The following is a 72,089-nucleotide window of genomic DNA, read 5'->3' as shown; positions in this document are numbered from 1 at the left end:
AGCTCCTAGGGCCTTTCTGTGTTAACATTGCAATATGAACCCCTTGTGTGATACTGTTAGATGTCTGATTTTTGGCTACGATTGCACCTGTTGTGATTAATATAGTCGAGTCGACATGTGTCGTCAATTAGTTTTAAACTAGCTGAACAATAACAAATTGACCTGCTGCAGTTAAACATTTGCCTGAATCAATTAAGAACTGAGTCTAGTGCTTATAATTATTAATTTGGGTCAGAAATGTAAAATCAATGTTTTGTTTAGTTACAGTTTTGAAATTTGAGGGCATGTGCACTTGTGCACAACATGTGCATTGGTGAACAGCCTGAGCCTTGCCTAAAGGCTTTTTGAATTAAATAGTTTGACAGCATGTGCTGTCAGACTACATCCTGCTGCCCACACCCTACTTTAGTTTCAGAAATAATAAATATTACTAAAGGTAAGCCTGCCAAGGGAATATCATGGAGTTTTGTTTATACTTAATTAGCTAAGTGGAAACTGAAAAGGGGCAGCACATGGGAGGGTATTCTGATGATCAAAACAGGATGTTAAAGGGATGACTTTAGGCTTATAAAAAGAAGACATCTAATGATAGATAGGGAGAACATATAGAGAGAGAGAGAGGGGATTAGGAATAGATATACAGAGGGGGACGCACAGAGAGAGAAAGAGAGAGATGGAATTGTGAAGAAAAGTATAGGGGGGCACCTGATATTAGAGAGCATATAGGAGACAGAGGGAGGAGAGGAATACATCTGATACTAGGGAACACACATAGGGAACTCAGACTGGACTGGGGTTTGGGATTTTCAGAACATAAGAGAGAGGATAGATTTGAGAAGAGAGAGCTGAATACATACTTATTAACACACACAGACAGATACAAGGGAGAAAGGATAGGAAAATCAGGAACTGTTTTCTTCACATTGTAATCTGGATTTCATTTGTTCTTCTTCTTATTCTGTTCCTTTCAAGTTTAAACTGAGCTCACTGGTTGTAGTTTGCATTGGGTTACTTCCTGAAGTTTGGCCTATCTGGGGTTTTCTATTTCCACTGCCCTGTTTGTCGCCTGCTGTTATTGCTGCTGCACTTGTTGCCATTGTTACTCTGCTGATTTCCCTCTTCTTCAATTGTCAAATATTTCCAGGTACACAACTTCTGAAATCATATGTTGTTGAAAGTTTGAAGTTGAAGCAGAAATAAAGAAATGAACATCTGTTTATGTTATAATACTGGTGTTCAAAATAGGTTGAATGTTAGTTTGGCCTGTATTTGTTTAACTGCAAACTGCAAACATTCTGTATAAATTAACATATATTCTAAGTTGAGATGAACAATTAGATAGCATTGGCTTGATAGATCAGATGTGTTTTAAAGCATGCAACCGTTAGCTTTGTTTCAGTTATGATATCATAACATAGAATCATAGCAAGCATATGTATGTATTTTTGCCTAGATCTCTGAACCATCGAATCTGCTACATTCGTTTCTATTTGACTTCAAGATAAGTGTACCCCAAACTAATTCTCATGCAGCGTTACGTTAACAGGGTAATAATGTATGCTGACCCTTTTATTGGACTACTTGTTTCTACATAGTTTCGATATGGGCTTCAATATAGATTCATCGTTTCGGAATAACGCGACTACTTTTTTGAGTTCAATTAACAGTGGTTTTCGTAATAAACAACGGATTTCATTTATCAAGCCCAAATGAGCTAGTTTTGCAATCCGAACTGGAATGTCGTTTTTAATGCAAATTTAGTGTACGTTATTAGTTTGCTTGCAATCCCCTTAGCAAATTAACAAAACTTATTCACTCCTTAAAGACGAGGCATGAGATAATTCTCACCTCATAAACAACCAATTAGGCAATCAAGCAAAAATTTGGATTCGTCATATATAGCAGAGATTTAGTATGTCAGTTGCTTAAACAAGTAAGTTTAGTATTTTTCTCTTTTATTTTTTAGAGACAAATGTATTAGAAACGTAGCCACTTTAGGATATCCTTTTCAAAAATAGAGGCGAGCCTCGCCAAATAAAAATGCAAAATTGCGGGGCCCTCAATAAATAACCACAATAATTATTTAGAATTCAGGATGAGCCATTTAGCGAATTTCATAGCCTTCTACAAAATGATGACGCGTTAGACTCTTTAGGCACGGCTTAATTAAATTACATTCTTAAACTCGAGTGCACATTGATGTGACCCGAATCCAAATCTCAACGGAGTCGAAATGCGTTAACAACTACGGGTGCATTGATTGTGACGTGGTTCGAGATGCATTTTCACGACGTTGCAATTCTATAAAAATAAATGATAATAATAAAAGCGGTTTAAACTTAATAAAAGCACATAAGTCATAACATGTATTTAAATCAGATATTTAGCCATTATAACAATTTAAGCGACCGTGCTAGAACCACGGGATTCGAGGGTGCCTAACACCTTCCCTCGGGTCAACAGAATTCCTTACTTAGAATTTCTGGTTCGCAGACTTCATTTGGAAAAGTCGAAAATTTCCTCGATTTGGGATTCAAGATAAACCGGTGACTTGGGACACCAAAAACCAAACCTTTCCCAAGTGGCGACTCTGAATTAAATAAATAATCTCATTTCGAATATTGTCACTTAAATTGGAAAAACTCCCCCGCGCATTTAACCCTTCGGGGTCGGGCGCGCAAAAAGGAGGTGTGACAGCTCTGGCGACTCTGCTGGGGAGAATTACCCAGAACCACTGGTTCAGGGTTCAAGAATTCGAGCTTAGAATAATTGTTATATTTGGCTTTATTATCTGATCTTTATTACATATTTTTGCATAACGTGCTAAATGTTGTCTTTTACCGCTTTGATATTATCTGAACTGTATATAAACTGTGCCGAAACCCTTCTCTCTTCACCTCCGGGGAGAAGCTCGCTGGTCGAGACTCCCTATTCTGTTAGTGTCAATACCCGAAATAAGAAAGAGGACGGATAAGTTACGAAGCCGGACGGCCTTTTGGGTCCCCGGTACGTAGCCCCCTCCTCGACTCGAGTTGTCCGCTCGGGTACACAGTCTAGAACAAATACCCAGGGTATAAACCTAGTATAACGAAACTTCATGCCGGATCCCTAGTAGGAACGTTTATTTGCATCATGTTGCATTTGACTTAGGGGGCTCAACACAGGGGTTGGGTCCGTCTAGGACAGGCAACCTGAAATGAAAAGACCACCCTGCTGCATCCTATTTGTTTTGCGCATTTATTTGCTTCGGTTCCGCATGCTGACCGGTTTCTAAAAAAAGGAAAAATAACAGCGTAGGGAGATAATTACTTAATTTGGGAAAATAAAACCAATGTCCAAGTAGTGTCACAACCTCGCCGGATTTTTTTTTTTAAAAAAAAGAATAAAACCAACATTTGTCTTTTAGTTTGATTTATTAAAAAAAAACATATAAAATTTTTTCTTTTCTTTTAAAAATCAAAAAGGGCATTTATTTAAAAGTAAAAAAAAAAATTTGGAAATTCATAATGTGTTGTTTCTTTCGTAGCACCTCTTTATAAATTCAGACTAATAGTCCAAATACTTCCTTTTTTTTAAAAAAAAAAAAAAATCTTTAGTCTTTATCTCTTTTCGAAAGAAAATAATAAAAAAAGTATTCTTGCTTTCTGGGTTTAATTGATTTTCTCTATTCATGTTACTGAACTACGCGGGTCTGATTCTCACCGGATGTGAGATACGTAGGCAAACCTCATCGGTTCCGGCCCCAATTAAAAAAAATCCCAAAAATATATTTTTCTTTAGTTCTTTCTTTATAAATGTTTCTTTAGAAAATACAAAAAAGGGAAATAAAAATAATATAGAAGTTTTCTTTAAACTCAAATAAAATAGTCTCTTTCTTTTTAAAGTCTTTCATGTGAAATAATGAAATAAGAATTAAAAATCAGCAATAAAAATCCAAAAAAAAATACTCTTTTCTTTTAGTCTCTCTTTTGTAAAATGTTCAAAAAAAATAGTTGAAAAGTTGAATTCCAAAATATTAGGACTTTTCCTTAGAAGTGCTTTTGTAAATAAATGAAACTCAGAAATTCCAAATCATTTTCTTAAAAGTCCCTCTTTCAAAATTTAAGAGGCAACATCATGACAAAAAATATATTCTTTCTTCCGTAGAAAAAGGTGAAACAAATGAAAAATCAACCAAAACACATTTTTTAGAAGCAAATAATGTTTTTAGAAGTCTTTCTTTAAAAAATAAAACAAAAATCAAATAAAAAAAATATCTTCTTTTAAAGCATTTCTTTTGAAAATTCCAAAAAAAAGAGAGAGTTAGTTTACTTACTCCATTCACGATCGCCCGAACTACGCCGGTTTGATTCTCACCGGATGTGAGATACGTAGGCAACCCTCGTCGGGTTCAACCCCCATTTTTGCTAAAATAGCCAAAATCAATGAAAAAAAATGCGTTTCAAACTTTAGAAGAGTCGTAAATAAATCGGGTGACGCTGTTTTGTCATAAATAGCCGAATGTTCCCGAAAGGGACGCCGGAAGGCTGACTTTGCATAAACAGCCACCTTTGGGTCTTGTTTAGCATTTTTGTCCAGTTGACCCACACAGCCTTAAAATCTTCGTCCCCGAAGTGTTTAAAGGCCGTGTTCAAAACTTGATCCCCTCTGTAAAATATTTTTGAGTCAAGTCATTTTTGTTAAAATCACCTTAATAAATGTGCAGGATGAGCACGATGCAAAATGAACATTTTTCAATAATGACCAAAATCCCTGTCAAGTTACGGCTATGATGGAATGATCTAGGTGTTGAAGGACAAAACGAGGTTAAGAAATATCTGAAAGGTCTTGTGGGTTTGTTGGAAATCCAGCCTCGGGGAGATATCATAAGAGCTTTGGTTACCTATTGGGACCCGGCGCACAATGTTTTCCATTTCTCTGATTTTGAACTCACCCCGACTTTGGAAGAAATGGCCGGATACATCGGGAATACTGAACTTCCCTTGAAGGAAAAATACTTGGTCGCCCCAAGAGTTGTCACGGTGCATAGGTTCCTAGATTCATTGAAGATACCTAGAACAGTCCACAACCCGGATCTGGCAGCCGGATTTTGTACTCCATGCTTCATATATGATAGGTACGGTCATGAGGGGGATTCAATAATCCAATCAACAAACTGTGCAGCAAAGGAGTTCGTCAGAAGTGGGACAAGCACAGACGGGTAGCGTTCATGATGATGTTCCTGGGCCTTCTGGTATTTCCGAGGAAAGATGGAAACATTGATTTGAAGATATCCGGGGTCGTCAGCACTTTACTCACGCAAAGTGACAGTACTCTCGCGCCTATGGTGGTATCTGACATCTTTCGAGCTCTTACGGCTTGTAAAGCTGGGGGAAGTTTCTTCGAAGGTTGTAACTTGCTCCTACAAATATAGATGACCGAGCACCTCTGCCATCGTTCCGAGATTTTGAGCCATGGTTCCCCGGAAAAGACCTGCATAGAAGAATCTTACACGAGAACCAAAGAGATCAGTTTGCCCAAATGAGTCCTGGCATGGACCTCGTTCTTTCAAGCTCTTACTGCCAGCCAAATACAATGGACGTTGGGATGGTTGCCTGTTGATGAGATCCTATATATGTCTACAGCTAAAACTCATTTCTTACTAATGGGGTTTAAGAGCATTCAACCTTACGCACCCTGCCGAGTTTTGAGACAGTTCGGAAGATGCAGACAATACCTCATGAGGAAGATCTTAGCACTCAAGCAGTTGAGATAAGTCCTAACGGACAATTCCCAGAAGCAAAGATTCGTCAAATCTGGAGTGAGTGTCAATATTTGAAATCAGATACTTGCGTGCGAGATCGAGCCAAAGGGGAGACAGCGCCAGGTTACCTTGCATGGTACAGAAGGGAATTTGAGCATGAAAGGCCGGTTAAGAGACCCCACATCCGGAATTTTACCGAATCATCGCAAAGGCAGTGGGATTGGTTAGCAAAGGAAAGAGGCTATTACGCCGAAATCAGCAGGTTAAAGCAACAAGTAGAAGGCTTGAAATATGAGCACAACGTACAAGCTGCTACCAATCTGGGAGAGCGGAACAGGTTAATTCAGGAAAACGAAATGCTCAGAACCCAGATAAAACAGATAAGGATGGATGCAGATAAACAGCCAAGGCGTCGATCAGACGAACAGCTGATAAAAAGGTTAAAAAATGACATCAGGGAATGGCAAGATGGTTTGGAGAAATCTGAGAACGTCATAGCGGAGCTCAGGGCACAGTGGGATACAAGAACAGATAAGCATCGTCGATACCTGAATCAATTGGAAGGCGACCACGAGAAAACTGTTGCTAAAATAAAGAGAGAGATGGCTACACTTGAGATCAAAGCAGTTAATCAGGCCAAGGATTTCCAAATTGAGAGCAGATACTGGTACGACTCAATAGCCCAGATGAAGTCGAAAGTACGGCGACTGAAGCATCAGCATATAGAGGATGCTCAAGTCTTCAAGATATGCAGCGATCAGATAAAATGCCTACTCGTAGAGAAAAAGCAAACCAGAGATAGGATCAAGGCCATTGCCCATGCCATCACCAGACGATGTCTACGATGTGAGAACATGTCCAGCGTTACCGTCCTCTCGGCAGTGATGGGTTATGTCAAGCAGACTATGCATGAGCTGGAGCAACTTGAGAGGGATATCACGCCTAGGACCGCGGCGAGGCCGAACGATGCCCCGCGGACACCAATTTTCAAAACCATAATGCACTCATAAGTCAAGCCTGTATCTTAGCATCTTCTGCCTGTTTTTCCATCAGGGTGATTTTTAGTCTATTTTGAGTCTAGGTTTATTTTCAAAGTTTGCTCTTTCTTTTGCAAAATGTAGTTTGTAATAGAACATTTCAACAATAAAGAGGTTGCTTCTTTTACGCTCATTTGCATTTTTCGAACTATGTAATGATCTGATTCACGTAGGCATCGTGATACGTAGGCAGTCCTCATCGGATCCGGTCGCATTTCTTTTACTGCAAAATAAAAAAAACATAAAAGAAAAACAAAAAAAAAGAAAAAGAAAAAGAGAAAGAAAAGAAGGGGAAAAACTAATAAGAGGAAAAATGCCGGAATGACGCATGCTCTCGTAGCAAACATATAGTAATCCACTTAACTGTATAGGTGCATCATGCCCAACGTGAGATTAACTATCTGTTATTTGCTACAAATTAACCGTGCGTTTGTCATTGAGTATTTCCAGGGTTTTTGAAAAGACGGTTGGTTTGGTGAAAGTCTGGCCTCGCACTCATATTTCACGAGGTCAAGGAGAAGTGTTCAACTACCTGTTGTTAGGACCAGAAGCAGTACTCACACTTACTTCACCAGGTCAAAAGGAAGTGTGGAAATGTCTTCAGAAATTCCATTGCAAACAATCCCTGTTTCCGAGGAGAGCTCGATCTCAGCCGTCCTCACACCTGAATCCGCAACTGCGGAGGAAAATAGAATCCTACGGCTCCGCATGTTGGAAATGCTGGACGACTGGAATAATGGGAAAGAGCCGCCAAGTGTCGTCCCCGGATTCCCTGAATTATTCTCCAGGTCAAGTGGGACTTCTAATGTCCCCATAAATTATCCTGCTACCCCATTCGGGTACCCAGCCACCTCAGCCTTCTCTGCTGGATCGCCTTCTGAGCCTCATCCCCGAATGTCATCCACTGATGCAAGCATGAACATCTTTACTGCATCGCCTTGCCCGATTACGGCACAGCCCGCCACGTACAAGCCAAGCTTTGACTCATCCTCTTTTACATTCCAAGCACCATCGTTCTCAATGGAACCAACTAGGTTCGCTACCAGTACTAACCCTCTACCGCCTCAGTGCGAGCCCGCACCTGGGCAGGATCAGAACCCCAGAACTGCAGAACAAAATGAGATTGCCAAGAGAATGAGAAGCCTTGAACAAAGTTTGAAGAATATGCAAGGATTGAGCGGACAAAAGAGCGTCTCTTACGCCGACCTGTGCATGTTCCCTCACGTGCACCTGCCAACGGGTTTCAAGACCCCAAAGTTCGAGAAATACGATGGGCACGGTGACCCCATTGCACATCTTAAGAAATACTGCAACCAATTACGGGGAGCCGGCGGAAAAGAAGAACTGCTGATGGCGTATTTTGGGGAAAGTCTAGTAGGGATAGCTTCGGAATGGTATATGGATCAGGAAATGTCCCGATGGCATATATGGGATGATCTCGCCAGAGATTTTGTAAAACAATTCCAGTATAACATCGACATTGCGCCAGACCGAAACTCTCTGTCGAATTTGAAGAAGAAACCTTCGGAAAGCTTCAGAGAATATGCTATTAAGTGGCGTGAACAGGCGTCGAGAGTGAAGCCTCCCATGGATGAAGTGGAAATGGTCACTACCTTTCTCCAGGCTCAAGAGTCTGACTATTTCCAAAACATGATGTCAGCCATGGGTAAGCCATTCGCGGAAGCGATCAAGATTGGAGAGATGGTGGAAAATGGCCTGAAAACAGGTAGGATTCTGAGTCAAGCAGCCATAAGGGCGACCTCCCAGGCCGTCCAAAGAGGGTCCGGAGGAACGACAAGGGGGAAGAAGAAGGAAGAAACGACTATGGCAGCCTCGGAAGCAAGGGAGTATCGTCATCCCAGGCCCCATTTTCTGGAAAGAGCCCCACAACACTACTACCCCCACTCAAATTTGGCATATGCTCATCAACCTTATATGGTCATGAATGCCCAACCTTATACCCATCCTCCACAACAAGCCAACCGAGGCCCAGCTCCACCTCCCAGAAATCAGCCTCTTTACCGCAACCACTATAACCCACAACCCCCGCAGAATAACTTCCGCCCTCAGGAGCCACCCAGAAGGCGGACTTTCACGCCCATCGGTGAGCCATACTCAACTTTGTTCCCAAAGCTGGTCCAGTTGGGTTTCTTGCAACCAATCCCTCAAACAAGGCAAAACCCGACGTCACCTTCTTACAAAGCTGGAGTCAGATGCGCCTATCATTCAGGAGCCGAGGAACATGACACAAATGACTGCTGGTCATTGAAAAGAGTGGTCGAAAACTTGATAGAGCAAGGGAAAATAGTGCTAAGGGACGAGGAAATCCCGAATGTAACTAACAATCCATTACCTGCTCACAATAATGGGCCACTGATCGGGATGATTTGTGAAGACAAAGAGTTCGACCCTGCTCTGAAAGCCATAATTGCCATTGTCGACACGGGAAAGAGGCCCGAAACGGACCAAAAACCAGAAAAGGGGGAAGAGGCCAAAGCTATAAAGAAAGTGCCTGAAAAGAAGGTGGAGAAGAAAGCGGTACCGGTAAAGGATGGAGTTCTTTACATACCACGAGGTCAAGCTGAGAAGAAGCAGAACTTCGGAATCAAAAAGACAAAACCTATGTACGTGCCAAAAGGGGCCTATGTGGTCCGGGGGACGATTCAACCACCTCGGCCGAATGAGCCAGTGGTTATCGGACGTGTGCCATAAAAGCCAATGACCAACCCATCCACAGTGCCGTGGAATTATCAAAAGACTTTGGTAATGTACAAAGGTAAAGAGGTCATGGGAGAACTTCCAGAAAATACTTTCATTGGAAGGTATTCAAATACCCAAGAACTGAACAACGCGACACAAAGGCGCTTCCCGCCAAAGAAGCCCGTGAGTGTTGAAGAAGCGGAAGTGTTCTTCCAACAAATGAAAATGCCGGATTACGAAGTGATAGATCAGCTGCGCAAGTACCCTGAGCAAGTATCCATACTGTCATTATTGATGAGGTCGACCGAGCATCAAAAGATCCTACTGAAAACCCTGAATGAAGCATATGTACCAGTTGAAACCTCGGTGGAACAACTAGAGCAGATGACAGAAAGATTCTTCGCCGTCAACCAAATCTCTTTCAGCAAGAATGATTTACCCCCGGAAGGATCAGCACACAACAAGGCTTTGCATTTAACAATTAAATGCGAGGACTACTATGTCAAGCGGGTAATGTTGGATGGGGGATCAGGTGTTGACATTTGCCCATTTTCCACGCTACAAAGGATGGAAATTGGGACCGGAAGAATCCGACCCAACAATGTCTGCGTAAGAGCTTTCGACGACATCAAGAGAGATACCATGGGAGAAATAGACCTGTTGTTGGTCATAGGACCAGTCGAATTTCAAGTAACCTTCCAGGTGATCGACATGGATACATCCTACAATTTTCTCCTTGGCAGACCTTGGATCCATGCGGCAGGAGCCGTGCCTTCCACTCTTCACCAGATGGTGAAGTTCGAGTACGAAGACCGGGAGATCGTGGTCCATGGGGAAGATGAGCATGCTATTTATCGGGACCCATCCACCCCATATCTGGAACCGAGAGAAGAGAGCGAACATACGGTCTATCAAGCTTTTGAGATTGTACTAGCAGAGAAGCACGAAGAGGGAATACCCTGCCCCCAGCCTTTCCTGTCTAACGCCTCGGTTATGGTGGCCAAAGAGATGATCCGGCATGGATTTAGGCCAGGGAAGGGGCTTGGACGAACCCTTCAGGGAATAACAAAACCCATTACTTTGCCAGTCACCAAGAAACCTTTTGGACTGGGTTTCAAACCTACTCCAGCAGACGAAGAATGGGCAAAGAAAAGGAAAAATGAGGGTTGGAAGTTACCTCGACCACTGCCAGATTTATATGCAACTTTCATCAGGCCAAGGTACGCTGAAGAAGAAGACGACGAGGTCTTCACAGCTGAGGAAATCGAGGAGATATGTGGGGCGATGAGAAATATGCTCTACGAGGTCCACATGGTTCAACCAGGTGAAGGCACGAGCATTGCTAAGATGATGTACATGGGGCCGAACGCCAAACTTCAAAACTGGGAAGCTACGCCATTCCCGACTAGACGGAAGTCCGGGTAGACCTGCCCTGCCACCTTTCCTGTGTCACAAGTTATCTCTAGGACATAACTTGAACGTTTTCTTCTTTTCAATTGTTGTTTTGAATTCCCAAGTTGTAAACATTGTTTGTCTTCCAACCTTCCAAAGAAAATAAAAAAAAATCAACATTTGCTTTCCCATTCTTTCTTTTGTTCTGATTTTTGTTATTTTTCCTTTTATCTTTCTTTTCAGTCATAATAATGCGGCTTTAAATATGACATGCTTGCGGACTTCACGCCCAGATCACAATGAGTTATTTAACTGCGAATTAATGAACCCAGAACCAGAATATGATGCGGAAGAGGCTTTTAGGGAGATAAACCGAGAGTTGGAATATTTCGAGAATAAACCTAAGCCAAATCTGAATGACACTGAACCGGTAAATTTAGGAACCCCGGAAGAAATCCGGGAGACCAAGATAAGCATTCACACGGACAAGAAAACGCGAGAGGCGATAATTCAACTTCTTTTTGAATTTAAAGACGTGTTTGCTTGGTCATATGATGACATGCCGGGGCTAGGTGTTGATCTAGTGGTTCATAAATTGCCGATTCATCCTGATTGTCCCCCAGTTCAACAAAAGCAACGAAAGTTCAAAACTGAGGTCAGTGACAAGATTAAAGAGGAGATCACCAAACAACTGAAAACGGGAGTGATTCGGGTAGTCCAATATACAACATGGTTGGCGAATGTGGTTCCAGTACCAAAAAAGGACGGGAAAACTCGGGTATGTGTAGATTACCGAGATTTGAACAGAGCAAGTCCTAAGGATAATTTCCCGCTGCCCAACATCCACATCCTCGTTGATAATTGTGCCAAACACGAGATACAGTCTTTTGTAGATTGTTACGCTGGATATCATCAGGTACTGATGGATGAAGGGGACGCCGAGAAAACTGCCTTCACCACGCCTTGGGGCACCTACTGCTACTGGGTCATGCCATTTGGTTTGAAGAATGCGGGGGCTACTTACATGAGTTCCATGACTGCAATTTTCCATGACATGATGCATCAGGAAATAGAGGTGTACGTGGACGATGTGATAGTCAATTCCAGGACGCAGGATAATCACATCCAAGACTTGAGGAAATTCTTCGAGAGATTAAGGAAGTATGACTTGAAGCTAAACCCAGCCAAGTGCGCTTTCGGAGTTCCGTCGGGCAAACTTTTGGGCTTCATCGTAAGCAGGAGAGGAATCGAGCTAGATCCAACTAAGATAAAATCCATCAGAGATCTACCTCCCCCGAGAACAAAGAAAGACGTGATGAGTCTGTTGGGCAGGTTGAATTACATCAGTCGGTTCATTGCCCAGCTGACAAGCACGTGTGAGCCCATATTCAAGCTGTTAAGGAAAGATGCGGCGATTAAATGGACAACTGAGTGTCAAGAAGCCTTTGATAAAGTCAAAGAATACCTTTCGAATCCCCCGGTCTTGGTCCCTCCAGAACCGGGAAGGCCACTTTTCTTGTATCTAACAGTCTTGGAGAACTCTTTCGGCTGCGTCCTCGGGCAACACGACGTAACCGGAAAGAAGGAGCAAGCAATCTACTACTTGAGCAAGAAATTCACCGGCTACGAGGCCAAATACACTCTGCTGGAAAGGACATGCTGCGCTCTCACATGGGTTGCTCAAAAGTTGAGACATTATCTCCAAGCCCACACCACGCTCCTCATAAGCAGGTTGGATCCTTTGAAGTATATATTTCAGAAACCAATGCCTACTGGGAGACTGGCTAAATGGCAAATCTTGCTTACGGAATTCGACATAGTCTATGTCACTCGCACGGCAATGAAAGCCCAGGCGTTAGCAGATCATTTGGCCGAAAATCCGGTCGATGAGGAATACCAGCCATTGGATACCTACTTTCCAGATGAAGAAGTAAACACCGTAGAAGTGGTCTCGGAGGAAGCTCATGTTTGGAAGATGTTCTTTGATGGAGCCGTGAACGCCAAGGGTGTAGGGATTGGGGCAATTTTGATCTCGCCTTCTGGTCAGCATTATCCCGCCACAGCTAGACTTCGTTTCTTTTGCACAAATAATACAGCTGAGTATGAAGCCTGCATCATGGGCATGCATATGGCAATCGATCAGGATGTCGAAGACTTACTGATTATGGGAGATTCTGACCTGATTATCCGGCAAGCTCAAGGTGAATGGGAAACTCGGGATGTCAAACTTATCCCTTACCGACAGCATGTGGAGGACCTCAGCAAGTGCTTTACATCAATAGAGTTTAGGTATATCCCGAGGTGTCACAATGAACTGGCAGATGCACTCGCTACTTTGGCTTCAATGCTACCCTACCCGGGCAACGCCCACGTCGATCCTTTGGAAATCCAAATCAAGGAAAGACACGGTTACTGCAGTGTAATCGAGGCGGGATCAAATACGCAACCTTGGTACCATGACATCAAGAGGTTCCTGAAGACGCAAGAATACCCCGAGCACGCTACTGGAGATCAAAAGAGGACCATTAGGCGACATGCAAGTGGTTTCTTTCTGAGTGGTGAATTGTTATATAAAAGGACCCCGGACCTCAATCTCCTAAGATGTGTCGATATCAAGGAAGCGAGAAAGATCATGCACGAAGTACACGCAGGTGTGTGCGGACCTCACATGAACGGGTATGTCTTAGCGAAGAAAATCCTCCGAGCAGGTTATTACTGGATGACCATGGAAAAGGATTGCTTTAGTTTCGTTCGGAAGTGTCATCAGTGTCAGGTGCACGGTGATTTGATTCATGCACCTCCCACGGAACTGCATCCCATGTCCGCACCATGGCCATTTGTCGCCTGGGGCATGGACGTCATTGGACCAATTGAACCAAAGGCCTCGAATGGACACAGGTTTATACTGGTTGCCATAGACTACTTCACAAAATGGGTAGAGGCTGTCACCCTCAAGTCGGTCACTAAGAAAGCTGTGGTGGATTTTGTACACTCAAATCTTATCTGTCGTTTCGGTATTCCTGCGACTATCATTACAGATAACGCAGCAAACTTGAACAGTCATTTGATGGGAGATGTATGCAAGCAATTCAAGATAACGCATAGGAATTCTACTCTTTATCGGCCGAAAGCCAATGGTGCTGTGGAGGCGGCAAACAAAAACATCAAGAAGATTTTGAGGAAAACAATCCAAAGTTCCCGACAGTGGCATGAGCAGTTACCTTTTGCATTATTGGGGTATCGCACTACGGTACGCACATCAGTAGGAGCGACTCCTTATCTTTTGGTTTATGGGACCGAGGCTGTAATACCGGCAGAGGTAGAAATTCCTTCGCTTCGAACCATTGTCGAAGCAGAAATCGAAGACAGCGAGTGGGTCAAGACTCGGTTAGAGCAATTGACTTTGATTGATGAAAAGCGAATGGCCGCGGTTTGTCACGGACAGTTGTACCAACGAAGAATGGCCCGTGCTTACAACAAGAAAGTCCGACCCAGGAATTTCGAAGTAGGTCAGCTGGTACTGAGGCGTATTCTGCCGCATCATGAGGAAGCAAAAGGGAAGTTTGCTCCAAATTGGAAAGGCCCATACATCATAAGGAAGATATTGCCGAGAGGAGCATTGTATTTAGGTGATATCGAAGGAAATGACCCCGACACAGCAGTAAATGCGGATGCAGTCAAGAGATACTACGTCTGAATTATACTCCAGTAGTCTTGACACATTTGAAATGATGAAGGTTTTATTCCCCACTACTCCCCAAACACTACCCAATCCTCTCTACAAACCTTTGAGCCACTTAAAAAAAAAACATTGATTGAGGCCTGAACTACGTCTGACTTGATTCCGAAAGGATACGTAGGCAGCCTCTCCCTGAGGTTCAGTCACACCAACAATAAAATCCCATTCACCCTGAAATTGAAACCGGGGCACGTCGAGCAGTTTGGAAGTTAGTATCATCTGCCTCTCTTTACCAAGCACAAGCTTTCAGATCAATTACCAAAGATAGTGGGAAACCAATAAGCGTCACAAATGGAGACCGGCACACTCTGAATCGAGAAAGAAAAAATGAGAGAGTCTCGTCGGTGAAAACCTTCGGGCACCACGAGGCGATGGGAGTAGAGAAACTAAAATGAGAGAGCTTGTTTAGTAAAAAACTCGCAAAGAGTGCTATCAAGCGATGACAGGAAGAGAAATGAGAGAGGTCAGCTGGCGAAAACCCGCAAAGGGCGCTGTTGGCCGAAAAAGAATGACTCCACCCCAAGGAGGTCTCGGCAAAGCTCCACCGGTTTGGAATCGCAGATCCGTTCTGGTTCAGGGAAACGCAAGTTCATGGAAGGTCAGGCGTCCAGTCCAAAGCGCATGTCATGTCATTTAAAGCCAGCGTTATCTTCCTCAGGTAAGTCTTTCTCGTCCCAAAAGGGACACTCCCTTCCTGATTTTTTTTTTCCTTTCTTTGTTTCTCTTCGAATCCCTTTTATGTTTTAACCCCAAGTTCAGGATACACCGGAAAGGGCAGGTGGCAGGTTTGTTTGCATGGAATCCCGTTTCATGAAGGAAAACGCCTCATTTCATTGGTACGATTGCCCAAGCCTGATGAATCATGATGTTTGATGGTGTTTAAAGTAAAGAGGAAAGAGAGAAATCTTCCCCAGCAAGTCCGCCTTCGGACGAATCCCCACAGAGTCTCCCTCTGTACAAATTCCCACAGAGTCTCTCTTTGTACAATCTCCCACAGAGTACCCCCAATATGAAAATCCCCGTTGGAATTTCCCCAGCACATCCCCAGCGAGTCCCTTTGTAAAATTCCCCGAAGATCTTACCCCAACCAAGCCTAGAAAGCCCACTGCGAAACAATTACCCAGCATACCCCATTGTACAAAGATCCACACAAAGAATACACTTTGTAAATATTCCCCCATAGGACTTCCTTTTGTACAAATCCCCACAGAATACCCCCAATAAAATCCCCGTTGAGAACCTCCAAGCAAAGACGGGACACAAAAAAAAAATGGTTCGACATATGAATCAAATCAATGGCGGGACTTCGCAACATAAATGAAGACGCAACAAAGCAACCGGGAACGATCAAGGTCACCAAACCGACCGTCATTTCCGAACTAACAAATGTTCTTTGTCTGAAAAGTTGAAACAGGTTTAATCCAAGACAACCGCGCAAGAGGCAGGTGTCGCCCAAAGGAGAAGGTACATGGGTACAAGAAATATCTTGGCAATAAGGAACTCACTCGAAAGGTAAGTCTCCGCGAAACTCTCTTTTGTTTTTACTAAAACAAGAAAATTCAAAAAAAAAGATCAGTTGTTTGTTCTCGAATTTTGCCCCCAGCTAGTCAGCATTAGGGTTTTAAACCCTAAACTGAATTTTTTCCTCTAGCCAGCATTAGGTTTTTTTTTTAAACCCTAAACTGAGCTTTTCCATGCAATCAGCACTAGGGTTTTAAACCCTAAACTGAATTTTCCTTTTAGTCAGCATTAGGGTTTTAAACCCTAAACTGAACTTTTTCCATTTTAGTCAGCATTAGGGTTTTAAACCCTAAACTGAACTTTTTCCATTCAGCCAGCATTAGGGTTTTAAACCCTAAACTGAGATTTTCCTTTTAGTCAGCATTAGGGTTTTAAACCCTAAACTGAGCTTTTCCATTCAGCCAGCATTAGGGTTTTAAACCCTAAACTGAGCTTTTCCATGCAATCAGCATTAGGGTTTTAAACCCTAAACTGAATTTTCCTTTTAGTCAGCATTAGGGTTTTAAACCCTAAACTGAACTTTTTCCATTTCAGCCAGCATTAGGGTTTTAAACCCTAAACTGAGCTTTTCCATTCAGCCAGCATTAGGGTTTTAAACCCTAAACTGAGCTTTTCCATGCAATCAGCATTAGGGTTTTAAACCCTAAACTGAATTTTCCTTTTAGTCAGCATTAGGGTTTTAAACCCTAAACTGAACTTTTTCCATTTCAGCCAGCATTAGGGTTTTAAACCCTAAACTGAGCTTTTCCATTCAGCCAGCATTAGGGTTTTAAACCCTAAACTGAGCTTTTCCATGCAATCAGCATTAGGGTTTTAAACCCTAAACTGAATTTTCCTTTTAGTCAGCATTAGGGTTTTAAACCCTAAACTGAACTTTTTCCATTCAGCCAGCATTAGGGTTTTAAACCCTAAATTGAGCTTTTCCATGCAATCAGCATTAGGGTTTTAAACCCTAAACTGAATTTTCCTTTTAGTCAGCATTAGGGTTTTAAACCCTAAACTGAACTTTTTCTATTCAACCAGCATTAGGGTTTTAAACCCTAAACTGAGCTTTTCCATGCAATCAGCATTAGGGTTTTAAACCCTAAACTGAATTTTCCTTTTAGTCAGCATTAGGGTTTTAAACCCTAAACTGAACTTTTTCCATTCAACCAGCATTAGGGTTTTAAACCCTAAACTGAGCTTTTCCATGCAATCAGCATTAGGGTTTTAAACCCTAAACTGAACTTTTTCCATTCAGCCAACATTAGGGTTTTAAACCCTAAACTGAGTTTTTCCATGCAATCAGCATTAGGGTTTTAAACCCTAAACTGAACTTTTTCCTTATTAGTCAGCATTAGGGTTTTAAACCCTAAACTGAATTTTCCTTTTAGTCAGCATTAGGGTTTTAAACCCTAAACTGAACTTTTTCCATTCAGCCAACATTAGGGTTTTAAACCCTAAACTGAGCTTTTCCATGCAATCAGCATTAGGGTTTTAAACCCTAAACTGAACTTTTTCCTTATTAGTCAGCATTAGGGTTTTAAACCCTAAACTGAATTTTCCTTTTAGTCAGCATTAGAGTTTTAAACCCTAAACTGAACTTTTTCCATTCAGTCAGCATTAGGGTTTTAAACCTTAAACTGAGCTTTTCCATGCAATCAACATTAGGGTTTTAAACCTTAAACTGAATTTTCCTTTTTAGTCAGTATTAGGGTTTTAAACCCTAAACTGAACTTTTTTCATTTCAGCCAGCATTAGGGTTTTAAACCCTAAACTGAGCTTTTCCTGTAGTCAGCATTAGGGTTTTAAACTCTAAACTGAACTTTTTCCATTCAGCCAGCATTAGGGTTTTAAACCCTAAACTGAGCTTTTCTATTCAGCCAGCATTAGGGTTTTAAACCCTAAACTGAGTTTTTTCCATGCAATCAGCATTAGGGTTTTAAACCCTAAACTGAATTTTTCCTTTAGTCAGCATTAGGGTTTTAAACCCTAAACTGAACTTTTTCCATTTAGTCAGCATTAGGGTTTTAAACCCTAAACTGAATTTTTCCTTCAGCCAGCATTAGGGTTTTAAACCCTAAACTGAACTTTTTCCTGTAATCAGCATTAGGGTTTTAAACCCTAACCTGAACTTTTCCTTCAGTCAGCATTAGGGTTTTAAACCCTAAGCTGAACTTTTCCCCAGTTGGTCAGTATTAGAGTTTCAACTCTAAAACTGAACTTCTCCCCAGCTAGTCGGTATTAGGGCTCCAATCCTGAACTAAGCCTTTTTTATCTTCCTTCATCAATTTTATGAACTTCCTGGCGAATAATTAACGAAATTTTCCTAGTGAAACTGGGGCAGAAAATTTCGTTCGTTTATTTTCTCCCGCAGGTCTAACCTCGAGCCATATGGATCGAAATGACCCACGAGATGAGCCCCAGCTCGGAATCAAAGAAGAAAAAAAAAGAGAGAAGATGTCCCGAGATATCGGAGTAAATGGAAGGCAGATTGACTCCAACATTTGATTAAGGTCCTGAACCCTGCCAATCGCGTCTCACTCAGTATCCCAGAGATTAAACAAGTCGCCGCAACTCACAAGCATCAAGATTCAGATCGGAGTCTACAAGCAGAATCAGCTAAGACCCAAGATCAAGTCGCAAAAGAATCATAGATAGGAATCTTGTAACTAGCAGTTGACATGCATATAAGTAGTTAGTTCAGTTTCCAATTTTCCTTTGGTTGTAATAAGGCGGTCAGTGACGCAGTAGTGACAACAGCAACAGCAGTAGCAGCAAGCATTGCAATCCCATGGTAGTCCCAGCTACCAAAACTTCTCGAACTACATTGACCTGATTCCTGTTTAGCCCAGGATATGTAGGAAATCTTTGAAGCAAGATTCGGTCAGATCTTTCAAAAAACATGCTTCATACGGAGTAGTCCATAGGCAAAAAGCGCTCATACACGCTCACTTTATCTTTGCACGAAAACTCTTCGTGTTTCCGAACAAAGAGGGGCAGCTGTGAGCACGTGATTTTTGTTTTGCACGACAATCGCTCCAAAAGAATAAAAAAAATAATAACAATTGGTCATGCTGTACAATTTTTGGATTTCTGTACGGCACTTTGTTAATTATTTGTGACTTTTGCCCATTTTTATTTTTATTTAAAAACAAAATACAAAAAATGTGTTTGTCATGCATAATTCGAACCGTAATCCGATTGTTAAATAGAAAATCATAAATAGGCATCCTCGTCCGTGATTTTTGTTTTGTTTGATTTTACCTGTTTTGAAATATTTTAATGTGTGTGCAAATAATTGTATTAAGTGTGTATTTAATTTTAATTTGATTTTGCTTAGGTTTGTTTTTAAAATAAAGAAGAAAAAGAAATAATAATAAAAAAAAATCTTCTTCTTCCGGACTTGGGCATATTTTAAGTAAATTGGCCCAAACAAACTCAGCCCAAAACCAGGCATGCCCGGTCCACACCAGCTAAACACCTAGAGCGTCCAAACGACGTCGTGTTAATCCAGGTTGATCTGGGCCGTTGATCTCAAATTGATCAACGGTCAAGATCGATTCCCCATAACCCACTGAAGAACCCGACCCGTTTCCACCCGGACCAACCCAAACCCTTTACCCTTGAAACGACGTCGTTCCCTGTTAGTCGAAGGATCTTGGCCCTTCATCACATCTCATCCAACGGCCAGGATCCACCTACCCACTAACTATATAAGCTTGTAACCTTACCCTGCCCCCCATCCAAACCCCAGCCTTCGTCGCCTTCACCAGAACCCCAAACCCTAGAGCCGCCCCTGTACCCTTCACCATGAAAACCGGCGGCCCGGACGCCGGTGACCTTCACCTTAACACCCTAGAATCCCTTTGCCGTCCTGAACATGAATCTGTTAACTACTTAACTTGAATCCCATCCCACCTTCTCGAATCTTCATTTGAAGATTCGAGTCAAAACTCGATCTACACCGTTTAACCCCAGCTTCACACCAGACACTCCCCAGACCCCCTTCGTGACCAAACCATGCTTGGTTTGGTCCGAATCTGACCAGGGAAGCATGAATCCCAGATCTGATTCTTGGAACCATAAGGTTCCTCGTCGATGGGCCGTGTTTTGTTCAAACCAAAGGATTAAGGTCTAATGGACCTTAATCGAAGTGTTTCTCATCTAAGAAACACTTCGATTAAAGCCCGTTCAGCCTTAAGAAAGGTCTGTCCAAATCCGAGTTAAGGCTTTTGATTTTTTCGAGATTTGAGGTGAGTCTTGCTTTTTCTTTTCTTTTCTTTATTTGTTTTGGTCCATGTGATTGTTCTAAAAGCTGTTCATGTTTGTTGAAATCTTTTGTTTTGAGTTTTATTAACTGTGTCCTGTCCACCTTGCCCGAGCCTTTGTGTTTGATTGTTTTCTTTCTTCTACTGGTTCACTGATAATGGTATGTGTAAGCTGTACAATCAAGTGAATATTGAATTGGTTCGTTCATTTAGCTCCTAGGGCCTTTCTGTGTTAACATTGCAATATGAACCCCTTGTGTGATACTGTTAGATGTCTGATTTTTGGCTACGATTGCACCTGTTGTGATTAATATAGTCGAGTCGACATGTGTCGTCAATTAGTTTTAAACTAGCTGAACAATAACAAATTGACCTGCTGCAGTTAAACATTTGCCTGAATCAATTAAGAACTGAGTCTAGTGCTTATAATTATTAATTTGGATCAGAAATGTAAAATCAATGTTTTGTTTAGTTACAGTTTTGAAATTGGAGGGCATGTGCACTTGTGCACAACATGTGCATTGGTGAACAGCCTGAGCCTTGCCTAAAGGCTTTTTGAATTAAATAGTTTGACAGCATGTGCTGTCAGACTACATCCTGCTGCCCACACCCTACTTTAGTTTCAGAAATAATAAACATTACTAAAGGTAAGCCTGCCAAGGGAATATCATGGGGTTTTGTTTATACTTAATTAGCTAAGTGGAAACTGAAAAGGGGCAGCACATGGGAGGGTATTCTGATGATCAAAACAAGCTGTTAAAGGGATGACTTTAGGCTTATAAAAAGAAGACATCTGATGATAGATAGGGAGAACATATATAGAGAGAGAGGGGATTAGGAATAGATATACAGAGGGGGACGCACAGAGAGAGAAAGAGAGAGATGGAATTGTGAAGAAAAGTATAGGGGGGCACCTGATATTAGAGAGCATATAGGAGACAGAGGGAGGAGAGGAATACATCTGATACTAGGGAACACACATAGGGAACTCAGACTGGACTGGGGTTTGGGATTTTCAGAACATAAGAGAGAGGATAGATTTGAGAAGAGAGAGCTGAATACATACTTATTAACACACACAGACAGATACAAGGGAGAAAGGATAGAAAAATCAGGAACTGTTTTCTTCACATTGTCATCTGGATTTCATTTGTTCTTCTGCTTATTCTGTTCCTTTCAAGTTTAAACTGAGCTCACTGGTTGTAGTTTGCATTGGGTTACTTCCTGAAGTTTGGCCTATCTGGGGTTTTCTATTTCCACTGCCCTGTTTGTCGCCTGCTGTTATTGCTGCTGCACTTGTTGCCATTGTTACTCTGCTGATTTCCCTCTTCTTCAATTGTCAAATATTTCCAGGTACACAACTTCTGAAATCATGTGTTGTTGAAAGTTTGAAGTTGAAGCAGAAATAAAGAAATGAACATCTGTTTATGTTATAATACTGGTGTTCAAAATAGGTTGAATGTTAGTTTGGCCTGTATTTGTTTAACTGCAAACTGCAAACATTCTGTATAAATTAACATATATTCTAAGTTGAGATGAACAATTAGATAGCATTGGCTTGATAGATCAGATGTGTTTTAAAGCATGCAACCGTTAGCTTTGTTTCAGTTATGATATCATAACATAGAATCATAGCAAGCATATGTATGTATTTTTGCCTAGATCTCTGAACCATCGAATCTGCTACATTCGTTTCTATTTGACTTCAAGATAAGTGTACCCCAAACTAATTCTCATGCAGCGTTACGTTAACAGGGTAATAATGTATGCTGACCCTTTTATTGGACTACTTGTTTCTACATAGTTTCGATATGGGCTTCAATATAGATTCATCGTTTCAGAATAACGCGACTACTTTTTTGAGTTCAATTAACAGTGGTTTTCCTAATAAACAACCGATTTCATTTATCAAGCCCAAATGAGCTAGTTTTGCAATCCGAACTGGAAGGTCGTTTTTAATGCAAATTTAGTGTACGTTATTAGTTTGCTTGCAATCCCCTTAGCAAATTAACAAAACTTATTCACTCCTTAAAGACGAGGCATGAGATAATTCTCACCTCATAAACAACCAATTAGGCAATCAAGCAAAAATTTGGATTCGTCATATATAGCAGAGATTTAGTATGTCAGTTGCTTAAACAAGTAAGTTTAGTATTTTTCTCTTTTATTTTTTAGAGACAAATGTATTAGAAACGTAGCCACTTTAGGATATCCTTTTCAAAAATAGAGGCGAGTCTCGCCAAATAAAAATGCAAAATTGCGGGGCCCTCAATAAATAACCACAATAATTATTTAGAATTCAGGATGAACCATTTAGCGAATTTCATGGCCTTCTACAAAATGATGACGCGTTAGACTCTTTAGGCACGACTTAATTAAATTACATTCTTAAACTCGAGTGCACATTGATGTGACCCGAATCCAAATCTCAACGGAGTCGAAATGCGTTAACAACTACGGGTGCATTGATTGTGACGTGGTTCGAGATGCATCTTCACGACGTTGCAATTCTATAAAAATAAATGATAATAATAAAAGCGGTTTAAACTTAATAAAAGCACATAAGTCATAACATGTATTTAAATCAGATATTTAGCCATTATAACAATTTAAGCGACCGTGCTAGAACCACGGGATTCGAGGGTGCCTAACACCTTTCCTCGGGTCAACAGAATTCCTTACTTAGAATTTCTGGTTCGCAGACTTCATTTGGAAAAGTCGAAAATTTCCTCGATTTGGGATTCGAGATAAACCGGTGACTTGGGACACCAAAAACCAAACCTTTCCCAAGTGGCGACTCTGAATTAAATAAATAATCTCATTTCGAATATTGTCACTTAAATTGGAAAAACTCCCCCGCGCATTTAACCCTTCGGGGTCGGGCGCGCAAAAAGGAGGTGTGACACTTATATGTAATATATATCATTACTAAGAAAAATAGTTAGTTAAAGTACATTAATTCACCGATTTCTTTTTTACAAACACTCTCACCTTTAGTTTTCCTTTTAAGGGAAAATTATCCAAATGTATCCTTCTACTGTAAGAAATATTTTAAATTTTATCCTTAGTTATATTTTAAGGTCATTCATTCCCTTGCCGTTAGCCAATCGCTTCACCTTTTTCTTAACTTTCCGTCATGAACTGAATATTCGGTTTCACGCATCAAAATACTTCACGATAAAGGTCTAAATTTACTGTCCTACTTTTGACTATGATTTAAGATTACACTCCGTTATATTTCAGGTTGGGAATCTATTAGGTTCAAAGGCAAATATGGGACAATTCCAACGACGAGGGTATGAATTACCCCAAAATATAATTGAAAGTAAAATTAAAATATTTCACGTAGTGAAGAGGTATGCTTGAGACTTTGATCCTCTTCCCTCCTCTTAAATCATGTTTTAAATATATAATATTATTAACAAATATATTACTTAAATAGCTGTATTGCAGTATGATGTTCACATGCTTTAACTGGTTTCTTTAAATTGATAAACTAATTTAAGAAGAAATTAACCACCGAAATATTTTTTTAAGAAAAAGGAGAAATTATTTTATTTACAGTGGGCCAAAAGCATGATTCTTCGTGGGCCCAGAATCATTTTGGCTACGACCCATTAGGTACTGTAGCCCATTAAATCAAGCAAATAGGGTCTACATATCTTGGTAAAATAGTACCATGTCGTGCGGTGTGTAATTGAAAAAGATGAATAAAACTATACTACATACAGTCATACCAAGAAAAATGAAAACCAATTATTTCGAGTCATTAGTGGTCTATTTTTGACATGATTAATGAGGACAGAAGACTTATTAGTTTATGAAAAAATGATTTAGATTAGGTGGAATAGCTTAATAAACGCTCATACCTATACCGATCTTATATTTCGGCTCTTCTATTTCACGGGGTTTCATCTTGACACCTTATCTCGACACCTATACTCAGTGAAAACAAGTGTTTTAAACACTTACATACGTAATTCTCATCCGCTCTAAAACAGTGTCTACTAGAATATATTGACCGTATAAAATTTTGTCTACCCTTTAACAGAATTGATGAAGTCGGAAACTTGTCAAGAAAAGATAAAAGAGGATTTAATTATATATGTCGACGGTGTAAATTTTTTTTTACATTATCGTTGTAATTAAACCTCTTACAATATCATCTTATTAATCCGTTTTTTTTTTAAAAATGTTCTTTACATTTATTTTTGCTACTTTTGCCGACTTCATCTTATTCTTCTTTGTCTTTGTAATTTTCTTATATAGTTTATAAGTTGATTTTAAAAAAGAAAAAATCTCTTTCCTTATTTATTCTCCCCCCCCCCCCCCCCCCTTACGTGGCAAGGTTACTTAGTACGGACTACTAGTTAGGAGTATATGTCGTGCATGTTTGCATGCATTTTTGAAAGTGCGTTCTCTCGTCTTTGGCATATATACAACAATGTTTTTCTTCCTTATTATACTTTTTCTCAATTTTCCATTTTTCGCTTGGCTATGGTAAAATAGAGGTTAAAAAATACCAAATAGTAAAAAGGCCACCGCCTTTTGCATGCATAGTCAAAAGTGAACAATATCAGGTCTAAAAATAGAAGATTTAGTAAACCATAAATGGTTACAAGATACTTTTTTGGTGGATAAGAATTAGTTCATATGGAAAATAATATCTTGAAAAAGAAAAAGGATAATTCCTTTTTGGTTTATAGTCTATTAATATATTTATTACACTTACCATTTATAATATTTTAGAAATAACGGTTTATTCTCTATAAATTCCACCCATCCTCACTACTACCATCGTACCAAGTTCTAATAATTCCTTAAGCAAATTAAAGAAGTATGTCCTTTTTCTGTTGCTATCTTTTTTTTCTTCGTAATATTATTGAAGGGCAGCTTTGGTGTAACTGACGAGGAGGTCGGGTGTGAGCATGCGTACAATAGATCCTTATGATCCAGCTTTAGTCTGGACCCCATGCTATCCAGCCCACCCCTTCCTATCACATTATTGTTTTCTCAGTTTTCTGCATTCCTTTAGTTCATGTTGTTGGGATAAAGGTCAACTTTCACCATCTTTGTAACCATTTTCATGCAATTTAATAGTTTCTAAATTATAACAATAATAACCGCTACCTCACACTCTCAAGCAAGTTAGCATGTGTATCGTCAATCAGGGGCGAAACTATGTTGGCTTAAGGGTGGTCAACTGAACATCCTTCGCCGAAATATTATACTACGTATAAGGTAAAATACTTGTTATTGATTAAAAAATAGACTTTGAACACCCTTGCATAGCCACCTTATTGAATTTTCTGGCTTCGCCATTATCGTCAATGTCCATATTGTTCCACTTAAACCCGTCTCAACCTAATATTATGAAGAAAAAAATAGCTTAAAACTTTTCTTTATATGCTTATTTTCTTCTTTATTCATGTTGTATTAATGTAAAGTTAATGTAGGTTAATTATGTGTAATGTCATGATTAATCTTACAACTAAAGTTTGGTGGTTGTGTTACATCTTTTTGGTGCTCCACCAATCAATAGCTATAGCTAGCTTGCTTAGAAATATGTTTTGTGCAACTTGAGATCTCATCATTGAAATAGTATCTTCTTTTTTCTTTTTCATTTGGCCCATCTATGGTTAAGATATTAGTATAAATTAGGCCAGATGAGTTTCATTTTTCTCATCAATTCATTTAATCCGTTCTTTCTATTTTCTTGAATAGAATCAAAGTTCTGTTTCATAGGAAGAAAAAAAATGGCAGCTAGTGGTCTTAGCATTAAGAAAAGTTTGGAGGAATCCATTTTGGCTCATCCAGATGAAATTTTGGCTCTCAAGTCAAGGTACATTACTACATAATGATATTAAGAACTAGAGGCTTATCAAGGTTTTGTTACATTTTTGAAATTATAAGTTTAGAACCTAATAGTACTTGTTAGCACTTATTATCTAGCTGTTGTTACTGCTTGTTGCTACTGCTTTCTGTTCATCTTTCCTTGAGCCCGGTCTATCGAAAACAACTCTCTATTCTCAAGGTATAAGGTCTGCGTACATACTACCTCCCCAGACTTTACTTGTGGAATTTACTGTTTTTGTTGTGTTGTTGTAATCTAATATTTATTAGAATTTTACTGATTTTTCACATATATATCTATGTCCCCTGTCGAAAATTCTATAGCTCATGTTAGCTAAATACATTAGTACCATTGTTTTTAATTGTTTTGGTTTTGGCACAGGATTGAAACTGAAGGGAAAGGGGTAATGAAACCACTTGATCTCTTGAACCATTTGGTTTCTGTTACTAGTAAGACAAATGGAGTAAATATTGTACCTAGTGCACTTGTGGAAGTTCTCAGTTGCAGCCAAGAAGCTGTGATTGTACCACCAAAACTAGCACTAGCTGTACGTCCGAGGCCCGGTGTATGGGAGTACTTGTCACTGAATCTTAAGACAAAGAAAGTGGCTGAATTAAGCATTCCTGAATACCTTCAATTGAAAGAGAACACTGTTGATGAAAGGTAAAGTATTAGTCTGCGATTTCGCTTTGTGAAATTGAAGTTTTTGTTTTGATTCATAATGTTTTGTGTATCAATTATGTTACCAGTGGAAACATATTGGAGTTGGATTTTGAGCCATTTACAACAGTTACACCACCAAAAACACTTTCTGACTCTATTGGCAATGGTTTGGAGTTTCTTAATCGCCACATTGCTTCGAAAATGTTTCATGATAAGGAGATTTCCAGATGCCTCCTTGACTTCCTCAGAAACCATAACTACAAAGGAAAGGTAATAAAAAAAAGTGTTTCTTTAAACAAGTTGTATGATTATGTGTATATTTCTAAGTATGTTAACTTGAAAACAGTCATTGATGGTGAAAGAAAGCATTCAAAGCCTAGAGAGTTTCCAACTTGTTCTGAAAAAAGCAGAGGAACATTTGTGCACATTGAATCCAGAAACTCCATACTCCAATTTTGAATCAAAGTTTGAAGAGATTGGCTTGGAAAGAGGGTGGGGAAACACCGCTGAACGCGTGCAAGACACTATCAGTCATCTTTTGCATCTCCTTGAGGCTCCTAACGCGTCTTCTTTGGAAAATTTCCTTGGTAGAATCCCATTGGTTTTCAATGTTGTGATTCTAACTCCACATGGTTATTTTGCTCAAGATAATGTCTTGGGCTATCCTGACACTGGTGGCCAGGTTTGTGTCCAATATTTTGCATTCTTGATCAAGTTCTTTATACCATTTGAACCAACAATCTTTTTTTTTGGTTGTGAAATGTTGAATAGGTTGTTTACATTCTTGATCAAGTTCCAGCTATGGAGCGTGAGATGCTTCATCGTATGAAGCTTCAAGGACTCGATGATATCATCCCTCGCATCCTTGTTGTAAGTGGCCTTAATTTTCCTAGTTTGATTTACACCTCTAAATGAAATTGATCTTTTTTGTTGTTTTATATCAGGTAACAAGGCTGCTGCCTGATGCAGTAGGAACCACCTGTGGCGAGCGGATGGAGAAAGTATATGGGGCAGAACATTCTCATATAATTCGTGTTCCATTTAGAACTGAGAAGGGAATGTTGCGCAAATGGATCTCACGATTCGAAGTCTGGCCATACATGGAAACTTTCACTGAGGTTGGAACATAAAAACAAATAAAATCCATTGGAATGTTCTTCTGCAATTGAAAATGTCTTGCTAACTGAAGACCTATTTTTAAATTGATCATCAGGATGTTGCAGAAGAACTTGTCAAAGAATTGCAAGCTAAACCAGACTTGATCATTGGAAACTACAGTGAGGGAAATCTTGCTGCCTCTTTGCTTGCGAAGAAATTTGGGGCTACTCAGTGTACTATTGCTCATGCCTTGGAAAAAACTAAGTATCCAACCTCTGACCTTAATTGGAAGAAGTTTGATGACAAGTATCATTTCTCAAGTCAGTTCACTGCTGATCTCTTTGCCATGAATCACACTGATTTCATCATCACCAGCACTTTCCAAGAAATTGCTGGAAGGTAAAAGCAAATGCACACCATCATAGTATTTCATATTTTTACCCTTGTTTATACTATTTCCATTCACCGACCCCGACTTGTTTAGGATTGAGCCATAGTTGTTGTTGTTGTTTGTTTATACTATTTCCATTTGCCGACCCCAACTTGTTTAGGACTGAGGTATAGTTGTTGTTGTTGGTTTGTTCATATTATTTTCATTCGCTAACCCCAACTTGTTTGGGACTGAGGCATAGTAGTAGTAGTTGTTGTTGCTATTAGTTTATACTATTTCCATTTGCCAACCCCAACTTGTTTGGTACTGAGACATAGTTGTTGTTGTTGTTGTTGTTTGTTTATACTATTTCCATTTGCCGACCCCAACTTGCTTAGGACTGAGGTATAGTTGTTGTTGTTGGTTTGTTCATATTATTTTCATTCGCTAACCCCAACTTGTTTGGGACTGAGGCATAGTAGTAGTAGTAGTTGTTGCTATTAGTTTATACTATTTCCATTTGCCAACCCCAACTTGTTTGGTACTGAGACATAGTTGTTGTTGTTGTTTGTTTATACTATTTCAATTTGTCGACCCCAATTTGTTTGGGACCAAGGCATGGTTGTTGTTGTTGTTTGTTTGTTTTTACTGTTTCCATTGATATTGGAACATTTGTTATTTGCAGCAAAAACACTGTAGGACAGTATGAGAGTCATACTGCTTTTACCATGCCTGGATTGTACCGAGTAGTCCATGGAATCGATTCGTTTGATCCAAAGTTCAACATTGTCTCCCCTGGGGCTGATATGTCAATCTACTTCCCTTACACTGAGAAGGAGAAAAGGCTAACCAACTTCCACCCGGAAATTGAAGAACTCCTCTACAGTCCTGTTGAGAATAAGGACCACTTGTTAGTCTCCTTAATTTGCTTTTATTTCATCCCATTTATGATCGCTTTTATCCCAACAGATCGATTAATCATTTGTTATCAACATAAACAGATGTGTGTTGAAGGACCGGAACAAGCCAATTCTCTTTACCATGGCAAGGCTAGATCGCGTGAAGAATCTAACAGGGCTCGTGGAATGGTATGCTAAGAATGCAAGGCTGAGGGAGCTTGTTAACCTTGTGGTTGTAGGCGGAGACAGAAGGAAAGAATCCAAAGATTTAGAAGAGCAAGCAGAGATGAAGAAGATGTATGATCTTATCGAAACCTATAACCTGAACGGCCAATTCAGGTGGATTTCTTCCCAAATGAATCGTGTGAGGAACGGAGAACTCTATCGTTACATTGCAGACACGAGGGGTGCTTTCGTTCAACCAGCATTCTACGAGGCTTTTGGTTTGACAGTTGTAGAGTCTATGACTTGTGGTTTGCCAACTTTTGCTACTTGTAATGGTGGACCGTTTGAGATTATAGTGAATGGAAAATCTGGTTTCCATATTGATCCTAATCAAGGTGACAAGGCTGCTGATATGTTGGTAAATTTCTTTGAAAAATCTAAAGAAGATCCAAGTTATTGGGATGCTATTTCCAAGGGAGGTCTGCAGCGTATTCTTGAAAAGTAAGCTTTTGCATTTGATTAGCACAAGTGCACAACCAAGATTTAACTTTTGAACAAACTAAAACTAACCCTTTTTTGTATTTTCTTTTGCTAGGTATACATGGCAAATTTATTCACAGAAAGTGATCACACTATCTGGGATTTATGGATTCTGGAAGTATGCAACCAAGAATGATAAAGTTGCTAGTGCAAAGAAGCGCTATCTTGAGATGTTTTATGAACTTGGATTTAAGAAATCAGTAAGTGTCAATTTTAAAGGGGAGCCTTGATCAACGGTTAAGTTGTCTTTGTGCAACCTATAGGTCAGAGGTTTGAGCCGTAGAAGTAGCCACTAATATTTACATTAGGGTAGACTGTGTACATATCACACCCCTTGGGGTACGGTCCTTTCCCGGATCCTGTATGAACGCGTGATGCCTTGTGCACCGGGCTGTATTTTTTTTTTTAGTGTCACTTCTGTATTTTGTTTGAGCTTGTTTATAAAGTTTGGAAATCTGCTGCTAATTTGTATATTTGTTGGTTGTGTATTTCAGGCTGAGAAAGTTCCATTGGCTATTGATGAATAGTTGAAGAGGCAAAAGCATCAACAAGAAGATGGAACACGCAATGAAGGAGAGACTGCTGTTTTTGAATGTTTTTTTTTAAATCTTTTCCTTTCTGAATGCAATTCCTTGTCCTAAATGCCCTTTCAATGGAGGGTTTTATCTTTCATGTTTTGTTTGAACTTTTGGGAAACAATGTTACAACTTTGCCTGTTTTGATTAATGAAAGTCTAAATTTCTACTACTTAATTCATGCACAATTGCTTCCTGCCTTCCTTTTTTTTAATCTCAAAAGGACAGTAATTCTAGTTTTGGCCAAAAGCATCCATAATAGTATAATACCATGAATTAGAGAACTCTATATCTCAGACTAATCACAATAATATGAATCTCTAAAACGAACTGTAATTAAAGATTATATCAATAATATTTCCTTTGCTTCTAGTAGCAAGAAGTAGTCGCCTCTCTACCTCTTGTATGTATTTAGTATCTACAGCTTGTTGGGGCTCTCTATTACAATTTTCCTTGACAAAAAGATATGCCTTTCTCTAAGAAAAACTATATTTTCAATATGCAAAAGACGAGTATCGGAAGTTAAAGTTGAAAAAGAGTATTCGGAACTTGAAAGTTGAATTAGTGTTTGGACAATTATTTGACTTGGAAAAATAGGTTAAGTTTTTGCAGTATTTTCCACTTGAAATACTCTTCAAACAAATTCTCTATTTCAAATTGAAGTTGAGACAGTGAACCAAATTAATATGAAAACAAACATATTTGGAAATAATGATGATATCCTAATAAAAAGTTTAAAGTTGGCAGGAAAGGAAAAAGACTTTACAGATGGAATAACTTTTCCTGATTGCAGAACTTCAGTGGTAAATGATTTCTATATATTTCCTTGCAGTCGAAAAGAACCAACTTACATGTACAAGTGGTATAAAGTGGGAAAAGAGGTTTCTTTAAATTCCCATTTACACTTTTTAATTTGCTACAAAATTTGCCCTCATTTGTACACTTATAACAACTTAAGTTTACTTAAGGAGACGCTTCCTGGTAATGTCCACTGCTACAGTCATTGCTTCAAGTACAATAATCTCAGTCGCGTGTTCCAGTATAAGCAAGCCTGACTATATGCCGAAGTGGCAAAAACAACCAACATTTCCAGCTTGCTTAACGATGCAGGTTGTATATTGGCTACACGTTAACCAATCTCACCAATAGATAGTTACATACATGTTTTATTCCTTGATTTTTCTGGCTGTTTTCTTCCTACGAAGAGGCTCCCCGGGGTACAGAAGTATTGCCAGTGACAAAGCGAAGGCAAAACCAACTACTCCACTAAATGGTTGAGTTGGATAAGACCCCGTGAACCATGGAGGAAACTTTGGTTGATAAGTCAAGAAACCCCCAGTGTGTAAGATATAACTAGAAGCCACTATCCCTGAACGCAGCCCAATTGGAAGGAAGAGGCTTCCTTGGCTTCTTTGTCGAACACCAGCAAGAGTCAGTGACAATAGCCACAAACCAGGCACTGCCCACGGTGACCTGAAAAGCAATTTTAGAGTATGACACAAACTCACCTTGCTGGAATTTCATTTGCATATAGCATTAAGAACGCAATCAATCCAACAGAATAAAAGTTTTTGGGGTGGGAAGAGAGGGTACATCCGAAGAGGCAAGATAGACAGGAGGTGCACGTATAAAGACAAGAGAGCACTAAACAGAACTAAGCAAATACAGGGAAAATATTCTCAGGAAACCCTAATTCAATCATTCAATTATTCATAAGTTTTGAGAGACAGAAATTGGCAGCTCGAAGGGCAAGTAACCTAAAAACTCGGGATACTTGGATCTTTATCAAAGCCCGAGTGCATAAGCAGATCAAGAATGAGGGCACACCTTTACCTTATTAAAAAAAAGAAAAGAAAAAAAGAATGAGGGCGCACCTTTGAAACAAAGCAAACACAAGTCCAGAAACTATGATTCCACGATAATATCCCAGGTCAACAGCAATTTCATCAGGCAACCATGACCTGAAAAGAAGTTCCTCAACAGTGGCAACGCCTGTAGCAGTTGCAAGTCCTTGAACAAATAAAACAAACATCCGACCATACACCTTTAACCAGGTTAAAGCTGCTGACGAGGTTGGAGGAGCCACAGGCAAACAGAAATGGGCACAGCCAATTAAGGAGTTCACAGAATGTATTAGTAAAACAAGAACAATTCCTCCAAATAAACCTTTCAGATAATTCTGTCCCTGCAAGAAAGGCAGGCAGATCTGAGTAATGCGAGTTAAAATGGATTTTCCTTCAAAGCTTCAAATTTGTAACGTACAGAAATACTAACATTCAAGGCCAAAATCATAAACTGATACTTGAAGAATGTCATTATATCCCATATAATGGTCTCACAATTAAGGCGAAAAGCAGAAAATGAGGGACAACGTGAAACTCTCCCCCATCCCATCCCTGATAGCCTATTACCAACAACAAAAAAAACAACAACCCAGTAAAATCCCATAAGTGGGGTCTGGATAGGGTAGTGTGTACGCAAACCTTACCCCTACCCGAGGGGTAGAGGGACTGTTTCCAAAAGCCTCCCGGCTCAAGACGACGAAAAGAAACACTATATCAGTACCATCAACAGAAACATCAAGAAATAATGACAACATAAGAACCAGAAAATAGATGTAAAGCAATAATAATAACCAGTAAATAAAGCTCAGCACAATGAAAACAGTGAATAGTGTGAACACAACATTAACCACTAGCAGTCAGAGACACAACCCTATCAGACTAGCCTCAGCCACCTCCTAACCTACCACTCTAATGCGCGACCTCCGCACCTTCCTATCAAGGGTCATGTCTTCGAAAATCTGAAGTCACGCCATGTCCTGTCTGATCACCTCTTCCCAATATTTGCTAGGCCGCCCTCTACCTCTCTCGTACCCACCAAAACCAACCGCTCACACCTCCTGACTGGGGCATCCGGGCTTCTCCTCTGTACGTGCCCGAGCAATCTAAGTCTCGATTCCTGCATCTTAGCATCCATAGGAGCCACGCCCACCTTATCCCGAATATCTTCATTCCGAATCTTATCCATCCTAGTATGCCCGCACATCCACCTTAACATCCTCATTTCTGTTACTTTTATTTTCTGGGTATGTGAGTTCTTAACTGGCCAACACTCAGCCCCATACAATATGGCCGGTCTAACCACCGTTGTATAAAACTTGCCTTTGGCTTTGAGTATCGGTGGCACTTTCCTGTCACACAGGACTCTAGATGCTAATCTCCATTTCATCCATCCCACCCCTATACGGTGTGTGACGTCCTCGTCGATCTCCCCATCCCCTGGATAACCGTCCCAAGGTACTTGAAACTGTCTCTCTTGGGGATGACCAGTGATTCAAGCCTCACTTCTATGCCTGCTTCCCTCGGATCCACGTTGAACTTGCACTCCAAGTGTTCCATTTTAGTCCTGCTCAACTTGAAACCCTTAGACTCAAGAGCCTGTCTCCAAACCTCCATCGTCTCGTTGACGCCGCCTCGCGTCTCTAACTATCAGCACTATGTCATCAGCGAATAACATACACAAGGCACCTCCCCTTGAATATGACGTGTCAGTGCGTCCATCACCAAGACAAATAAGAACGGGTTGAGCGCAGATCCTTGGTGTTACCCTATAACAACTGGGACTCTTTGAGTCGCCCCCCACTATCCTAATCCCAGTGTTAGCTCCATCATACATGTCCTTAATCGCCCTTATGTAGGCAACCGACACACTTTTAGCCACCATGCATCTCCAAAGGACCTCTCTAGGGGCCTTGTCATATGCTTTCTCCAGGTCAATAAATACCATGTGTAGGTCCTTCTTCCTATCCCTGTACTGTTCCACCAACCTCCTAATAAGATAGATGGTTTCCGTAGTTGACCGACTCGGCATGAACCCGAACTGGTTGTCGGATATAGACACCATCCTCCTCACCCTCGCTTCTACCACCCTCTCCCAAACTTTCATGGTATAACTTAGCAACTCTGGATATCACCTTTATTCTTATACCCTGTTAGACTGTTACCATGGACACAAAAGGGAAAGAGAAAGAAAAAGAATAGTCTTGATTGAAACATTGTCGCTAAAGATATGGTTTCTTTACTAAATATGATGAAAACCATGGAAGTGTACATTACATCAGATATCTGGTCCAGATTCTTTCCTAGAGTGATATGTTTCATTGCATTCCAACAAAAAGAGAGGGAATTGAATCTTGCATCCATGAAGGGGCACATTTTCATGGAATGTCAAGTTTGGGCACAACCCAAGTTAGCCCGTCTAAAATTTGGGCTGATTTGGGCTAAATATGCAGCCCAAATTGACCCATCAGAGAAAACTCATCAAAATATTTTTAATTTTCTTTTTTGATATTATCATAATAGAAGGAAAAAGGTTATATTACTTTTGTTTAGTAATTACACAAATTATAAATACAAACAAAAAAATTAAAAACTTAGTTATAGTCGGGCCGGTTGGACTCTGACACATTGTTGAACCCCATATTGACACAACCCATTTAGTTGAGGAAATGAAAGGCCGGTTAATATGTGGAAGAAAATGCCATATAGACTAAATGGTAATAGCGCGCAGGTCCTTTACTGTGTTAGTGTATTACCAATATCAGACGTTGTTGAAGTAAAGACAGAACCGGCTACTGATCTTCCAGCAAGGTGCTTCCTCAAGAAGTTGTTACTTTATCAACTTTAAAGCACCTAGTTGACTTTGACAAAAAAATAAAAAACTTTTACCTTCTGCATTGACGTCATATCTAGCCCATACTGCTCAAGCGGATTCTCATAGCCACGAATCCTTTTACCCCATAAAGTAATTAGTAAGAAAATAGACATGTAGAGGCCAACAATGCAAACGAGCTCAGCAGTCCTGGATGGCTTCTGCATTGTCCACCTTTGCACAAGTGGGAGCAGCAATGGAACGACCACTGGTGACCATAAAACAAGCACCATACCTGCAAAAGCAAGAATCCTGGTGCAAGTTCCAGAATCAAAGCAACATCAATATAAGGTGACGAAAGAATGTCAAGCTGAGTGAGAAATAACAGAGAGCTCAGTCTTAAAACTTGTTGACACAATAACTAAAATCTGCTGAACAGATGACTGAAGGCACCATTGACTCTACTCATGAAAATAACATGTCAGTGACAAAAGAAACTGCGACCCTGTAATTTTTTAAATTATAGGGGCATGTCTAATAAGGGATATGAAGCTTGCCTAATTGGAAAAGCATGCTTGAAAGAGGTTCTGAGGTAAACGGCATCTCAAGATTAGCCGCACCATCCCAATGGTGATATTGAAGATCTGTAAAGAAACAGCTGCATCACAGCTTTTTTAAAATGCAATAAGTGCATTGTGCTAGTTTATTTCACGTTTTAAGAGTAGTGGTTTCTGATGCATAAATTAAAAGAATAATTTTATAGATACCACCCCTCCCCCCCAAAAACCCACCAAAAAGAATGAAAAAGATTGTCAAAGAGCTGCTGCTCACTGGGATGCCAAATGAACATATATGGTTAACAACCAGAAGCCCAGAAGGTAAACTACTTAACTACCTGTCCCAACATCCCCAGATTCCTAAGACAAAAAGAGCAACTATGAAGAACAAGAACTAGATTGATGAAGATGGCCGTTTGATAAATTTAAAATCAAATCTGAAGGTGAATGCTGGGGACTAGAAGTTTCTTCATGTTGAAGTTTGGCAAAATGCCAAAGTCCCACATTGGTTGGGAGTTAAGTTTGGGGGGGATTTTTCCCCTATAAAAGAAGGTCTAATGTTTAGGATTGAAACACACCTCTCATTTGCCTTCTCATCTGTTTAAGGCATTTGTATCTTCTCTCTTTAGTATTATTTCACTTGTATTTTTGGAGTGGAATAAAATATTTGGTTGTGTCCGAGGAGTAGGCAAAATTAGCCGAACCTCGTAAATTCTGGTGTTCCCTTTATTATTGCTTTATTGTCTTATTTATTATTTGGTGGTTGTCATAATTTTTGGTATAGTAGTTGTGACTTATTCACACTCTATACATTTGGCTTCCGCAACAATTGGTATCAGAGCCAAGGTACTGTCTAAGTATGCTCTGTGGTTGCAGCATAGTCTGATCTTCCACATCAGAAAAGATTTATCTTGGTAACTGAGTCAAGGTTCTGTCTGAGTATGCTCTGTGGTTGCAGCTTAGTCTGATCTTCCACACCAGAAAGGAAATAATCTTGATTTGTGTCGTCAGCTATTAAATAATATTTGTGTCAAAGATGGGAGACAATAAACAAGAAGAATCTACATCAAGTGTCAACAATACGTCATCATTGGCATCTTCGCTTATGACAAGAATTGTGTCAAATGCGAAATTTGCGGTCGAAATATTTGACGGGTCCGGACATTTTGGGATGTGGCAAGGCGAGGTTCTAGATGTCCTTTTTCAACAAGGGCTAGATCTGGCCATTGAAGAAAAGAAACCAGATGTTATTGGAGAAGAAGATTGGAGAATTATCAACCGTGTTGCTTGCGGTACCATTCGATCCTACCTTGCTAGAGAGCAGAAATATCCATACACAAAGGAAACTTCTGCAAGTAAATTATGGAAAGCACTGGAGGATAAATTTTTGAAGAAAAACAGTCAAAATAAATTGTACATGAAGAAGAGACTGTTTCACTTCACCTATGTTCCTGGTACCACGATGAATGAACATATCACCAGTTTCAATAAGTTGGTTACAGATTTGCAAAATATGGATACAACTTATGATGATGGTGACTTGGCCTTGATGTTGTTGGCGTCACTTCCTGATGAGTACGAGCACCTTGAAACTACTCTACTCCATGGAAATGACGAAGTTTCTCTCAGAGAAGTTTGTTCGGCTTTGTACAGCTATGAACAAAGAAAGCGAGAAAAACAGAAGGGCGGAGAAGGAGAAGCACTATTTGTGAGGGGTCGTCCTCAAAATCAAACGAGGACAAAGAAGGGAAGATCCAAGTCAAGATCCAGACCCAGCAAAGATGAATGTGCCTTTTGTCGAGAAAAAGGGCACTGGAAGAAAGACTGTCCGAAGTTGAAGAATAAGGCCAAACATAACAATGGAAAGGCCATTATGGATTCAAATGTAGCTGATTGTGATGATTCAGACTTCTCATTAGTTACAACAGAGTCATCAACATCATCAGACATATGGTTGATGGACTCGGCTTGTAGCTATCATATGTGTCCCAACAGGGACTGGTTCATGGAATTTCAAGAAGGAGAATATGGAGTCATCCACACAGCGGATAACAGCCCTCTTACCTCATATGGCATTGGTTCAATACGATTAAGGAACCATGATGGAATGATCAGAACATTGATAGATGTTCGATATGTACCGGATTTGAAGAAGAATCTCATCTCTGTGGGAGCCCTAGAATCAAAAGGGTTCAAAATCATTGCAGAAAATGGAGTGATGAGAGTATGCTCCGGTGCACTAGTGGTAATGAAGGCTAATCGGAAGAATAATAATATGTACCGCTATCGTGGCAGTACAGTTATTGGGACAGCGACAGTAACATCCAGTGACGACAAAGAGGCAGAAGCAACCAAGCTATGGCACATGCGCTTGGGACATGCTGGAGGAAAATCCTTGAAAACTCTATCAGATCAAGGATTGTTAAAAGGAGTAAAGGCTTGCAACTTGGAGTTTTGTGAGCATTGTGTCAAAGGGAAACAGACAAGGGTTAAATTTGGTACAACGATCCATAATACTAAAGGCATTTTGGATTATGTACACTCTGATGTTTGGGGTCCTTCCAAAACACCTTCATTGGGTGGGAAGCACTATTTTGTAACCTTTGTTGATGATTTTTCTCGAAGAGTGTGGGTGTATACAATGAAAAACAAAGATGAAGTGCTGGGAATTTTTCTCAAATGGAAGACGATGGTGGAGAATCAAACAGGCAGGAGGATCAAGTGTATTCGCACAGACAATGGAGGTGAATACAAAAATGATCATTTCAATAAGGTCTGTGAAAATGATGGCATCGTCCGACACTTCACTGTTAGACATACACCACAACAGAATGGAGTGGCAGAACGTATGAACCGGACCTTGCTGGAGAAGGTACGGTGTATGTTGTCCAATGCTGGCTTGGGCAAAGAATTTTGGGCTGAGGCAATTACATATGCATGTCACCTCATTAATCGTCTACCATCTGCTGCTATTGATGGCAAAACACCATTTGAAAAATGGTACGGAAAACCTGCTGTAGATTATAACTCTTTGCACGTGTTTGGCTCAACTGCATATTATCATGTGACGGAGTCAAAATTGGATCCAAGGGCAAAGAAGGCTATTTTTATGGGAATTACTTCTGGAGTCAAAGGATATCGCTTATGGTGCCCTATGACAAAGAAAGTAATATTCAGCAGAGATGTTACCTTTGATGAATTTGCTATGGTAAATAAGGTAACAGAAGATACCAAACAAAATGAAGGTGCTTCTAAGCAGGTGGAGTTTGAGGGAAAATTTATTTTTCCTACACAAGAAGCAGAGGAGGAAACAAATGAAGATTACCCTCTGGAAGGAGAGCCAGTAGAGGAGATTCCAACTCAGGAATCTCAACAACAACTTGAATCAATAGCAACCAGCAGGCCAAAAAGAACAATAACGAAACCTGTTCGTCTCATAGAGACGGTTGCTTGTGCAACCTCAATTGTAGCTGATGATGTTCCTACTACTTATAAAGACGCTGTCCAAAGTTCAGAAGAAGATAAGTGGAGGATTGCCATGAATGATGAAATACAGTCCCTTCATCAGAATCATACATGGAGATTGGCCAATCTCCCGAAGGGAAAGAAAGCAATTGGGTGCAAATGGGTATTTGCAAAGAAGGAAGGATTTCCTAACCAAGTAGATGTTCGCTACAAAGCAAGATTGGTGGCCAAAGGATATGCTCAAAAGGAGGGAATTGATTACAATGAAGTGTTTTCTCCAGTTGTAAAACATTCCTCCATTAGAATTATGTTGGCTTTGGTAGCACAATTGGATTTGGAACTAGTTCAGATGGATGTAAAAACTGCGTTTTTACATGGAAACTTGGAGGAGGAAATCTACATGACTCAGCCAGAAGGATTCAAAGTTGCTGGAAAAGAAAATATGGTGTGCAAACTTGAAAAATCATTGTACGGATTGAAACAATCTTCTAGACAATGGTACAAGCGATTTGACGAGTTTATGTTGCGGCAAGGGTACAAGAGAAGCAAATACGATCATTGTGTGTATTTGCACAAGCTTAAAGATGGTTCCTTTGTATATCTTCTCCTATATGTTGATGATATGTTGATAGCTTCCAAGAATTCGGAAGAAATTGATAAGTTGAAGATTCAACTGAAGAAGGAGTTCGAGATGAAGGATTTGGGTGAGGCAAAGAAAATTCTTGGCATGGAGATAATTAGAGATAGACGTTCAAAGAAACTCTGTTTATCTCAAAAGGAATATTTGAAGAGAGTACTTCAACGTTTTGGCATAGATGACAAGACTAAGCCAGTTAGTACTCCACTTGCTTCCCATTTTAAGCTAAGTACTACTATGTCGCCAATGGATGAAGCTGAACGAGAGTATATGTCAAAGGTACCATACGCAAATGTTGTTGGTAGCTTGATGTATGCAATGGTTTGCACAAGGCCTGACATTTCACAAGCTGTTGGAGTTATTAGCAGATATATGCACAATCCAGGGAAGGAGCATTGGCAAGCTGTGAAGTGGATTCTACGGTATATTCATAATACTGTAGATGTCGGGTTAGTTTTTGAGCAGGAAGACAATCAGTTTGTAGTTGGATATTGTGACTCAGATTTTGCGGGTGATATGGACAAACGAAGATCAACTACTGGTTATGTGTTTACTTTTGCAAAGGCACCAGTTAGTTGGAAGTCTACTTTGCAGTCAACAGTTGCTTTGTCTACAACAGAGGCAGAGTACATGGCTATTACAGATGCTGTGAAAGAGGCAATTTGGCTTCAAGGATTGCTAAAGGAGCTTGGTGTTGAACAAAAAGGTATCACAATTTTTTGTGATAGTCAAAGTGCTATTCAATTAGCGAAGAACCAAGTTTATCATGCAAGGACGAAACACATTGATGTTCGGTATCATTTCGTACGAGAAATCATAGAAGAAGGTGGAGTCACGGTGAAGAAAATTCATACTACAGAGAATCCTGCTGATATGCTGACAAAGGTGGTGACTGCGGTCAAGTTTCAACATTGTTTGGATTTGATCAACATTGTTGAACACTGAAGATTGAAGATGAAGACACAACCAAAATTTGTTATTGAGAGAGAATTGAAAATGTGGAATTTTGCCAAGGTGGAGATTTGTTGAAGTTTGGCAAAATGCCAAAGTCCCACATTGGTTGGGAGTTAAGTTTGGGGGGATTTTTCCCCTATAAAAGAAGGCCTAATGTTTAGGATTGAAACACACCTCTCATTTGCCTTCTCATCTGTTTAAGGCATTTGTATCTTCTCTCTTTAGTATTATTTCACTTGTATTTTTGGAGTGGAATAAAATATTTGGTTGTGTCCGAGGAGTAGGCAAAATTAGCCGAACCTCGTAAATTCTGGTGTTCCCTTTATTATTGCTTTATTGTCTTATTTATTATTTGGTGGTTGTCATAATTTTTGGTATAGTAGTTGTGACTTATTCACACTCTATACATTTGGCTTCCGCAACACTTCATTCATGTTCCATCCAGACTAAAGAAAGAGGTAAAAGTATGGAAGAAGCCATGAAAGGGTAATCACTAAAGCAAGCGGTTCACTAATGCAAAATGGAGGTATCTATTCCATGCGGGTTAAATTCACCCACCAATGCCAAAAACTACTGGAAACGGTCTAAACTTGGCCTATTATCAGTTTAACACAGCAGTCTCAGTATCTAATCATGTAGAAGAGTAAAAAGAAGAAATAAACAGCGGATGTATGATGATGTCTTGCATTTCTTGGAAAAGATGTCACCTTATCCTGAAACTTTCGTTTAGCTAATTTGCAGTAAAAGATTCAAATTCTTTCCTTTTACACAGTAAGATTAAAATTGTTTCCTTTAATCACAAAATAAACACATACTACAGAACAAATCGAGCATTGAGAGATGACTTTGGCTTCAAAACAAAGACTTTGTCAACATTTGTAGTTAATTCTTTCATCCAGCACCTAGAACATAGATAAATGACGCAATACTTCATATCATAGTAAAATGACGTAATACCTTACCTCTGGGACAAAGGACGTTCAGCAATGCGCAGAAACGAGATGAGCTTGTCAGTTAGATTAATAGCACCTCGTACACCACCCCAAAGCAACGCAACTTTTGCGACCAATTTCAGAATGCCACCCTTCTGTCCCAATTCCGCCAACATTGCCACCAGCCTATTAAAATAAAAAGAGGATTTAAACAGGTTTCAATAATAATTTGAAGTAAAAAAAAAAAGAAAAGCATGCTGTGAAGATTATAAGACCTATCTTGATCCACTGCACCATCTTCTTTCATAGGCACCACAGGACCAGCTACAGACATGGCTTTCTCAGCAAGGCTTGTGACTATGTTATTGTGAGTTTTATCCTTTGTTTCGTCATCAAGCTTGCCCACTTCCTTGCTATGATTTTTCTCATCCTCGAAAGGCTTGGGAGAACTTGCATTAGTTTCAGCATCCTTTAAGCGCATACATGCGAAATATTAGAAGAGTTCATATAGAAAAAGTTGGCACAGACAAATTAAGAAATGGGCAGTATAAATTCATCGCTTTTCTTTATCTGTAAAGTGCCCCCCCCCCCCGCCCCATCCAAACCCCCCAAAAAAAATTAAGTGTATGCACAAGAAACAAGCCAGTTCAATTTAGGATTCCACTGAATTCTTGCCCAAAATATCCATTGCATTCTGCTCAAGAAGAAGGTAAATTGTGGTCTCTTTAGGTCATTAACAACGATGAAGAAGTTCTTAAAGGACAAAAATAAGATGGATATGTCCCTAGTTCACACTCCAACATATAGACGCTATGGTTAATGCCCTCCCAATCCTTTTCCAGGGTAAATAAGGTGAAACGTGAAGAAATGCATTGTCTTCCTTGTCAAAGCAAGATATTCAACTGCGGGTTCTGGTCAATCTCTACAGCAAAATGGTGGAAAAGTAGTTTTTAGATTTCCCAAAATGCATGAGATTCATACATGCCAAGAACTAGCCTAGATGGATAATGCAAAGAAGGTGATAACTTATGATATTGAATAATAAGCAAAGTTGTCCAGTTGTTGCAACCCGCTCTAAGTACAACTATCAGCCAACCTTTTGACTTTTACCTGTTGATGGACAAGCAATGCCGATGCTCCGAGGGCTGCCGTAACAGCTCCAACCATAATATATTTTCTGTCTGAATTTTCTGAATCAGCTGCTCCCTCAACTTGGCAAAGTGGACTTTGCAATCCATAGACTTGTTTATCAGGATGCTTTTCATCAATCAGCTTGTTCGCTGTTTGAATAGAATTTACTTTCCCTGGTTCACTTATTTCATCAAGGACCAAATCTTTGCTTTCGCCGCTACTGTCTACTGCATCTACATCAAAAAACTTTCTCAAAGCAGCCAGGCTGCAGCCTACAATAACTCCAACAGGCAATACCCTTCTCAAGTAACTAGTTCCCTGAACTGCTAATGAAATTGCATGCACAATATGCTCTGCCTGAAGCGTACCCACTTTCTCTGAAGTACGGTCCTTACTCTTGATAAATGAAACAAGCTCCTCTCCATGCCCTACAGCCTGGGAGATAGCATTTGCAACATGTTCCAGTTCATTGAAGAGTTTGGGCTGCATTTCCTTCATGTCTGCAGCACTTACTTTTCTTCCAACTTCAACCTTCATAGCGTCCACTATAATATTTCTGAAAAATAAAGCAGATCCATTTGCACTGTCATTATCAACTTCAACATTCTCATTAGAGTTGTTTGAAGTCACACATTCTTCATCAGGATCCTGGATTTCGTTGTCAACTATTACATAAGATGGCTCAATAACATTATCCATATTATCTGTTTCCCGAAGCGAATCATGCTGCATCTCCACATAAATTCTGTCATCTCCTGCAACTTCATCAGCTAAATCACTGTTACTTCCAATCTGCTCCAAAAGTTTCCATTGTCCTTCTTCTGGGAAGTAGTCGAGAAACAAAGCAGTTGTGGTGTCTAAATCTAGTGGTTTGGTTATCACAGCCTTTGAACTTAAATAGTTTCGAAGATATTCTTTGTAAAGTGGGTCTCCATAGGAATTGGTAGACATGTAGACAGGAACAGTTTTTTGAATGTAATCCAAAGACCTAAGTGAATCCCCTGCAGGAAGCTCTCCATTGACAAAAAAAATTCTCCTCTGATCACTTTCTCCGTGGCTTTCTCCACGACTTTCCTGAAAATTGACTGTACCACTTTCAACTTCACCAAATACAATGGCATCTGTTCTGTATTTTTCTTGGGAAGGTGAGCATACTTTGCTCTTCTCAACATCATCTAATTCTTGGTTATCAACTGTAGGGTGATTGTTTGAGATGGAGCTAGTATTTTGATCAAGAACCTTGTCTCTGTCCTTATGTCCATTTTCGTCGTCCCCATTCTTGATTTCACTTGTCTTAAGTCCACCTTTATCGTCTTCATTCTTGATTTCAATTTCCGTGTTTCTTTCCCCTTCCAACTGAGTAATCATATCTTCAAGTACATGAAATACACTATTAATTGCCACCTGAGTTGAATCATCAATTCCAGTCAGGGCATCCAATGCTTGAGAAACATCAACACTTGGTGCATTAGGAATAATTTGATTTGACTCAGTCTGCATACTTCTCTCTTCTCTTTTGACAGTATCAGAAACTTCGTTTTCCAGCACGTTGGTCTCTGAAGGGGATGTCGCAAGTGATATGTTATCCTTGGACTGGGTGGAAGATGTTTCCTTATTATGATCACTAGAAATATCAGAATTTTTTTCTTCGTTTTGTTGGGTAGAGATCTCTTCTTTCAAGTCCGCCTGATGTTTCCCACCATCATGTTGTACTTTGGATTTCTCAGCAATCACTTTCTCAGTGCCACCATCCACTTCAGGCGCATTTGAACTCTCAAGTTTAGCTCCAGCTTTTGACTCAGTTTCCCTGTAATCAGAAGTTAGGGCAGTGTTTTCTTCAGAAAGATTTGCGCTTTGATTACTCTCCACATCGTTGCTATCCTTCTTATCTAAAGCAGGAACTTCACTACCATGGCTACTCATTTCTTGAGACTGAGTTGTATCAACAGATTGTTGCGCGTTCTCCAATAACTCAGGTTCTGAAACTAGGTCTTGAGAATGCTTTTCTGTGCTAGAGCCGTCATTATTAAATTCATCTGAAAAATCACCAGCCCTCTTCTTCCCATATGATAAGTGAGGAGTTTCACTTCCACCTTCTATACTTGAAAATCCTCCATCCTTTTCTATCTTCGACTTTATTCTAGATGTCAAGTTTGGAATATGTCCAAGACTTAGTAGCCCGTCAATTTTGAGATTTGAACTGTGATTGTGCAAAATTCCAGAGACAGCAGTTGTGAGCTTTCCACGAACATCATCAGGTACAGCATCTTGCAAAGCTTTCATTATTGTCTCCCCTTGACCAACAGCCGTCAGGACCTGCCACAGTTTAAACAGGTAAAGTCTAGAACATATAACAGTTATATAGCCTATCCAATGAGTAAAGTTGGCTCAGTTTACCTCCAAAAGAAATTGTTTTCAACAAATTACCACAAGTCATAAGGAACAGATATTAAGTACCTTCTTCTTCTGTTCTTCTGTTAGTGTATCAGGCATTGTCACATCAAGCATATTCATAACTAGTTCTGCAGCCTGTAGCACACCTCTTTCACCATCAACAGGACTTCCAGCCTCCTCTCCTCCTGATTCTGCATCAGCAGCACTACCATTTTGTAAGGTGCTAAAGGTCTCTTGTTGCTTCTCTGTGCTCCGAAGATCTTTTCCTGAATCTCTTCCAAATCTCGCAGTGGTATCTCCTCCTTCAAATATTTGCACTGAAGGATCTAGGGAGTAACCATCTAAAGCATCTGAGTTAGGAAGATCCAAGAGCTTGTTTGATCTAAAACTTCTATCAGATGGTTCTCGCACAAGAGTAAGACCCTTGGATGGATTAATGGTAACATCAACATCTTTCAGAAGAGGATGACGACCCTTCAAAAGTCCGAGCTCCGCAGCTGTGAGCCACTGCAGACGAATTTTGGGAATGAAAATATTAGGGAATACGGAGGAGAAAAAATGAAACCATGACAGATAACAGTCACGATTCACGATCCTCACCTCAATTGTAAGATGCTGGCACCAAGTTAGTGTTGATCTGCCATTTGTCGTTTCATCATATGGAAAATAAGAGCACAAGAGTAGGCTTGTATATGGGTTTTCTGCTATCGAACTGCGTGGAACAGAGAACAAGGGAACTGACCCTTCATCGCTCTGAAAAATCAATGAAACCAAGAAGTTCACGATTTGTCCCAATTCATAATCAATTTTCAGGACAATGCACATAGAATAAACCATATTGAAACTTGAATATTAGTTCTGGACATAGATATTTAACTATACTATTTCTGCTTGCAGCTGTCAACCAATTTCAAGCCTGCAGGTGCTCTCTTGAAAAAGTGAAGCAACACCGTCTTTTTCTTTTTATTGACACCAGACCATGATGGTTTAAAATTATCATGGAAGGACCACAAAAGATTGTAGCCTCCAAGAAAATTTAACTTCTCGGAGCATTGTCCGTTTCCCATTATATTCTTCCCTTTACCTTCATATACAGGGGGGGGGGTCAAAACAAGCATGCATGCTTCACAGCCTTATTTAAGCATTGTCCATTTTCTCCTTTTTCTCCCAATAAACTTCTCTTGATCTTACTATTATACGTCTGTCACACTGTTTCCCATGGAATATTTTCTTCCCTTGCTACTCTTCCTTAAACACCTTGATTGTTCTTTCACATTCTGCAACTCACACTATTCCTTGTGACCTTCAAAGTTTCAACCAGTGTTTATCTGTAATATCAAGGGAACAAGAGGTGCTTCGAACATTGACCCAAAAAAAGAGGTGCTTCGAACATCAATAGCTTCTGATCTTGGAAGTTCAAATGTTTGCTCACAGGAGACTCAAACTCCTCAATGTCATCCAGGTATATCATCTCCTTAGCTAATTGAGGTGAAACTTGAGATGAAGATTCTGTAGCTCCTCTCCTTGTATTTCTCCCCAAAGTAAAGCGATGAGTTTTCTTAGAATCCCTTTAAATTACAGGCACAAGACTAGAAATTGTGTTGGGATGAATAACTAAGCATAGCAGAATTTGGAACTATTTCCTGCTCATTATTATTCAAACTGTTCACTGAATCTATTCGAAGTGTGTTGACAAAAATGTTGACAGTGCTGCAGGGAGCAGGTCTTGGTAAGAACAAACATCATGGTGGTCTTTGATAACAACTAAGAAGTAAAAGGACGTAGGCACGGAAGGGGAGGGGTATTCAAATAAAACTTAACGAAATCAGATTGGATGGACAGAAGTGTCCCTGTTTTGCAAAGTTAGAGGACTTTTTATGTTGAGTATAATATTAGAGGGACAAATTTAAACTCAACCACATACTGAAGGGACAGTTTTAGGCCATATTGCTCGGACTCTCCGAAAATGTTTCCGGGTGCATGTCGGATCCTCCAAAAGTAGTGTATTTTTGGAGAATCGACACGGGTGCCGCCGCATTTTGGAGAATCTGCGGTAATATAGGTTTTGGGTCAATTCCTCTAAAAAGTGAAATGGCCTTTCAAAACATTACCTGTATAAAAAGAAGAGGAATCTTTACTTTGCCAACCACATCCCTTGTACTGGATTTTGCATAGAAATCTTCGATGGAGTTAAATCCATAAGATACCATTGATATTGCTTTCTCAAAGTCCCGAACAGAAGTCGCGAAAAGAGCATTTTCAACATCAAAGCCTCTTCCATGACCTTGAAAGAGTTCCTGCATGCATCTTATAAATGTTAAAGAGTTTTCAAGCTTCTATGGAACTCTTAAACCTAGGGCAACAACGTTCAGCGCACCAGAGCACTGCCTCATACAACAAGCTGAACATGATCGAAAGGTCATGAAGCATGCGTCAAGTGAAAACTCCAGACGTTAATCCTACAGTGACAGCTTTATGTAAAGGCAGAGTCTCTACCTTGCTCGATTGCAATATATCTACTAAGCCACGTGTGAGCTTTTGGTCCGCAGCAATTTGACAGGGCGTGGTTCTTGTTGCCTCCTCTAGGTCAAAAGGATTGTTTATGCAAGTAGCAGCTGTAAGAGGAGCTTTTTCTCCAACTTCAGCCAGATACTTTGTCAGCATATTGGCTCCATAACCCCAGCCCACACTCATTATTGTTGACCACGGCCTTTTCTTGTTGATAAATTGGACGGCTGTGGAGATATCATCGCTATCAGCAGCAGTAAATAACCTACATAAATAAAGTAGTCATCTGTTCTTCCATTAGCTTATTACAAGAGAGATGCTGAATGGCCATAACTAGAAGCAACAATTTTTAACTATCCCGAAGCTAAACCACGTGATTGGCATTTAAAACAGTAATTTGTTCAATCAATTTAAAAAAGAAAAGGACTTATCTCCTTTCTAAACTAGATATGGATACACGATTTGGGCTTTATGGGTTTGAGTTCGGGATTCAACCATAGTCTTTTGGTGGGTTCGAAAAGTATTATTTGTACTTATCTAGTGAATTTTTTAATCAGATATACAGGGGCGGAGCCAAAGCTATTCTGATCAACCCATAACATCTACTCCCTACGTTTATAAAAGAATGAAACTATTTCCTTTTTAATCAGTTTAAAAAAGAATGACCCCTCTCTAAATTTGGAAAGAATGTAACCTTAAACTTCTCATTTTACCCTTAATGAGACTATTTATAGCCACACAAATATCAATGTATTATTTTAGACCACAAGTTTCAAAAGTCTTCTCTTTTTTCTTAAACTTCGTGCCCAGTCAAATAGGTTCAAACTAATTGAAATGGAGGGAGTACACTACATCCACCCCTGTTCTAAAGTAATAAGTTTTGCACATAGCGGTAAGTAGGAAAAGGCTATCAAGAGTGCAAAGTAAAACCTACAATACTCCTTTCTTATTTTGATAAGAAGCTATTGTTACACATAAATTGTCTGTGACAGCACCTAGTTAGTTCGGATGTGTGAAACGGAAATAGTTCTGCATTCAGTTCGTAACAGGATGGTAATGCAAAATCTGTTGCACTTAAAAGAAAAAACAGGTGGAACAATACAAGTACAACACATGATTACTAGTAATTGAATGAGATTGCAATTTCTCACCGCGCAGTTGTCAATGGCGAACCAGCACAACCTCTAGGATTCATGACAACAGGGAAACATCCTCTCCTCAAACTCTCAACAACGAATGCTCTAATATTCTTATCCATACTTCCCTCCGTTGTCCCCGGTACAATCACAATCGTAGAATCCAATCCATATTCTTCTTCCAAATCCAAATTCGCTGGCCAATCAAGCGACACGACTCCCCCATCCTCCGTACTCAAACATACTCTCTGATACACCAACTTCTCATCATCACAACTACTCTCATAATCATCACTCATCTGAATCTTCCCACCATTTAGCCTCACAAAATGTCTGTCTTCCTTCACAAGCCTCTCGTTCACCTCCTCCATAAGTTCACTCTCCCGAAACGAAATTGACGGACAACGTAGTACTACAAACCGATTAAACGGCGTCGGACTAGTGAATAAGATCCATTCTCCGAGGTCCGAAACAGAAGTTTCTAGAAGTTTTACTGACTTTTGCGATTGAGATAAGTGAAGAGCAAAACCAGAGATAAAACCTAGGGCTGGAGCAATTAAATCGAGTGAATTTACAGAAGGAAATTGAGAAACTATGTTTTGAAATAAATTTTCTAATGGCATAGGATTTAAATTCTGAATTGCGAGAATTTTATAATGATGATGATTCCATTTCAACTTCCGATGCTTCCATCGGCGATGAAGTATTCTTCTACTGCGAACACTGAGATTTCTCTGAGACGTTGAAGGAAAGTGAAAATAACTGCTACTACAGGAAAAGCTCATCGAATTCTCGTAGTATATACACAAAAAATTGGATCTTCTGGATGGAAAATTTGGGATGATGAGCCTGGTGTTGAAGGTGGAAGTATAGAGATAGAGAAGTGGAAAGGGCTAAAAGTTCGAGAAGCAGCGAAGAGGAAAGTGAAAATGAGGGCTCGTGGGCCAAAATTTTGGGAGTTCGGTTACGGTTGAAAATGGAGTCGGTGGGTCCTACTATCCCAAAGAGCGCGCGAAAGGACCCTTACGTGGCGGAAGAGCATGCCGTTACTTCAGTTGTGCGTCTTCAAACCGACTGTTTTTTCTTTAAAATAAACCCGATTATTTTAATAGATAATAATATGGTCCTTCTTTTTTCTTTCTCCAAATTTTCAGAAACCACTATTATTTAGTCGCTATTAATTCCCTATAGCTATCATGTACATAATTACTTTTTATAGCTATTATTCAGTTGTTACGATATAGCAAAAGTAGCTTAAAAAGGGGGTTACAGTTGTACGCGACTGTATTCACATGTATTCGCACCATGTATTCATAAATACAGTAACGACAATCACCCTAAAAATAGGTCTGTCCAGCTCTCAAATTGTCACGACCCTAAACCCAGACCCGGTCGTAATGGCGCCTCTCTTGAAGACAAGGCCAGCCGACACAACACCCAATTCTTTTTAAGCAATTAAAAAAATACAAATTAAGTCTTTAACATAATAATGATCCCAAAATAAGCAGAGAAATAGTACAGTTTGCGGAAATAAAACCAACACAGGCCGACATCGGGGTGTCACTAGTCATGAGCATCTACTGACCGATTAAAACAGGAAGAATATACGAAGTCTATCACAGAATTAAAACAAGAGAAAATAAGATAGAGGGAGAAGCACTCGGCTGCGAACGTTGAGCAGCTACCTAGTGAATCTCCGAAATATGCTTGAAGCTCTCAACCCTCGCAAGCAGGACCTAAAGCGCCTAAATCTGCACACGGGGCACAGGGAGTAAAGTGGGTACTCCAACTCAGTAAGCAATAATAATAAATGAAGACTAAGTGATAAGAAATCATGTAAAGACACATCAATATGCTATAAAGAAGCAGTATAAAGCAAGTAAAAGCAATGAAACAGTGAAAACATGTAAAGTCACCTTAGTTCAGTTTAAGCTTCTTTAAAAATACTTTTTTAACAGTTAAGCAAGTAAATGACAGGCAGCTAGAAAAGATAAATACATAATGAACCGCCCCTCAGGCTCAATACCGACAGAATCAGCCCCTCGGGCAATATCATGGAACAACACCAGCCCCTCGGGCTATATCTCATATCACGATGGGTACCCGCGCTCATTGGGGGTGTGCAGATTCCGGGAGGGGCCTCTTACGACCCAAGCGCAATATCAAGCCATCTCGTGGCATAATCAGTAGGCTCTCGACCTTATATCGACAAGCCACCTCGTGGCGTACAATCTCAAGCCCTCGGCCTCATAATCATAAATCAGTGTATCCTCACAACACAGGCCCTCGGCCTTACTTAGTCAGAATCTCATAAGCAACTCAGGCGACAGTAAAACATGATGCTCAGCTCAAATTATCATTTAGAATATCATTTAATGTGTTAAAACAGAGTAAATATGGCTGAGTTATGAAAATAGTAGACTATAGCATGACTGAGTACAAGTATAAAGACAAAAAAGTGAGGAAATATCAGTAAAAAAAAATCCCCAAAGGGTCCAAATAGTTGGCACGAGGCCCAGATATGGCATTCAGCCCAAAACATGATGATAGCAAACAGTTTTTAGTCAAATATGCGGTAAAACAATCATTCGGGATGGTCTAAGTCACAATTTCCAACGGTGCACGATCCCACGCTCGTCATCTAGCGTGTGCGTCACCTCAATATAGCACAATGATGTGAAATCCGGGGTTTCATACCCTCAGGACAATATTTACAATCATTACTCACCTCTATCCGGTCCAACTCTAGCCCACGACGCCTTTGCCCCTCGAATCGGCCTCCACTCGCGTAAAATCTATCCAAAATCATAATCACGACGTCAAAATATGCTAAGGGAACGAAGTCCATGTGAAAATAATCAAGTTATAGCACAAGTCCCTAAATTAACCAAAACCTGACCTCTGGGCCCACGTCTCGGAATTCGATAAACTTTACATCAATAGATTCTTATCTCCCCACGAGTTCATACATATCAAAAGTCCCAAAATCCGACCACAAATGGCCCCTCAAATCCTCAAGTCAAGGTCTCCAATACCAAGCCCTAGTTTCCCAATTTTTAACCCTTAATTTTCATTAATTACAGCTCTAATCCATGAAATAATACCATAGGATCGATTATTAGACTCAAAAATCTTACCTCCAAACGATATCCCTTGATTCCCTCTACAAAATCTCCCAACAAGCTCCAAAACCGACTTGAAATAATGAAGAACAACTCAAAAATCGCGAAGGAATGCTTTTATACCTTCTGGCCCAGGCTTTTCGCACCTGCGGTCTAGATCTCGCTCCTGCGCAACCGCTTTTGCGGTCCCAAGCGTCGCATCTGTGGTCCTCACTTAAGTAGCCAAAATCTGCATCTGCGATGCATAATCCGCACCTGCGCCATCGCATGTGCGGTCCCTTAACTGCTTCTGCGGTTTCTGCCTTGCTCTTTCCGCTTCTGCGACTCCAATCTCGCTTCTGCGAGACCGCACCTGCGGTCCCCTAGCCGCAGGTGCGGTTATGACAACAATGGAACATCTTCAGTTGCCAAAACCAACTTCCAAACTTTCCGCCAACCATCTGAAATCACCCCGAGGCCCTCAAGACCTCAACCAAAAACACAAACACATCATATACCACCATCCAAACTTATACCAATCTTCAAAACACCTCAAATAACATCGAATCAACCAAAACACATCGGATTCAAGCCTAAGTTTCCAAAATCTTTCGAATTACTCTTTTGATCAAAAAGTATACCAAACCACGTCCGAATGACCTGAAATTTTGCACTCACATCCCAAATGACACCACGGACCTATTGCAACTCTCGAAATTCCATTCCGACCCACTATATAAAAATCTGACCTATCAACCGGAAAATGCCAAAATACCAATTTCACCAATTCAAGCCTAAATCTACTTCGAACCTCAAAAACACATTCCGATCACGCTCTTAAGTCCCAAATCACCTCCTAAAGCTATCCGAACCATCGAAACTCACATCTGAGCCCTTTAACACATAAGTAAACATCCGGTTGACTTTTTTAACTTAAGAAAAAGGTGGAACCGGGATCAAATAGTACAAAAGCATCTCTGTGGCAGACTGAGACAATACCTGTAATAACAATATCGAAAGCAATAACATCGGGTCTAGCTGGAAGTGCATAGAAATAGGCATGACCGCCACCTGATCGACCTCCCCCTTTAGGGCGACCCCTAGCTAACTGACCTCCACCCCTAGCTGGGTGGGTGGGTGGTGGTGAAGTAACTGGTGCTGAAGTCGATGGCTGACTCCTCTGCTGAGATGAACCCTGCTAGACGTTGAGGACACTGCCTCCACATGTGACCCATCTCACCACACTTATAGCAACTCCCGGGTGCTGGAGATTGGGACTGAAGGGAACTCTAGAACCGGAATGACTAGCAGATGCACCTGGCATAAAAGAGCCCTGAACGGATGGAGCACGAGACGAACTCTGAGCTGGAAGGGCACTAAGTGATGACTGGCCCTGATGAGAACTGTGTGAACTATGACCCGACAACACTCCACGATAACCTGGGTGAGCTGGCTGAGCATTCCTAAATGGACAGCCTCTGCCGTGCTGAAACTGACCTCTCGAAGGAGCACCACCATAACTACCAGATCCTCGAGACCTCTTGTCCTCCCTCTCCTCTCACTCCTTGTGATGAACTAACTTAATCTCACGAGTAATGTCTACAACTTACTCAAAAGTCGCACCAGTCACCCTTTCTCTGGTCATAAAAATACGAAGTTGATAAGTGAGGCCATCAACAAACCTCCTAATCCTTTCTCTATCTGTCGGAACCAACTAAATCGCATGGCGAGCTAACTCAGAGAACCTCATCTCATACTGCGTCACAGTCATCTCTCCTTGATGCAACCACTCGAATTGCCTGCGCAGCTCCTCTCTGCAAGACTGCGGCACGTACTTCTCCAAAAAGAGAACGGAGAACTGCTTCTAGGTAAGGGGTGCTGCACCAACAGGCCAACGCCTCTCAAAAGCCTCCCACCAAGTGAAGGCAGCTCCAGAAAACTGATAAGTAGTGAAAGTGACCCCGGTGGTCTCCAGAATGCCCACTGTATGAAGCATCCTCTGACACTTATCCAAGAAACCCTGGGCATCCTCGCCCTCTGCACCACTAAAAGTCGGAGGCTGAAGTCTACCAAACCTCTCCAACCTACGTTGCTCGTCCTCTGGCATGGCAGGAGCTACATAGTCCTAAGCAGCTGCAACCGGCTGGGCTGGATGCACCCCCGGTATCTGATGTCCCTCCACTACCTGCTCAGGTGTGCGAGCGGCGGGAGTTTGAGTGCCTCCCCCGGCCTAAGAAGTAGTTGCGGTGGTAGTAACTGAGACCGCCTGAGCTAGGCCAGTGCATACTAAGAGAATCTGAGCCAAGGCCTCCTGAAGACCCGAACTCACAATGGGCACAGCTGATGCCTGAGCTAGTGCTGCTGGAGCGTCCACAACTGGGACCTGATCCTAAACTGGGGTGGCTAGTGGACTGGAGGTGCTGCCCTAGCTGCTGTGCGGGCCACTCCCCTGCCCCTATCGCGACCATGTCCGCGTCCTTGGCCTCTAGTGGCCACAACTGGTGGTACTGGTGGTCGTCCATCCTGACTGGTAGCGCGTGTCCTCACCATCTGTGAGAGGATAGAATAACAAAAGTTTAGTACTCAGATCAACAGATTTGCACGACAAGAATTTCAAGAATGTGAAGTTTTTCCTAAAGGTTCTGCAGCCTCTCGAGGAGAAATACAAATATATCCGTACCAATCCGCGAGACTCTACTAAACTTGTTCATGACTCGTGAGGCCTATGTAACCTAGGCTCTGATACCAACTTGTCACGACCCTAAACCCAGACCCGGTCGTGATGACGCCTCTCGTGAAGACAAGGCTAGCCGACACAATACCCAATTCTTTTTAAGCAATTAAATAAAATACAAATTAAGTCTTTAACATAATAATAATCCCAAAATAAGCAGTGAAAGAGTACAGTTTGCAAAAATAAAACCAACACAGCTCGACATCGGAGTATCACCAGTCATGAGCATCTATTGACCAATTAAAACAGGAAGAATCTACAAAGTATATTACAGAATTAAAACAAGAGAAAATAAGATAGAGGGAGAAGCACTGGGCTGCAAACATCGAGCAGCTACCTAGTAAATCTCCAAAATATGCTGGAAGCTCTCAACCCTTGCAAGTAGGACCTGAAGCGCCTGAATCTGCACACGGGGTGCAGGGAGTAAAGTGAGTACTCCAACTCAGCGAGTAATAACAATAAATGAAGACTGAGCGATAAGAAATCACGTAAAGGCACATCAATATGCTATAAAGAAGCAGTATAAAGCCAGTAAAAGCAATGAAACAGTGAAAACATGTAAAGTCACCTTAGTTTAGTTTAAGCTTCTTTTCAAATACCTTTTTAACAGTTAAACAAGTAAATGACAGGCAACTAAAAAAGATAAACACATAATGAACCGCCCCTCAGGCACAATACCGATAGAATTAGTGCCTCGGACAATATCATGGAACAACACCAGCCCTTCGGGCTATATCTCGTATGCTCAGCTCAAATTATCATTTAGAATATCATCTAATGTGTTAAAACAGAGTAAACATGGTTGAGTTATAAAAACAGTAGAATATAGCATGACTGAGTATAAGTATAAAGTGAAAACAGTGAGGAAATATTAGTAAACAAAATCCCCTAAGGTCCAAATAGTTGGCACGAGGCCCAAATATGGCATTCAGCCCAAAACTTGATGATAGCAAATAGTTTTCAATCAAATATGCGGTAAAAAAGTCATTTGGGATGGACTAAGTCACAATACCCAATGGTGCATGACCCAATGCTCGTCATCTAGCGTGTGCATCACCTCAATATAGCACATCGATGTGAAATCTGGGGTTTCATACCCTCAGGACAACATTTACAATTATTACTCACCTCTATCCGGTCCAACTCTAGCCTGCGATGCCTTTTCCCCTCGTATCGGCCTCCACTCGCATCGAATCTATCCAAAATCAGAATCACGACGTCAAAATATGCTAAGGGAGCGAAGCCCATGCGAAAAAAATCAAGTTATAGCATAAGTCCCTAAATTAACCAAAATCCGACCTCTGGGCCCACGTCTCGGAATTCGATAAACTTTACATCAATAGATTCTTATCTCCCCACGAGTTCATACATATCAAAAGTCCCAAAATCCGACCACAAATGGCCCCTCAAATCCTCAAGTCAAGGTCTCCAATACCAAGCCCTAGTTTCCCAATTTTTAACCCTTAATTTTCATTAATTACAGCTCTAATCCATGAAATAATACCATAGGATCGATTATTAGACTCAAAAATCTTACCTCCAAACGATATCCCTTGATTCCCTCTACAAAATCTCCCAACAAGCTCCAAAACCGACTTGAAATAATGAAGAACAACTCAAAAATCGCGAAGGAATGCTTTTATACCTTCTGGCCCAGGCTTTTCGCACCTGCGGTCTAGATCTCGGCCGCTTTTGCGGTCCCAAGCGTCGCATCTGTGGTCCCCATTTAAGTGGCCAAAATCTACATTTGCGATGCATAATCCGCATATGCACCATCGCAGGTGCGGTCCCTCAACCGTTTCTGCGGTTTTTGCCTTCCTAGGCTCTTTCCGATTCTGCGACTCCAATCTCGCTTCAGCGAGACCGCACCTGCGGTCCCCTTGCCGCAGGCGCGGTTATGACAACAATGGAATTTCTTCGCTACCAAAACCAACTTCCAAACTTTCCGCCAACCATCCAAAATCACCCCCGAGGCCCCCAGGACCTCAACCAAAAGCACAAAAACATACCACCATCCAAACTTATATCAATCTTCAAAACACCTCAAACAACATCGAATCAACCAAAACACATCGGATTCAAGCCTAAGTTTCCAAAATCTTCCGAATTACGCTTTTGATCAAAAAGTATACCAAACCACGTCCAAATGACCTGAAATTTTGCACTCACATCCCAAATGACACAACGGACCTACTGCAACTCCCGAAATTCCATTCCGACCCCCTATATCAAAATCTCACCTTTCAACCGGAAAATGCCAAAATACCAATTTTACCAATTCAAGCTTAAATCTACTCCGAACCTCCAAAACACATTCGGATCTCGCTCCTAAGTCCCAAATCACCTCGCGAAGCTATCCGAACCATCAGAATTCTCATTCGATCCCTCTAACATATAAGTCAACATCCGGTTGACTTTTCCAACTTAAGCTTCCTCAAAAGAGACTAAGTGTCTCAAACCTTACCAAAACCTTTCTGAACCCGAGCCAACCAACTCGATCAGAGATAGAACCAATAAACAAAGCAATAAGAAGCAGAAATGGGAAAACAAAGTGGTAACTCATGAGACGACTGGCCGGGTCATCACACTAATAATGGAAATATGATAAATTTGCTTGATACTCTCCTAATATAACTCAACAAAATCAATTCTAACATGCCTCATTATCAACCCAATTAATTAGAATGATTTTTCAGTTATGCACTCCTAATATAACTCAATAAAATCAAGTATAATTTTTCATTGTATTTCTATTTATATTCAATATATTTTACTGTATTTTAAAATTAAAGTATTCATTGTTTGTATTGTGTTTTATTTCAATGTTTGTATTTAGTGTATTTCAATATTTATATATGTACAGTATGCATAAATATAGGTATATTCAGTTGTATTAAAAAAATACAGATCTTCGAAATACATAAATACAGGCAAAAAAAATATTTAATCACAAATACCATGTGTTTGAGTGAATTTGTACATAATACAATGTGTTTGTATCATTGTATGTGACTAAATTGCAAAGAAGAGAAGAACTTAGTCGGAGATGGCGTTTTCCGGCCAAGAAGAGAAGAAAGTTTGTCGGATCCGCACAATAATTTTTTTATAAGAGTTCATTATATTGCTCCTTTCCGTTCGAAAAATTCACTCTTTTCTGTTTCATGGTTGCCTTCTACTCTCGGCTATCAATACTAGGGCATGTATCTTGAGTTGCTTGAAGAGAAAGAGAGAGAAAGAAGAAAAATTCTGAAAGAGAATCGTGTGTTAATTGAAAGAAAGAGAGAGGAAAAACATAAATATTGTATTTCATGCCGCAATGGTAGTATATACCATAAATACCTATTTTGCTATAAAATATAAAAGGTAGTTGTAGAAAATAATATTTTAAAACGATATTGGTTTATAATAGGAGGTAAAATTTCTTTTCTGTGATGAAAACAATAAAAGAAGAAGAACAATATTTCAGAGAAAGAGAGAGTAATTCTTATTGAATTTTGGGATGATTTACAATGGGGTAAGACCCCTCTATTTATAGGGAAAAAGTGACTTAGCCACAAAGTAAAACTCTCTACAAGATAGACATTCACTTTAATTACAATTCTATTCATAACACTCTCCCTTGAATGTCTACTCAATAAGTAATATGCCACGTTAAAACCTTAACTAGAAAGGAAAAGAGTACACATTTTTAATAATACGCCTTTTGATTGCCTCAATAAAAACCTTGCAAGAAAAACCTAGTGGGACAAAACCTTGTAAGGAAAAAAGAGTGCAACGCGTATTAAACTCCCTTTGATGAGAGCATCATTTCACATCCTTGAGCCTTTGCATCCCAATCTTGTGTACTAGCTTCTTGAAGGTTGACATCGGTAGAGATTTTGCGAACAAATCAGCCATATATTACTTGAACGAATCTGTTGCACATTAATATTACCATTCTTATGAAGACCATGTGTGAAAAATAATTTTGGTGAAATGTGTTTTGTCCTATCTCATTTTATGAATTCTCTCTTGAATTGGGTTATGCATGCTGCATTGTCTTCATACAAAATCGTGGGTAGTTTGTCACATTTCAAACCACATTTGTCTCGAATAAGATGTATTATAGACCTCAACTACACACATTCTCTACTTGCTTCATGAATAGCAATTATCTCAGCATGATTAGATGAAGTAGCCACAATTGATTGCTTAGTCGATCGCCAAGATATGTCAGTGCCTCCACAGGTAAACACATAATTTATTTGAGATCGAGCCTTGTGTGGGTCAGATAAATACCCAGCATCAGCATAACCAACAAGATTGGGACTGCAATTATTGCCATAAAATAAGCCCATATCGGTATTCCCTTTTAGATACCGCAATATGTGTTTGATTCCATTACAATATCTCCTTGTGGGAGCAGAGCTATATCTTGCTAAGACATTAACTGAAAAGGTTATGTCAGACTTTGTAGTATTAGCAAGATACATTAGTATACCAATTACACTAAGATATGGTACTTCAGGACCAAATAGCTCTTCATTCTCTTCTTGAGGTCGGAATGGATCCTTATTCACATCAAGTGATCGAACAACCATCAGAGTACTTAATGGATGTGCTTATCCATGTAAAATCATTTCAATATCTTTTTTATGTAGGCAAATTGATGAACAAAAATTCTGTTTGCCAAATGTTCAATTTGCAAACCAAGACATAATTTTGTCTTTCCGAGATCTTTCATCTCGAATTCCTTCTTTAAATAATCAATTGCCTTTTGAAGTTCTATAGGAGTTCCAATAAGGTTTATGTCATCAATATATACGGCAAGTACAACAAATTTCGATGTTGTTTTCTTTATAAAAACACATGGACAAATGACATCATTTATATAACTTTCCTTTAATAAATACTCACTAAGATGATTATACCACATTCGTCCTGATTGCTTTAGACTATGTGTGTTTAACGGGTTACGGGTTGAGGGGGTCGGGCTGGGCCGGGTTTAGTGTTTTTTTTTGTTTTTTTTTTTGTATTTTGTATAACTATTGTAAGTTATATTAATACTTTGTATTAATATAAAGAATACAAGGAAGATGGGAAAATATTGCACTTATAAATTGCAAGTGCTACATTTATTTCAAAATTCAAACTTACAAATTGAAAGGTTTACATTTAACAACAAGTAAATTTACCAAAAAAGAGTAAATTCAAACTTCAAAGGTTTTGCACTGCCTTAATAAGTTCTTCATAATCAATATGAACTGAGTGATCTTCTTCTGGAGTGTTAAATTCGGATGGGTTATGATAATAGGCTAGATTTATGTAATTTGGCGATTGTTTATGCCCCAGCTTAATTATGTTTTAATGTTATAATATAGTTAAATGATGAAAAATGGGCTCTAATTGTGAATGTCATACGTTGCAGGAGTGAGGAGCTTGTATGAGGCCTTAAAACTGTGATTGGAGCTACATTGAAGCAAGAAAAAAACCCCTAGGAGCTGAGTACGCAAGAAGACGAGAAAAAGAATATTTAAAATGAAGGCATGGACTAGCGCGGCCATTAGCGCGTCCACTAGCGCGACCGCGCTAGACCAGATGGTCGAGGCAGAATGATAGGGCATTAGCGCGGCCATAAGCGCGACCGCACTAGCCCAGTTCCGGAATATTAATTTTCAGGGGTAAACTTGGAAGTCTGGGGAAAAAATTCACTTAACCTATAGAAGGTCAAGCTCGACCAAAGAGGGGCTATGCAACTTTTCATAGCTTAGTGCAAGAAAAGGAGAGGCAAGGAGGAGAATTCAACATCAAGTTTTTCCTTTCTTCCTTTTGTTTTATGATTTATGATGAATTTGATTATTGTTGTGATGAACACTAGTATGAATAGCTAAATATTTAGTCTAAGGTTTGATGGAACCTATAGAAGGATGAACTTCTTGATTATGTTAATATAGTTTGCCATTTTAATCTCTATTTGTTCAACTACGTACTTGTTGTAGTTAATTGACAGGATCCTCAATTAGTTGTGCCTATTTAATGTGCATAACTCGGGAGAGAGTGCATATTTAGGTAATTGTTGAACAACACTACTCCCAAAATATATGAGGGATCAATAATTATGGATTTAAAGGCGGGATTAAGGATAACGAAGCCTTGGATGTAATATAAAGTGAGCTGTAATAAATAAACCAACTAACATAACTCGGGAGAGTGCGTCTAGTAGATTATCGTGATTATTCGGGAGAGATTTATGGTGGTAAGAGTGCTCAGGATTGATAGAGATGATTTGGTGAATCTATGTGAAGCATAACCGGAAGGGAGTCCATCAATAGGGAAAATCATAGCCTTAGAACCTTCTCTTAATAGTTTACAACTCAATTATAGTTATTTTTCAGTTGCTTATTTACATTCATTCGTAGTTAGTAGAAATACTCTCAGTTGTTATTTACAACATTTGAGAAGTTGATTCCGTGGAATTTAGTAAGTCTAACGAGAAGTAATTGATAGGTTAATTCCTTGTGGGTTCTACTCTGGGCTAAATACTCAAATTATATTTGCAACGTCTGCATGTCCTTTATATGAGGCATAGTTGGGTGTGATCAAATTTTCTTCGTTGTGCCTGCAGCTTTAATGTCAAGGTTCAGCTGTTTCAGTGCCTACCAAGCTTTATGATCAAGTTCCACTGGCAAGTGGCAGGCCTTCCCAAACACCAACTTATATGGCAACATACCAATTGGTGTTTTAAAAGCGGTTCTATACGCCCAGAGTGCATCATCTAGATTTTTCACCCAATCAGTTCTTGTGGCATTCATAGTCTTAGTTAGTACACTCTTGATCTATCTGTTGGACACTTCAACCTGCCAACTAGTCTGGGGATGATATAGGGTAGCCACCTTGTGGCGTACATCATACTTTGCGAGCAACTTCTCGAAAGCTCTATTATAGAAGTGTGTCCTCCGTCACTGATGATCGCTCTTGGTGTCCCAAAGCGGGTGAATATGTTCTTCTTCAAAAATCCCACCACCACTCTTGCATCATTAGTGGGCAATGCTGCAGCTTCTACCCATTTGGACACGTAATCCATAGCAACAAGTATGTACTTATTGCCAAAGGATCTGACGAAAGGACCCATGAAGTCAATCGCCCAGACATCAAACACTTCCACCTCTTGAATCGGGTTCATGGGCATCTCATGGCGACGGGAAATGTTCCCGGTCCGTTGACATTCATTGCAGCCCTTCACCCATTGGTGTGCATCTTTAAACATTGTTGGCCAAAAGAATCCGGCCTCTAGCCCTTTCGCAGTTGTCCTGACCCCTCCAAAATGTCCTTCATATGCCGATGTGTGACAAGACTGCAAAATAGAAGATTGTTCTATCTCGGGGATACACCTCCAGATCATATTGTCAACACATATTCTAAACAGATAGGGCTCATCCCAATAATACATGTGGCAGTCACAATAAAAATTTTTCTTTTGTACAGATGAAAGGTCATAGGGAACTACACCGCTGGGCAGGTAATTTCCATAATCTGCATACCATGGAACTTCTTCAAGACTAGTAGTGAGCAGTTTCTCATCTGGAAAGGTTTCCAGAATATCTTCAACCTCGACTGAGTTTTCAGCTCCTTTAAGTCGCGATAGATGATCAACGACTTGATTTTCTGTGCCCTTATGGTCACGAATTTCGAGGTCGAATTCTTGCAATAGCAGCATCCAACGAATCAGGCGTGGCTTAGACTCTTTCTTCTCAATCAAGTACCCGAGAGCTGCATGATCAGTGTATACAATTACCTTAGAGCCAATCAGGTATGATCTGAACTTGTCGAAAGCAAACACCACAGCCAACATCTCTTTCTCAGTCACAGTGTAGTTCAGTTGGGCTCTACTCAGCGTTCTACTACCATAGTAGATTGGATGCATCAGCTTGTCTTTCCGTTGTCCCAGCACTGCCCCCACTGCGTAGTCACTGGCATCACACATGAGTTCGAAAGGTTGCTCCCAGTCAGGGGAAACAATGATAGGTGTTGTGACTAGCCTCTTTTTCAGCTCCTCAAATGCTACCCTGCAATTATTAGAAAACGAGAAAGGGTGATCTTTTTCTAACAACTTACAGAGAGGGTTAGGAATTTTTGAGAAGTCTCTTATGAATCTCCGGTAGAAACCGACATGCTTGAGGAAGCTCCAGATTGCCTTGACTGAAGTTGGAGGGGGCAGCTTTGCTATCACATCCACTTTAGCACGATCCACCTCAATTCATTTGCTTGACACTCGGTGCACCAAGACTATGCCCTCTTGTACCACGAAATGACACTTCTCCCCATTAAGAATCAGGTTATTCTCAATACACCTTTTCAGCACACGAGTAAGATTTATCAGTCACTGTCACACCTCCTTTTTACTACACCCTGGAAGGGCATAAGGGAGTTTTTCCAATTAAAGGACAACAGAAACGGGATTATTTAATAAAAGATTCAGAGTTGCCACTTGGGAGATTTATGGTGTCCCAAGTCACCGGTTTAAAATCCCGAATCGAGGAAAGATTGACTCTGTATTACAGTCCGCGAACACAGAAATCCGGGTAAGGAATTCTGTTAACCTGGGAGAAGGTATTAGTCATTCCCGAGTTCCGTGGTTCTAGCACGGTCGCTCAACTGTTATTATTGGCCTATTATCTGATTTTAAACATGTTTAATCCTATGTGCAATTTTAACTTTTAAACCGCTTTTATTTAATTAGTTAAAGGAAGATTTCAACGTCATTTAAAATATGTTTTGAACCACGTCACATAAATGCACCCGCAGTCCGCAACACATTTTATCTAACGTTGAGATTTGGATTTGGGTCACATAAATGCGCACCCGCATTTAGGAAGGTAAATTATTAAAATAGCTCGTCTAAAGTGACTACGCGTTTGCAACTTTACGAGGGCTGTGTAATTTCAACTAAACAACACGCCTCGAATTCTAAGGATCAAAACAAGATTAATTAAATGAGTGTCATGCAATTATCATTTTTGTTTGGCATGACGTACCTCAATTCTAATTTTAAAGGGTATTCAAACTAGATTTATGAGGGCCATAAACTATTTACGTTACTCAAATGGCACACCTCCACTCAGTCAAACGAATTATTTTAAAGCTATCAACTACCCTCTGAACATTGTAGTCCTGGTATTTCCGTTTTGAATGGCATCGACATAGTTCGAGATTTTAGGCATAGAGTTGATTCTAAATAGCAACTTATTACTAATTAGTAACTTGATGGTCTAAGTGACTTAATTAGGCAAGAAACAATCAGATGATCAAGAGAAAAGGGCCTTGGCAAGATTCAAATTTCAATGGGCCATTCATGCAAGTCTAGCTCAATTTGACCCTTCAACTTATATCCAGAAATAACAAAAAATTCAAAGTTTAATCTACTACAGAAAGGATCACTATAGGCATTTTATGACCTTTAAAACCAGATCCAAATGGTATGATCCATAGCCCGAAAACACGCCTTTAGCCTTAATGCCAATACTCCAAAAAAATCAGAAACTCACTTGCACACTTTGAATCAATATGATGCTTTCTAACAAACCAAATCTTCAAGAGTCAAACCCGACATTATCGAGCTTGAACAAATTTCAAGGAAAAAATGCTGCTCTTATTCAACTTGATTTTACCTATATATTTCATCTTATTCATGTGTTACTGATTTAAAAAAAAAAGAAAAATCGAACCAATCAAACATTTGCACTCTTACTTCATGAAGGCCAAAGTCAAGTAAGGAAACAAAAGAAAATAACTACTAGATCTACATGACAGCGATAAATAACTAGACATCAATTACAATTTTTGAAAGAAAGCTCAGAAGAACTAAAACTGGACATCAGGTACAATTTCATAGCAAAATAGATAGGAGATAGCTCGCAGAGCACATGCTTAGCTGCACAGAGCTCAAATTTAAGAGAAATGAGACCAAATAGAGGCTGGAATCAACAATCTAAAAGCCTAGACCAAAAGTTAATTACAAAGAAATACTGAACTAAGCTATAAAGCACCATAAAACAAAGTAGTAAGGCAGAACTCATAACAGAAAGCTGAAAACATGTTTTGAAACTTTAGAATTTCCATATTTATTCCTCAAATCAATCTTCACATGAGGTAGAATGTAGAAGTGTATCTAGAAATCGAAAAAGAAACAAGGAAATATGGAGTCAATGGCCAACAACAGTGGAGCAGTAACAGGAATCAGGTTCAGATTAAATAAAACAGCAAAAACGGCTGATGAACACCAATGGAACAGCAACCACTCAGCAGAATTCAAACCAAAAACTTTCTAAAATCTGAATTCAAACCATTTCAATCTCAGAGAATCAGAAAATGTTTCAGTAATTGAAAAACTTTAGAGATCAAAACAGGGAACTCAATTGAACAATGTTTTCTTTAGATTTTCAGCCGTCTCTGATTTTTCTATATTTTCTATCTATTCAACCCTGCCTTCAAAGGCAAGGAAATGTGCCTTTATAGGCAAGGAAATAGGGCAACAATAGAGGGATCAAATTTGCATTTTAGCCCTTTTTGAATTTTGATTTTTGCTACTTACATCCTTGCATTTTTGACTTATTTGCCAAGTAAGGCTGTTTTTTGCTTCTAGGAAGCTTCCTAGGCAGTTATACTCATATTCCTTAGACTAAATTACCCAAATTACCCTATCACACCCCTGCATATTACTGTTAAAGCCAAACAGAACCTGGGTCCAATTTGACCCAAGTTAATGGGTCAGATAAACCCAATTCAGTTCATTTCCGGGCTATTCAATCTTTATAAGCCCAAACAATTTTGACATGGTTTACCAGTTTTAAAAATTAACCTAAAATTGCCCAAAAGAGAAATCACGACAGCCTTGATACAAACCAAGAAAACGAAACTATACTAATTAATAACAACAAGATAACAATACTGATAAACAACATCATGCATGGACAATTGATCCTAAGTTTGTTTGACATAATTAAACAAAATTACTAACAAGTTCATGCTACCTAATTTCACTAACTGGTCGAATGAAACAAAAACAAGAAGAATGAGAAAGAGAATAAAGGAGACGAGGAAAAGAAAACAAAAATAAAGAAACGAGATGAAACACGAAGAGTTTTCATGCAAAGATAAAGCGAGCGGATACGAGCGATTTTGCCCATTTGAATACTCCGTGGGAAGCATTTTTTTTGAAAGATTTGACCGCACCCTACTTCCGAGGTTGGCTACATATCCTTGGCTATAAAGGAATCGGGCCAGTGTAGTTCGGGAAGTTTTGGTAGTTGAGACTACCATGAAGCTGTGATTTCACTGTTGCTGTTGTTGCTGCTACTGCTTACTGAACCCCTTATTACACCATGTTAAAATAAAAGAAGCTAGACTAAGCTATGATCTATGAATTACAAGAATCTTATCTATATCTTCAATCTTGATCTTGCGGTTCTTGTTACCTTGTTGATTTGTTGCCGACTTGAGTTGTAATCTAAGATGTTTTCCCTTTTCTCCAGGTGGATGCCTGACTGCTGAATTTGAACTATATTTTGAGATGCTTTCCCTTTCTCTAGGTGGACGCCTGACTGCTGAACTTGAATTGTATTCCCATGCTCTCCAGGTGGGCGCCTGACTGCTGAACTTGAACTGTATTCCCATGCTCTCCAGGTGGGCGCCTGACTGCTGAACTTGAACTGTATTCCCGTGCTCTCCAGGTGGGCGGCTGATTGCTGAACTTGAAATGTATTTTCGTGCTCTCCAGGTAGGCACCTGATTGCTGAACTTGAAATGTATTCCCGTGCTCTCCAGGTGGGCGCCTGAATGCTGAATTTGAGTGGCTTCTCCCTATTCTCCAAGTGGGTACCTGATTTCAACAAAAATAGACAAAACAAAGAAAATTGCCTGCCCCAATTTGGTAGCTGGGAACATATGTGAGTGTTAAACTGAATCATATTACCAAATATTACTAAGAATTTGAAAGCAGATCCCGTTATCCAGGAGGGTCCTGACAACTCTTAATTAAACGACGGTTTTAAATCTAAGTTATATCTTCTAAAGGTATGACTTCCGCTAAATCTTGTTATCTAAGAGGGTCTTAAAACTACACCCTATTATCCAAGAGGGTCCTAAAAATCAAAAATCAAGTATTATCTTAAGAGTGACAATTTTTACGGCTGAATTACACTACTCTACAACAGAGCTTACGCTAAATCTTGTTGTCTAATGGAAGTCTTAAAGCTAAGTCCCATTATTCAGGAGGGTCCTGAAAACTCCTAATGAATCCTATCTTAAACATGCAAATTTTGAAACCAACTTATATCCCTTTGGGATACACTTACGCTAGATCTTGTTACTTACGATTGTTTTGAATTTTAAACTAGGTCCCATTTTCTAGGAGTGTCCTGAAATTTTTATGTCAAACCTGTTTGGTGCCTGCCTTTCCTTACGGAGGGTCCCTACGAAACAATCAAAATTTTCTGCCCCTGTTTCAATCAAAGAAAACTTTGTGAATTTAAACATGGTGGTTAGTTTGTGGCCTTGAACTTGTAAGGCGACTGCTCCTTCATTTCCCATAACAACTTTAATTTCCACTCGAAGACCTTGCTTGTTTATTGACTAACCACTTTCTCTGTCACCCTTATCACAGAAAATACCTCGTCTCTATTCAGACCCGATACCCTCCATCTATTGCATTGCTCATGAACTGACATTTACCAAACCTTTGTATCTCACATGAATCTCAAAGCACGACAATCGCCACCCGCTTAGTGCGTATGTTGTTATTTCTCGACTTAAACCACTGGCCTTGGCCTTGAGGTCTATTGTCCCTTCACTCGCCATGACAACTTGATTTCTACTTGAAAGACCTTGCTTGTCACTGGTTAACCACCTTCTTTGTCAATTTTATCACAGAAAATACCTTTGATCCGTTCACCTAACACCCTCCATCTGTTGCATTGTTCATGAACTAATATATACCAAACCTTTGTATTTCACATGGATCCCAAAGCATGTTGATTGTTACCAACTCAATGCGCTTGTTGTTCTTTTCCTGACTCATGCCACTTTGATGTGCTACCCAGATCCCGTTTTGTGCAATTGAAAAGCTGGTGGAAAATTTTGAAGTCATTTCTCACTTGTTCTGACCAAACAGACTCAGGAAGAGGAAGTAAACAAGACAAAAGGAACAAAGTAAAGGAAAATGGAAAGAGATGATTCCTAACAAGAAAACTACAAAGTAGAAACCTATCAGATATGGATACTAACTCTAGTGACCATGACATGCACATGTTGATTAAGTGGCCTAATCTGTCAAACAAGTCTGATGTTCAACTCTTGCTGTACCTCTGAAGCATGAAACTGCGCTTCAATGCTCCGGTTATCCAATCTGATTCACAATCCTTATTCGACTTGTAGTTCCCGAAGGGTTTTCACCATCAAACCTCTCTCATTTTGTTCTTTCTCTCAACTTACCATTGCTTTATGGTGACCGTGAGGGTTTTCACCAATAAGACTCTCTCATTTTTCATTTTTCTTGTTTGGACCGGAGTGTTGCCCCTGATATGAATCACCTTTACTTGCTCGACTTGGCATCTCTCAAAGACTGATCGAAAGGTCTTTCTTGGGACAATAATATGGGCTTTTGGATAGGGTTAGAAAGAAAGGGTATCAAAGGCTCAAAACAATTCAAACAGGTTCAAAATTACAACTTTCGGAATAAGATTTCTTACAACAACCACAACTTCTGCCCCAATTTCTTTGCTTGGGGGACTTTTGGATTTTATTTTGATTGGACCGAACCATGAGGCTGCCTACATATCCTTAAAAGGAATCAGGTCGAACATAGTTCATGACATAGAAATTGCTTTGTTTGTTATGATTTTTCTTTTCTTCTTTTTTTTTCTAATTTTCATCTTTTCTTTTCTCTCTTTTCCTTTACTTATCTTTCGCGCTTGCATTTATGATCTTTGCTACTGATTCCGACGGAGGGATACAAAAGGAAGTAAATAAGGCTCAAAGGGGGTAACAAAGGATAAAGTGTTTAGATAGCAGAACAAAATGCCTTCGTCATTCCAATCTTCAAAACATGCCAAGTACAAACAAACACAACTTAACCAAAGAAATCATATATAATATCTTTTGACTGCATCAGAATTGATAGCCATTTTTACACATTTGCCTTCTACATCTATTTAATACAAAGTACCATTGGACAACACTCTCACTCTCATTACCACGAACGACCCCCTGCCAATTTGGGGCAAACTTGCCTTTAGCTTCAATCCGATGTGGCATGATGCATTTCAGTAGGATTTCTTTATGTTCTATCTGCCCCAGTTTCACACAATTCGGGCTTGAAGTGATCTCAAAATGCCTTTACTTATTTCCCCCAAATGTCCTTACATCTTCAACATTGTTTCATTGCTTCGTGATTAAGCTGACTTTTAAAACCAGGCTGAGAATTACGCGTGCATGTCATGTCACTAGAGTCGACAGGAAAAGAATTATAAAAAGAAAAGAGAACTAAATGAAAATGACTAGAAATCACAGAAAACAGAAAATTGCATTAGACAGATGGTGAAAGGGTTTGGACAACAAAACAAACAAACTAAACTGGGGTTACAAACCTAGAACAAACCTAGACAACACTAAACGGGCTACTATGACCAAACAAACTAGGCAAAATAAAAGGATAGAAGGGTTTGAGTCACAAGACAATATCCGGATTACAACCCTGAAATAACTCGGACAACAGAAATGACAACAAAATAAACCACCAAAACTCCTCTCTGGCTAACCAAGAAAAGAGCGTATTTCCAATCATCAAACTCAACATCTTAGCCACTGACTTCTGCATCAACAATACTAGGACCTTCACAAGTCTCCATCACATTGTTCTTAACAGATTACCTTTGGGTTCCCTTTGCCTGCTCGTTCTTAGGATCAACCTCTAATAGTGTTGAAAGCTTTGCAGCACGTGGACCTCCTAGGATCCCAGAAGAATTCTCACATTCCTTTTCAAAATAAATCATACCCACCATATGCGTCTCATTATGCACAGGTGACGAACTTTGGCTAGTGTCTGTTGCATCTGGATTTTGCACGACAATGTCGCCTGCATCAATAAGCTTCTGAATCGCGTTCTTCAGATTCCAACACTTCTCTCTGTCATGCCCTGGGGCATCTGAGCAATATGCGCACCTTTGAGAAAAATCAAACCTCTTTGGAAGAGGGTTTGCCATTTTTATATGGATCGGCTTCAACATGTCCAATTTCCTTAGCCTCTAGAACTGATGGGCATATGACTCTCCCAATGGAGTGAAGGTTTTCTTCTTCCGCAACCTCTCATTCTTAAATGCTTGATTGGGCCGGAAACCTGATCCAGGAGGGTTTTGGTAGGCTCGTGGGGTGGATAGGCATTTTGTGAAGCTGGGTATTGGGAAAGTGATGTACGACTTTGGGAGTTCTATGGAGAGAAGTAGCATTGGGGAGGGTCATTTGGTGCACAAGGATATCCATGGGGATGATGTTGAGGCTGGAAGTGTTGAGCAGGAAGGCCTATCAAATCATCTTTTTTGTTTCTCTTTCTTCCACCCAAGCTTACTGGGACGTTCTGAATGTCTTTCGAACAACTCATGATTTTGTCTGACTTGATTCCCTCTTTACTAGCTCCCCTATTTTTAACACATCATTAAAAGGCTTTCCCAAGGCCGGGATTAAATGACTGAAGTAGGTGGGCCCCTAGGCTTGTAGGAAAAGCTCAACTATTTCTTCTTCACCAATCGGGGTATTGATTTGAGCAGCTTGCTCCCTCCATCTGAGCCTAAACTCCCTAAAGCTTTCCTCTGGGTTTTTTTCTATTTTAGATAGGGAGGAGCGGTCTGGGGTAACACCTGATCTGTATTGAAAGCATCGAACAAAATCTTGAGCCATGTCACCCAATATCGGTCACTTACCAACATCTTGACGATTATGCCATTCCAAAGCTGCCCCAGTCAGGCTCTCACTGAAATACGCCATCAACAAATCATCTTTCTCGGCAACACTTCTCATTTCACGACAATAATCCCTCAAATGGGCTACCGGATCCCCACACCCATCATACAAGTTAAACCTTGGCACTTTAAACCCCGTTGGCAGACGAACATCGGGGGACATAGACAATTCTTAGTAAGACATGATACCCTGGTCTCCCATTCCTTGCTTGTTCTTTAAGGACTGTTCTATGCCTTTCAGCCTCCTAGGTATCCCATCTCGCCCTTCTCTTCCTGTGAACTTTTCATTTTCAACATGAAGCTCATCCCACGGGCCCTGCTTGTATGAGTTAGGGACCTTGTGGGCAACCTCTAAGAGGTAATGTTGGGCATCATGAGCTTTGAGTGGGTATTCATCGTTCGGGATAATGGATATGATAGGAGGACAATTTTGGGGAGAGGTAATTGGAGGATGAGTGATGGAGATACTAGACGGTTGGGAAAGCTGTGATAAACGGGTGGATTTGGAGAGTATAGGGAATCAGCTGGCACTATGACCAGAGTTTGGGTAAGGGTAGCATCTAAGAAGCTAGGTGGTGGCGGGGGTGGTGCCTTCCTAGTCATCCAGGCCTGATACATGTCCGTCATGTATGTCTCAGCCAAACCAGTGTCCCATTCAACCAACTGCTTTCGGGCGCCGGTATCAACCAACCCAATTTTGTTGTTGTCCGCCATTGCCTTTTGAATTTATGTTGCGGAGAGGAGCTGCTACTTCAGGAACCACAAACCAATCACCTTTCTGTGCTGAATTGTCAACAACAAACTTGTTAGTGATTAGAGCTTAACAGATAGGCAACCACATATTTGGGGAATGGATGCACCTAAGCAGTTAACCGTTTCTATTATGCATTTGATCGGTTGCTTGCGTCATCCCGGCTTTTCCTTATTTCCATTTGCAACTTCTTCTCCTTTATTTTCACTCCTGCCTTTCTATGCTTGATTTCTCTTTGTTTTTATCCTCTCATTTCTCTCTCTTGTTTTGCCATTGTTTCCTCCCCATGGTTTCTTATTTTCCTCTCTTTTCTTTTCTTGTTTTTGTTTTTTTCTTTGTCTTTCCTCTCTTTTTCTCTTCTTTTCTCTCTTTTTTTTTCTTTCGGTTATGGCCGAATCCTATGGAGATTACCTACGTATCATGACCCCACATGAATCAGACCGAGCGTAGTTCTGGGAGATAAGTGTAAAAATAAAATATTTTGGGATTTTCAAATTTTCATAAAAACAAAATGCTTTGATTACAATGACTCAAAAACTAACAGACTCAAAAAGACATTAACAGACTTTGATGAAAAGATGAAAATACAGGCTCAAAAACA

The 72,089-nt window shown here is 40.0% G+C and overlaps 3 protein-coding genes across 5 annotated transcripts; 1 reads left to right on the top strand and 2 right to left on the bottom strand.

The window, feature by feature from the left end:
• The first annotated feature begins 26,062 nt into the window (after positions 1–26,062).
• On the top strand, positions 26,063–30,718 carry LOC104236866 (sucrose synthase-like). Its single transcript, XM_009790891.2, has 11 exons — positions 26,063–26,224; positions 26,618–26,899; positions 26,986–27,169; positions 27,246–27,581; positions 27,671–27,769; positions 27,844–28,017; positions 28,113–28,396; positions 29,053–29,277; positions 29,369–29,932; positions 30,027–30,171; positions 30,466–30,718. The coding sequence occupies exons 1-11, from the start codon at positions 26,139–26,141 to the stop codon at positions 30,496–30,498; spliced, it is 2,412 nt and encodes an 803-aa protein (XP_009789193.1). The 5' UTR covers positions 26,063–26,138; the 3' UTR covers positions 30,499–30,718.
• A 624-nt stretch (positions 30,719–31,342) lies between these two features.
• Positions 31,343–49,861, bottom strand: LOC104242688 (uncharacterized). 3 transcript variants are annotated; one of them, XM_070150433.1, is made up of 11 exons: positions 48,929–49,860; positions 47,766–48,042; positions 47,381–47,566; positions 45,870–46,022; positions 45,333–45,776; positions 42,855–45,191; positions 42,020–42,213; positions 41,775–41,930; positions 35,277–35,511; positions 32,421–32,731; positions 31,343–32,019 (listed from the first exon to the last, which is right to left on the bottom strand). In XM_070150433.1, the coding sequence occupies exons 1-11, from the start codon at positions 49,696–49,698 to the stop codon at positions 31,713–31,715; spliced, it is 5,370 nt and encodes a 1,789-aa protein (XP_070006534.1). In that variant the 5' UTR covers positions 49,699–49,860; the 3' UTR covers positions 31,343–31,712. The 3 variants fall into 3 exon arrangements, with proteins under 3 accessions (XP_070006534.1, XP_070006535.1, XP_070006536.1); XM_070150434.1 differs by having other exon boundaries at positions 47,766–48,063; positions 48,929–49,015; XM_070150435.1 differs by lacking the exons at positions 31,343–32,019; positions 32,421–32,731 and having other exon boundaries at positions 35,422–35,511; positions 41,770–41,930; positions 48,929–49,861.
• A 9,002-nt stretch (positions 49,862–58,863) lies between these two features.
• On the bottom strand, positions 58,864–59,328 carry LOC138872733 (secreted RxLR effector protein 161-like). The gene has a single exon (XM_070151147.1). The coding sequence runs from the start codon at positions 59,326–59,328 to the stop codon at positions 58,864–58,866; it is 465 nt and encodes a 154-aa protein (XP_070007248.1).
• Positions 59,329–72,089: the final 12,761 nt, after the last annotated feature.

Source organism: Nicotiana sylvestris, chromosome 7 (assembly GCF_000393655.2).
Source record: "Nicotiana sylvestris chromosome 7, ASM39365v2, whole genome shotgun sequence".
NCBI lineage: Eukaryota > Viridiplantae > Streptophyta > Magnoliopsida > Solanales > Solanaceae > Nicotiana > Nicotiana sylvestris.
This window is presented reverse-complemented; position numbering and strand designations above follow the sequence as displayed.

Excerpts from the sequence above, each read along its gene's own strand:
- LOC104242688 (XM_070150433.1), bottom strand. The coding sequence starts at position 49,698 with ATGAGCTTTTCCTGTAGTAGCAGTTATTTTCACTTTCCTTCAACGTCT. Across the intron at positions 48,043-48,928 it reads TCGCCATTGACAACTGCGCG|GTTATTTACTGCTGCTGATA; the intron begins GTGAGAAATTGC and ends TTATTTATGTAG. Across the intron at positions 45,192-45,332 it reads CAGAAGAACAGAAGAAGAAG|GTCCTGACGGCTGTTGGTCA; the intron begins GTACTTAATATC and ends AAACTGTGGCAG.
- LOC104236866 (XM_009790891.2), top strand. The coding sequence starts at position 26,139 with ATGGCAGCTAGTGGTCTTAGCATTAAGAAAAGTTTGGAGGAATCCATT. Across the intron at positions 26,225-26,617 it reads ATTTTGGCTCTCAAGTCAAG|GATTGAAACTGAAGGGAAAG; the intron begins GTACATTACTAC and ends GTTTTGGCACAG. Across the intron at positions 29,278-29,368 it reads GTTGAGAATAAGGACCACTT|ATGTGTGTTGAAGGACCGGA; the intron begins GTTAGTCTCCTT and ends CAACATAAACAG.
- LOC138872733 (XM_070151147.1), bottom strand. The coding sequence starts at position 59,328 with ATGGTTGTTCGATCACTTGATGTGAATAAGGATCCATTCCGACCTCAA.